The 72,089-nt window shown below is 40.4% G+C and overlaps 2 protein-coding genes across 2 annotated transcripts; both read right to left on the bottom strand.

Annotated features, from left to right (window-relative positions):
* Positions 1 to 11,077: 11,077 nt before the first annotated feature.
* LOC119878457 (olfactory receptor 6C2-like) lies at positions 11,078 to 12,025 on the bottom strand. The gene has a single exon (XM_038589084.1). It carries the CDS (start codon positions 12,023 to 12,025, stop codon positions 11,078 to 11,080), a length of 948 nt encoding a protein of 315 aa, XP_038445012.1.
* A 22,852-nt stretch (positions 12,026 to 34,877) lies between these two features.
* On the bottom strand, positions 34,878 to 35,812 carry LOC119878455 (olfactory receptor 6C76-like). The gene is given in 2 exon segments (XM_038589083.1): positions 34,878 to 35,629; positions 35,632 to 35,812. Coding segments are annotated over 2 exon segments (933 nt in total).
* Between the last annotated feature and the right edge of the window lie 36,277 nt (positions 35,813 to 72,089).

Here is a 72,089-nt window from a genome sequence, read left to right on the forward strand (position 1 = left end):
ATGGACCTATGCAACAAAAAGTAGCATTCTGAATTTCTAGGACACTATCAGGGGAGGACAAACATTGAAATATGCTCATGGGCAAAAACTGTCTAAATGTCCTGCAGATGCACACTTGAAATATCTGCAGTAGCTCACATATGAAACACAGCATTGTTACCAGGGCTCACCTTCCTTTCTTTCTTATAGTCATCTTCCCTTCATCCCGATTGTAATCTCTAGCAAAGTCCTTGCTGATCCTGGGTATTTATCCCTATGCAAACCACCCTCTGTCCTTCCAGTTACTTACTTCAGAAACATGCCTCAGAAACATCCTGACAAATTAATTATATTGCAGATGTAACTTACTAATTTTTGTTTACTATGCCCTAGACAGTAAAAAGTATTTGTTTAAAAAAAAAGATTTTCTTGGATGAAATGTTAACCAAGTTTTAAGTTGAAAAGATGTAATTGGGATCCCTGGGTGGCGCAGCGGTTTGGCGCCTGCCTTGGCCCAGGGCGCGATCCTGGAGACCTGGGATCGAATCCCATGTCGGGCTCCGGGTGCATGGAGCCTGCTTCTCCCTCTGCCTGTGTCTCTGCCTCTCTGTCTCTCTCTCTCTCTGTGTGACTATCATAAATCAATAAAAAATTAAAAAAAAAGAAAAGATGTAATTGTACGACTGAGATTGTGTATGTGAATGAGTGTGTGTACGTGCATATGTTGGCAGCTAGGGCAATAAATATTGCATCATCTATCTATCTATCAAATCTAACCATTTTGTTGCTAACATACAGGATCAATTCATAAAGCAAGCTTAGAAACTTCTTCAGTTGCTTCCGTGATTAATATTCTTTAAAAGGAAATGACATTTTAGAAATGAAATTAATTCCTAATATCCTTATGAACTACCTACATTAAAGAATACACACAACACATTTAAATGTGTGTTTACATATAAATGTAGATAGATGATAGATAATAAATAATAGATAGATGATAGATGATAGATAGATAGATAGATAGATAGATAGATAGATAGATAGAAGTTTAGATGCATGCACTTAGGAAAGTACAGGAAATATTTTAATCATTTTTTCAAATTTCATAACAAAAAATTGTATTGAGAAATACGAATATACTTATACTTTGTTCTCTCATTTGGGATCCAGTGTTTTTTTTATCCATACAGAGCCTTAGTGGAACTCACAGTTAATAAGATTTATCGATAGTGACATGGATATAATGTAGTCATGCTTACTGACTTAATTTTCACACAAAGTTAGCATAGAAATGCAAACACAAGCTATATTAATTCTTATATCCCTTCATCTAACATTTATCATGAATTAGAATATCTGATTTTAAAAATGAAGTATTTCTGCATAATCTGATTAGCTATATAGAAGGAAAGACAAATAAACAGGCAAAGGAAAACCAAAAATTCTTTTTGATTTTGAAAAGCTGATGATCTGACCAAACAATTTTAGCATGGGGGGATTTCCAAAAAGTTTTACCAAGATATGATTGAGGATGCTTTACCAGCTGTTTAACAGCCAACCCGTTAAATAGACAAGATCAACTAAGTTACAAAAAGGGCCCTTGGTGACCCTATTTCAAAGTCACTAGTGAATGTAAAATGTAATTAAAATAGAAAAAATAGAACAAAACAGAAAGCTAACTAATGCATCTAGGAATTGGGACAGTATCCCTGGAGATGGAAGATGCATTAATAACACAAGACGCATTGTTAATGTATTAAGTCTTTGACAATATGATGATCCAAACAATATTTTGTTTCTTTGTTCACTTTAATTCACATTTTGTTGATTGCTTATGATATACAACAATTTTTCAAAAGTTACTGGAACTTTATCCTTATTTATGAACATAAAATTACTTTCCTATTATTGTTTTTGAATAAAAGTGGTTCCCTAGACCATTGTCCTTACACCATACACCAATACAAATGCAAAATGGATGAAATGTCTTAATGTGAGACAAGATTCCATCAAAAATCCTAGAGGAGAACATAGGCAACACCCTGATAAAACATGGCCACAGTAACTTCTTGCAAGATACATCCATGAAGGCAAGAGAAACAAAAGCAAAAATGAACTACTGGGACTTCATCAAGATAAGAAGCTTTTGCACAACATAAGAAACAGTCAACAAAACTAAAGGCAACCTACATAATGGGAGAGAATAATTGCAAATGACGTATCAGATAAAGGACTAGTATCCAAGGTCTATAAAGAAATTATGAAACTCAACAGCAAAGAAACAATCCAATCATGAAATGGGCAAAAGACATGAACAGAAATCTCACAGAGGAAGACCTAGACATGGCCAACAAGCACATGACGAAATGCTCCGCATCACTTGCCATCAAGGAAATACAAATCAAAACCACAATGAGATACCACCTCACACCAGTGAGAATAGGGAAAATTAACAAAGCAGGAAACCACAAATGCTGGAGAAGATGTGGAGAAAGGGGAACCCTCCTGCACTGTTGGTGGGAATGTGAACTGGTGCAGCCACTCTGGAAAACTGTGTGGAGGTTCCTCAAAGAGTTAAAAATAGATCTGCCCTACGACCCAGCAATTGCACTGCTGGGGATTTACCCCAGAGATACAGATGTAATGAAATGCTGGGACACCTGCACCCCGATGTTTCTAGCAGCAATGTCCACAATAGCCAAACTGGAAGGATCCTACCGGTGTCCATCGAAAGATGAATGGATAAAGAAGATGTGGTTTATGTATACAATGGAATGTTACTCAGCCATTAGAAATGACAAATACCCACCTTTTTCTTCGACATGGATGGAACTGGAGGGTATTATGCTGAATGAAATAAGTCAATCAGAGTAGGACAAACATTATATGGTCTCATTCATTTGGGGATTATAAACGATAGTAAAAGGGAATAAAGGGGAAAGGAGAAAAGATGAGTGGGAAATATCAGAAAAGGAGACAGAACATGAGAGACTCCTAACTCTGGAAAACAAACAAGGGGTGGTGGAAAAGGAGGTGGGCAGGGGGTGGGGGCGACTGGGTGATGGGCACCGAGGGGGGCTCTTGATGGGATGAGCACTGGATGTTATTCTATATGTTGGCAAATTGAACACCAATAAAAAATAAATTTATAAAATAAAAAAATTTTAAAAAAACCGTATTAGAGCAGCCACATACCAGCAGATTAGGTAACCCAGAAGAAACAGATGAATTTCTGGGGAATCACAAATTACCAATACTGGAACAGGAAGAAATAGAAAACCTGAAGAGGCCAATAACCACGGAGGATATTGAAGCAGTCATCAAAAACCTCCCAAGACACTAAAGTCTGGAGCCAGATCGCTCCCAGGGGAATTGTTCAAAGGTTTTAAGAAGAAACCATACCTATTCTACCAAAGCTGTTCTGACAGATAGAAAAGGACAGAATACTTCCAAACTTGTTTTATGAGGCCAGCATCACATTTGGAAAACAGACAAAGACCCCACCAAAAAGGAGAATTCTAGACCAATATCCCTGAGGAACACAGATGCAAAAATTCTCAACAAGATTCTAGCCAATCGGAGCCAACAGTACACTAAGATTATTCACCATGATCAAGTGAGATTTATCCCCGGGATTCAAGGCTGGTTCAACACTCATAAGGCAATCAACATGATAGATCCCATCAACAAGAGAAAAAAGGAGAACCATATGATCCTCTCAATAGATGCAGAGAAAGCATTTGACAAAATACAGCATCCATTCCTGATCAAAAGTCCTCAGAGTGAAGAGATACAGGGAACATTCCTCAACATCTTAAAAACCATCTATGAAAAGCCCACAGCAAATATCATTCTCAATGGGGAAACACTGGGAGCCTTTCCCCTAAGATCAGGAACACGGCAGGGATGTCCACTCTCACCACTGCTATTCAACATTTTCCTATAAGTGTTCGCCTCAGCAATCAGGCAACAAAAAGAAATAGAAGGCATTCAAATTGGCAAAGAAGAAGTCAAACTCTCCCTCTTCGCCGATGACATGATTCTGTACGTAGAAAACCCAAAGGCCTCCACCCCAAGATTGCTAGAACTCATACAGCAATTTGGCAGTGTGGCAGCATATAAAAATCAATATCCAGAAGTCAGTGGCATTTCTGTACACTAACAGTGAGACTGAAGAAAGAGAAATTAAGGAGTCCGTCTCATTTACAATTGCACCCAAAAGCATAAAATCCCTAGGAATTTTATGGAATAAGCCTAACCAAAGAGGTAAAGGATCTATACCCTATACCCTAAAAACTACAGAACACTTCTGAAAGAAATTGAGGAAGACACAAAGAGATGAAAAAATATTCCATGCTCATGGATTGGAAGAATTAATATAGTGAAAATGTAAATGTTACTGAGGGCAATTTACACATTTAATGCAATCTCTATGAAAATGCCATGAACTTTCTTCAGAGGTTGGAACAAATCATCTTAAGATTTGTGTGGAATCAGAAAGACCCTGAAAGCCAGGGGAATATTGAAAAAGAAACCAGAGCCGGGGCATCACAATGCCAGATTTCAGGTTGTACTACAAAGCTATGGTCATCAAGACAGTGTGGTACTGGCACAAAAACAGACACATAGATCAAGGAACAGAATAAAGAATCCGGAAATGGGCCCTCTACTCTATGGTCAACTAATATTCGACAAAGCAGGAAAGGCTAATCCATTGGAAAAAGAACAGTCTCTTCAATAAACAGTGCTGGGAAAATTGGACAGCCTCATGCAGAAGAATGAAACTAGACCATTCTTTTACATCAGACATAAATATAAACTCAAAATGGATGAAAGATCTAAATGTGAGACAAGAATCCATCAGAATCCTAGAGGAGAACACAGGCAACACCCTGTTTTACTTGGCCACAACAACTTCCAAGATACATCCATGAAGGTAAGGGAAACAAAGCAAAAATTGTAAGATATTTGCCTCTTTTTCTCTATGTGTCTGTCATGAATAAATAAATGAAATCTTTAAAAAGATTTTAGGGTATTTAATAATAAATAATAGAAGTATTGGGACCTCAACAAGATAAAAAGCTTCTGCACAGCAAAAAAAAAAAAAAAAAAAAAAAACAGTCAACAAAACTAAAAGACAACCTACAGAATGGGAGAAGACCTTTGCAAATGACCTATCAGATAAAGAGCTAATATCCACGATCTATAAAGAACTTATTAAACTCAACAGCAAATAAATAAACAATGCAATCATGAAATGGGCAAAAGACATGAACAGAAATTTCACAGAGGAAGACATAGACATGGCCAACATGCACATGAGAAAATGCTCTGCATCACTTGCCATCAGGGAAATACAAATCAAAACCGCAATGAGATACCACCTCACACTAGTGAGAATGGTGACAATTAACAAGACAGGAAACAATAAATGTTGGAGAGGATGTGGAGAAAGGGGAACCCTCTTGCCCTGTTGGTGGGAATGCGGACTGGTGCAGCCACTCTGGAAAACTGTGTGGAGGTTCCTCAAAGAGTTAAAAATAGAACTGTCCCATGACCCAGCTGTTGCACTGCTACAGATGCAGTGAAACACCAGGACACCTGTACCCCGATGTTTTAGCAGCCACAATAGCCAAATTGTGGAAAGACCCCTGGTGTTCATCGACAGATGAATGGATAAAGATGCGGTGAAAGTTTCATAAGGAACAGGATATTTACACCATCTCAAAATATCTCCTAAGAAACTTCTTACTATTCCATGGAGAAAATAGTAACTTTGCAGTCTAGCAAGGTTGGGAAGGCCACCTTAGCCAGGTGTTCAATTATCGCCACCCCTGGGAAAATCAGCATTATATGGCTCTTGAAAATGTGGACCAAGAAGGATCTATATCATCACTTCTGTTTTATTCCTGCCAAAAAAAAAACCACCCAAATACCCTAAAATATTTTTTAAGATTTCATTTATTTATTCATGACAGACATATAGAGAGAAAGAGGCAGAGACACAGGCAGAGGGAGATGCAGTCTCCATGCAGGGAGCCTGATGTGGGACTCGATCCCAGGTCTCCAAGATCACACCTCGGGCTGAAGGCTGTGCTAAACTGCTGGACCACCGGGGCTGCCCCCCAAATACCAGTTTAACCTTGAAGAAAAATCAGATGAGCTTGAGTAACATGTCTTCTTTGAAAATACGAGGACAATAAAGTGAAATATAGGCTGAGGAGCTGTTTTAGATTAACGGAGCTAAATAGAAATGAGAGAACTAAATGCAATATATAATCCTGCATTGTGCTGGATCTAGAGGGAATACAATGGTATAAAAGACATCACTTGAAAAAAATTATAAAATTTTAATATGTACTATGGATTTGATAATATATCAATGTCAGACTTTCTGATTTTGATCAATATATTTTGGTTATATAACATAATGCTCTTATTAGGAAACATGCCCTGAGATAGATAATGAGGCACAATGTTTAATTTATGTTTAAATTATTATGAAATGGTTCAGAAAGCATTATATATATGCATATATATACATATTTATGGGTTTAGTATTAGTATTTCCAGGTATTAGACATACAAATGCATTTCAAATAAAATATGATTAATTTATATTTCTACTGCTCATGTGATATTGCTGGCTTAGAAAAAAATCTATATGATCATTCCTCCAATTTTTTATGCCCCTTTAATATCATCACAAGCTCTTTTAAATATTAAAAAGCACATCTAAATATTCTATGATTCAAACAAAAATTTATACATGAATGTTCATAACAGCATTGTTCATAGCAGCCTCAAAATGAAACAATCTAAATGTCCATCAGCTGATGAGTGGATAAACAAAATGTGGTATATCTATGCAATGGAACATTATTCATCCATAGAAAAGAATAAAGTACTAATAGATTCAACACCATGTGTAAACCTTTAATACATTATGCTAAGTGAAAGAAGCTAGTCACAAAAGGCAACACATATTGTATAATTCAATTTATATGAAATGCCTAGAATAGGCAAATTCTAGAGACAGGGAGCATGTCAATGGTTTCCAGGAACTGGAGGAAGGGAGTGACACGAAGTCACTGCTTAATAGCTAAAGAGTTTCTTTCTGGGGTAATGACAATGTTATGAAAGTAGATTATGCTGATGATTGTACAACTATGTGAATGTATGGCTAGCCAGTGAATTGCACACAGTGAACGGTTAAAATGGTGAATTTTGTGTTGTGTAAATTATACCTCAATAAAAAATGTATTTTTGGACAGAGATAAAAAAAATTGCAGATTGGATCGAAAGACCTAACAGCCTTTAGAACCCTAACTTCATAATAGCCAGGCCACTTTATAGAAATACTTGTCCCGGGGATGCCTGGGTGGCTCAGCAGTTGAGCATCTGTCCTTGGCTCAGGGCGTGATCCCAGGATCCGGAATCGAGTCCCATGTCAGGCACCTGCTTGCGTGGAGCCTGCTTCTCCCTCTCCCTGTCTCTCTGCCTTTCTGTCTCTGTGTGTCTCTCATGAATAAATAAATAAGATCTTTAAAAAAAGAAAAAAGAAATCCTTGTCTTGTAAGCAGAGGAGATTTAAAGGTGAGATGACATGATAGAATGCGTTAACTCACTCACTAGCTCGCATAGCTGATGTACTAGGTGGTCATGCATTTTAGTTTATAGGAATCATGAAGAATAAAATACAGGGCTTATGTTCTAGTTACTGTGCTAGGTCTTCCCATGGAAACACAGGGTGACAGGCTGCTAAGCAAAAAGCTGAGAAAAATCAAATGTTAGCCTCTAAACTGATTGATTTCCCATTCATCTCTGATAAACAAGCCTGAAAAGCAGCGACTACTGAAACTAGCAGGGAGACATTGAAGTTACAAGAACATTGCATATAGACCATGTGCAAGAGAGAGAATTAACAAGAATGATATAAGCCTGCATGAAATTAAATCCAATATTAGTAGATAAAACAAGATAAAATAGTTGTAGAAAAATTGTGGTAAGCTTTAGATTTAAAATCTAGCTCCATATCAAAACTCTTTGCTCAGACATTATAAAGAGATTTTCTTAATACATTAATTTTCAACAAAATGTTTGATTAGAAGAGGAAAGGATTATGCTATAAGTAAACTCCTAGAGAGAAGAGAATTAAAATGAAATTTTACAGTTACCATAGCTATTGAAGGCAATTATCTTTTTAAAATGTTTTTATTTGGGGCACCTGGGTGGCTCAGTCATTAGCTGTCTTTAGCTCATATTTTGACCCTGGGGTCCTGGGATCATGTCCCCTATGGGGTTCCCTGTAGGAAGCCTGCTTCTCCCGCTGCCCCTGCCTCTCTCTGTGTGTCTCTCATGAATAAATAAATAAAATCTTTAAAAATAAATTTAAAAAATAAAAGTTTTTATTTATTTATTTATTTGAGAGAGAGAGAGAGAACGATAGTGTGAGAGCAATGTGCATGCCTGTATGTGCACAAGCTGGGGGAGGAGCAGAGGGAGAAAGAAAAGGAGAGAATCTCTAGCAGACTCTGTGCTGTGAGAAGAGCTGTTGTGGGGTTGGATCTCACTACCCCAAGATCATGACCTGAGCCAAAACCAAGAGTTGTTAGCCAATGGACTGAGCCACCCAGGTGCTCTGAAGGCAATTATTTTCAGGACAACAAGGTATTATCATTTTAAATAATCCTCAAGTTTTTATCATTATGTAAATATCTCAGAGAGATGTAAGGAATGTTCTCTAAAACAGATGAATAAATGTTCCCCCGTTAAATCAAGAGGTAAAAGACATTTGCACTATGAAACTGCTCATAATCTTTGTCCAATAATTTTGTACTCAGAAATCTTACCTTAAAATTTAGGACTATGATTCTAACCTTCATATCTCAATATGGTTATACCATGTTATAGATTAATAAGCATGGAAAAATGTCAATATTTTAAAATGACTTAGTTTCGTATGTAAACAAGAGAAGATTCAAAATTATCTCTATACAATGTCACCCTCACAGACTTGCCTTACCACAATGCATTTTTGATTGGAAAGAAAGGATTAGAATAACAAATCATAACATGGAATTTCAAAAACCACTAAGATTTTTTTCATGAATAGCATAATATATAAAATCCATTACATAAATTTTGAAATGTTTAGACAACTTAATGTTTTTCTTTGATGTCAGTAAAGCAAATTAATAAACTGAAAAGTAGACACATCCATAAACTGAGTCTATGACTACAGAGAGAGATCCCAACTACTATGCAGATTACATACTTTGAATCAGTGTCTTTTCTTAGCCCTTCCACAGCATAACTACACTATTGCTTGAAAGATCATGAGTTGTAGTGAAGTGGACATGACTTGATATCAGAATTCAGGCTCCATTATTCACTACCTATGATGTATTGGTCAATGTGTCAATCTTCTTCAGCCTACATTTTGATACAACTAAAATGTATTTCCAGGATTGGTAAGAGTTGATATTATTTTAATAATAATCTTTGAAGAGCTTGGCATATCATTGGCAGTTTGAAAAATACAATTATTTTCAAACCTATGCCAATAGAAATAATTAAAAGAGTGGCACCTGGGAAGCTCAGTTAGTTAAGCATCTGCCTTTGGCTCAGGTCATGATCTCAGGGTCCTGGGATCAAGCCCTACATTGGGCTCCCTAATTAGCAGGGACGTCTGCTTCTCTCTCTGCACCCCACCCCGCCAATCCTCACTCTCTCTCTCTCTCTCTCTCCCTCAAATAAATAAAATCTTAAAAAGAAAAGAATTTTAGATGTTATGTCAAAGCCCAGTTTTATTTTTAATGATTTTTTTTAAATTTATTTATTTATCTGAGAGATGAAGAGATGGCACAAATAGGGGAAGGAGCAGAGGAGGTGGGAGATGGAGAGGGAGAGAATCTCAAGCAGACTTGCTGCTCAGTGAGGAGTCCTATGTGGTGCTCGATCTCATGACATTGAGATCATGACCTGAGCTGAAATCAGTAACTGGCTGAGCCATGCAGGAGCCCCTCAGAGCCCACTTTAGAATTTAAAATTTATCTTTTTTGTATTTTCTTATTTTTTCCTATTTCTACTGATTACATATTCTTGATATCTTCTTAAATCATTCACTTAGCCTTGTGTAGATGTGAATAATGGTATTATTTCATTGTCATTTAAAATTTGGTGTTCCAATTTGCTCTTATGCATTTATTCTAATTTTGTAACATATAATAAGTGACATAATGTTTGGTTTTTAATTAATTAATTATTTATTTTAGAAGGTTTATTTACTTAGAGAGAGAAAGTACTCATGAGTGAGTGCAGGGAGGGGCAGAGGGAGAGAATCAACCAGCAGAATCCCTGCTGCGCATGGAGCCCATTGATGGGCTTGATCTCATGATCATGAGATCATGACCTGAGCCAAAACCAAGATTTGGACACTTAACCCACTAAACCACCCAGGTGCCCCTGTTTACATTTGTCTTAAATTAAATGTATGCCTTTTAAGTGAAGTTCTGTCATAAATATAAGTAAGTAATACATCTTATCAGTGTTTGTGAAGCTGTTTCCATCTCTTCAATTCTGATTATTCCCAAACTCCCATTGATATCTCTGTTTCCATTTGTTGTTTTCATTATTTCGACTGCCCTAGAATGCCCTATTTGGTATAATTTATTTTGATGCATCTTTGCTCTTGCTGTTTTCTATATTGTATTTGGGTCTTCGACTATGCCATTAATTTTGATGACTTTGATTAGGGAAAGAAACTGGTTTTATTAGTATGTAATGTGTCTTCTATAGCACTTATATAGTTTTAATATTATTACTTTCCTTCCTTCCCCAGAACACTGAAGAAAGGATTAGGTCAGAAGTGGCGATGAGTTCAATTATAGTTTATGGTTCTACAGTGAAAGAAAACATCATGAATGAATTTGGTTTGAAAGAAAAAGGAGTTCGATTAAGATGAGATTAGGATGTATTATTAAATGTCTTTGAGAGGGTTAATATGATCAAGTTATAAGCAAAGCAATGCAACAAGCTAGAAGCTGTTGTTACATGTTTAGAGGAATTTCTTCTTTCATTTTACACTGATTTATCAAAACTTCAGTTTCTTTGAGTGAAATGTCATCTTCTTTATGAAGTCATTAAAAGCTTGTTTCACTTGCTTATTTCTCAAGGTGTAAAAGAAGGGGTTCAGCAAGGGTGCAACAGAAGTAGTGAGCACCGAAACACCTTTATTTATGGCTATCTCTTCTTTTGCTGATGACTTGATATAGATGAAGATGCCGCTTCCATAGGTGATGGAAACTACAATCATGTGGGATGAGCAGGTGGAAAAGGCCTTTTTTCTTTGTTGGACAGAGGGGAATCTCAGAATTGTCCTGATGATGTATGTGTAGGACAGAAATACACACACTAAGGTGATAATGAGTGCAAATACAGCCACAAGGATAACCATTTGTTCTATCATCCATGTATCTGAACATGAGATCTTCAGGAGGGGACCTGCATCACAGCTAAAATGATCGATGGCATTCGAGTCACAGAATTCCAGCTGGAGGCACAAGCTAAGGGGTGGGAGAATGATCATCAAGCCAGACACCCAACAGCAGAAGACTAATAAGCTACACACCCTATTGCTCATGATGGTCATGTAATGAAGTGGTTTACAGATAGCAACATAGCGATCATAGGACATGGCTGCCAGGAGAAAAAATTCAGTTGCTCCAAAGAGAATAACAAAAGATATTTGACTTGCACAAGCATTGTAGGTAATAGTATTGGCCCCTGTTGATATGCTATACAGGAATCTAGGAATGCAGACAGTGGTGAATGACACTTCTAAGAAGGAAACATTTCTCAGAAAAAAGTACATAGGAGTTTTAAGATGGGAGTTCACCAGTGTGAGGGTGATAATAGTCCGGTTCCCTGTTACGCTCAAGATGTAGGTGAGAAATAGAAAGATAAAGAGCAGGATTTGCAGTTGTGGGTCGTCTGTCAGTCCCAGCAGGATAAAAGTTGTTATTGCTGTATAGTTTCTCATCACTGACTTTTGAAATCTAACCATCAGCCTATGAAAATAAAAGAGATTTTTGTGGGAAGATCAGTATTAAAATTCTGTAGCAAAACACTGAATACAAAAACCAACCAAATCAGTCTATTTTCTCATTTCACATCATAATCCATATCACCACTATTCCAACTAGCCTTCCTGAATATTCCATATATGAGCAAATATTCAGGATTCATGTTAATGTAAAACAATCCAACATTTTCTCAGATCATTCTTTCCCCCTGAAAATTTACAAATGTACATGTTAATTGTTTGTAATTCATTACATGGATTGGATTTACAAATAAGAGCAAAAAAATGATGTTACTTAATGTGTACTAAAATGTTCTTTATCCAAGACAAACCTTGGATATATGTCATATCTAGATGATGAAGAACATGACTTCTCTTCAGTTGTTATTTTCAAAGGATTGTTTTAAGGTTAAGATGCATTTTACCTGGAATACAAACAAACAACAATGATAACAAAACACAGCACTGGATCCTGAGATTTCCCTTTGTCTCTTTATTATTATCTGCTTGTACTCCTTATTCTTAAAGATAGTTTGATATGCAATTATTTTATCTATAGTGTGAAAAAAAGGAATATCTTCATATGTATACACCTGACTTTTTAGTTGTCTGTGGCTCCATTTCTCTCAAAAGCCCTGAAATGAAATCTGTGTTTAATATCAATAAATAGTCTTCCAGGAGCTGTGTATCTAGTTTTTTGAGAGGCTGTGGGGAGGGCTAAAGGGAGCGGAAGAGAATCTGAAGCAGATTTCATGCCTAGCACAGAGCCCCATGAGGGCTTGATCTTACAATCCTGAGATCAAGATCTGAGCTGAAACCAAGAGGTGGATGCTCAACCAAGGTGACCCACAGGCTATTCATCTTTAATTACATTTCTTATTCCTTTGAAAAGATACTGTTATTTTCACCTTCTCATCCTAACCCTACTTAGTTTAGGTCTTAGGGCTCTGCAACCCTATTTTCATGTCCAACCTCCTACTGCTCTAACACCCATAAGAACGTTTTTACTGTTGAAGCCATTGGCATATTTTTTGTAGTTATTTTGCCTGATAGCCCCTTCAAATGGATTCCATACCATAATCCTGATTCTATTCCAGATTCTATCTCTTTTTAGTGTCCTATGGCCTCCTCATCCTCTATTAACCTATGAAGCATTGCTATTCCCCAATATTTGTCCTGAAACCTCTCTTTTCTTGTTTTCTCTTTGTTCTTCTTACTCCATGCTCTCCAAGATTTCACTTGGTGCAATTGATTTCACTGCCATTTATATGATGAATTCCAAATCTGGAACTTTTCCAAATAAAAAAATTGCTAAGTGTATATCATCAGTTGGATGTTCCACAGACACTTCATACACTAAGAGCTCAAAATGAAATCACGGTCCTTCTCCAAGCCATCTTCTCTTCTAATGTTCACTATTTATTTATTTTTAAAAGATTTTATTTATTTATTCGAGAGAGAGAGAGAGAGAGAGAGAGAGAGAGAGAGGCGGTGGGAGAAGCAGGCTCCATCCAGGAAGCCCAATGTGGGACTAAACCCCGGGACCCCAGGATCACACCTGGGGCCAAAGGCAGGCGCTAAACCGCTAAGCCACCCAGGCATCCTGTGTTCGCTATTTATTGATAAAGATTAGTCTCTTGTGTGTGGCCTGCAAGGCTCTTCCTGGACAGGGCCTTCCCTATTTGCTTATCTCTTACAAATTCCTTAGCTTTCTTTCTCATAACTTAAGTTCCACAAACATTGAGCGCTTAAATTCCTCATTTTTTTCACATGCTGTCTTCTCTGCAAGGGCTAATCTTTGACTAATGGCAATTGGTGCTTCAGAATTCTCTTTAGGTATCAGTCTTCCAGGGAAATCTTCATTCATCTTCCCAGAGTACGTGAGATTATGATACCGTGTTATTTATAAACAGCTGCTGCTTACTCTCTAGACCACATTGTATGCTTCCGTATACTTATATTTCTCCTCTAAGTTCCTATAAACTTCTCCAAAATAGAGGTTATGTTTTTATATATCCTTTATTCCATTACATCTGGCACAAGTAAGTTGTTATGTAAATGCGAACTGAAGAAACAAAAACCTGAGTGGTGAAAAATTAGACAGTAAGACAACTATGAGAAACTTCTAACTCTGGGAAACAAACAAAGAGTTGCAGGGGGCACGTGGGTGCGGGCATATGGTAACTGAGTGATGGGCATTAATGAGGACACATGATGAGATGAACACTAGGTGTTGTATTATATGCTGGCAAGTCAAAGCATATATTAAAACAAAACAAAACAAAATTAAAATTAAAAACAAAACAAAAACAAAAATTAAAAATAAAACAGAAACAAAAAGGGTGTGGTCTATGTACTGAGACGAAGCTATATTCTTTTTTTTTTTAATTTTTATTTATTTATGGTAGTCACAGAGAGAGAGAGAGAGGCAGAGACACAGGCAGAGGGAGAAGCAGGCTCCATGCACCGGGAGCCCGATGTGGGATTCGATCCCGGGTCTCCAGGATCGCGCCCTGGGCCAAAGGCAGGCGCCAAACCGCTGCGCCATCCAGGGATCCCGAAGCTATATTCTTTAATGCCTATTCTGGTCAGGTGGTTCAGCACTCTTACTTTTTATATCTGTTTCATATTGCACCATCATTTTGAGTACACTCCTACATAAAAATCCAAATTCTAAACTGTGAATCCTTTTCCAGACTTCTTTTTTTTAGCTTCTGAGCTAGTTTCTACTTTAATATTTTAATTCTCCATCTGCTATTATTGATTCCTGTGTATTTGTTTCTAGTAATCTCTCTTCTGCACCTCTTACTTGTTGGGTACTTAGTTTTTTTTCCATTGTCCAGAATTTGCTCCCCATTCAATATTTCTTAGAGACTACAGTTCTGGGTTGGTTTTTTTTTTTTTTTTTTTTTGGTTTTTGGTTTTTGGTGTTTTTTTTTGTTTGTTTGTTTGGTTGTTTTTTTTGCTTTCTTTTGTTCTGGGTTTTTTTGTTTGTTTGCTTTTTTTTAATAATGAATTTATTTTTTATTGGTGTTCAATTTGACAACATACAGAATAACACCCAGTGCTCATCCCGTCAAGTGCCCCCCTCAGTGCCCGTCACCCATTCACCCCCACCCCCTGCTCTCCTCCCCTTCCACCACCCCTAGTTCATTTCCAAGAGTTAGGAGTCTACATGTTCTATCGCCCTTTCTGATATTTCCCACCCATTTCTTCTCCCTTCCCTTCTATTCCCTTTCACGATTATTTATATTCCCCAAATGAATTGGACCATATAATGTTTGTCCTTCTCTGATTGACTTATTTCACTCAGCATAATACCCTCCAGTTCCATCCACGTCGAAGCAAATGGTGGGTATTTGTCATTTCTAATGGCTGAGTAATATTCCATTGTATACATATACCACATCTTCTTTATTCATTCATCTTTCAATGGACACTGAGGCTCCTTCCACACTTTGGCTATTGTGGACATTGCTGCTAGAACATCGGGGTGCAGGTGTCCCAATGTTTCATTCCATCTGCATCTTTGGGGTAAATCCCCAGCAGTGCAATTGCTGGGTCGTAGGGCAGGTCTACTTTTAACTCTTTGGGGAACCTCCACACAGTTTTCCAGAGTGGCTGAACCAGTTCACATTCCCATCAACAGAGTTAGAGTGTCCCCCTTTCTTTGCATCCTCTCCAACATTTGTGGTTTCCTGCCTTGTTAACTTTCCCCATTCTCACTGGTGTGAGGTGGTATTTCATTGTGGTTTTGATTTGTATTTCCCTGATGGCAAGTGATGCAGAGCATTTTCTCATGTGTGTGTTGGCCATGTCTATGTCTTATTCTGTGAGATTTCTGTTCATGTCCTTTTCCCATTTCATGATTGGATTGTTTGTTTCTTTGCTGTTGAGTTTAATAAGTTCTTTATAGAATTTGGAAACTAGCCCTTTATGCTTTCCTTTCTTTTTTAAAGCTTAAATCACTTACACTGTTTTTGAAGATTCATTCCTCTCCTTTTTTTTTTTTTGATTCATTCCTCTCCTAAAAAGAAACTAGAGTGTGGCATGGTTTCCTTAGCTTCCCCATCTCAATCTCTAGTCTCAACCCTCGTCGTCTGATAAGAAGTATTGATGTTCTTCATTCAAGAATCACTTTATAGAGTTTTAATTGAAATCAGTAGCAATTCACATAGGTACTATAGATGGAGATATTCCAGGAGTTCAAGAATAGTCATTGGATCACTTAGGTCACTAACAAATGAACTCTACCCACAAGGAATTTGTTCTTTCTCTGCTATATACCTTGTTATTGCAGAAACTGAGTCTGACACATAGCATGCATTCATAATTTTAGATGAATGATTTAATGTACCTTATGTATAATTTAACTCAGTCTGCATTTTATTATTTTTTAAAGGAGAGAAAATTTTAGGCAATAATGATAATTAACAGGCTTACACTGCAACATCAGGATGATTCGAATTGCCCTAACTCCTGTGAGTGTACTCAAGATAGAACCTATTTCTTCATTTAAATAATCTACTTCCCTTTCTACACCCAAAAACCTATTTATCTCTTACTGACCCTTTTATAACATGCAATCAATAAATGAAGTGTCTTTTAATATTCATAGTATGAATTTCACCCATCTTTTTATACACATATTAGAAATTCATTTAGCTGTCCAGTTTTTTGTGCTATGTAGAACCAATTTTTAGAGAAACAAATGCCTAAGCATAGAGACAAACCAATAAACCAACTTTTTGTAAGGGAAAATGGTATTCTCCCATTTCTGTGCCTTGAAACTGCCATAGGGCCTCTAAAAACACTTTCATTCAACTTTTTGTTGCCTTGTCAATACTCCTTTCTCTATCTCCTTTTCCATCAATCAGTCACACATCAGTAGCACAATGTTCAACTCTTTATTTGCATTAACACTTCCAAGATGTAGAATATAATAATATAGTAACAGTAAATTGCTCTCTTTTGTGGTGATTATGAATTGGGAGTTGGATGTATACTAGTTACTCTATCACCCCTAGGATATGTGAGCATGAACGAGATTCTTTGGGTAATGGAAATCTCAGGAGTTTGGAATCAGTCAACCTCAAAAAGGAATTCTGAAATATCCAAATAACGGATGACCCTTCCACGCCTAGAGAGTGATTTCTTTGTGAGCCGCTCATACAAATCAGTGGCTTATACAAGGAAAGAAAAGCAGGGTTCTTTGTTCTCAAACTTCCTGAGATTTTTCTTTCTTTTTAAAAAAATAATTTAAAGACACAGAGAGAGGCAGAGACAGACAGAGGGAGAAGCAGGCTCCCCATAGGGAGCCCAATGTGGAACTCGATCCCAGGACCCCGGGATCACACCCTGAGCCAAAGGCAGATGCCCAACCTCTGAGCCACCCAGGGGCCCCTGAGATTTTTCATATCCCCTCAATCTCTGGGCAAATTCTATTTTTGCTTGTGTTAGAAAATCAATTTATTAACAGTTTCTCTTTTGTGCAAATAAAACAGTGTGCTAATAATTTACTATGGCTTATTCTTTGCCTGTCCTTTGATTTTGGTTTATCTAAGAATTGATGCTCTCTGACTACTTCAGGGCTACAAAAAGGGCAAGAAGTAGAACAAACTACAAAGTAACTAAAAATTGACATCCTGCTCTCATCTCCTTTTCCATCCTTCCTCTCTGGATACACAGCAGGCAAAAGTTGCACTTGTGAAATATTCTTTTCACTTTGTTATCTTGAACAGTGTCATACAAGTCATTATCTAGAGAACAAATTGTGCTCCATGAACAATAAAAATGGCCTCTCTCTCCTCCAGTCATCCAATTACTCAAATTATTGTTATTGAGGAATTAGATATTAAGGGAATATTTTTGTTGAATTAACAGATGTTTGGGAAGGATTAAATTAATTCTTTTAAAATTTTTCATTGCAAGAGAATATTTACAAATTAGAAAATGTGGACATTTTAAGCAATGTAATATTCTTTTGGGGTACAAATTCCAAGGATTGGAAGGTATATTTCTGTATGTTCTTGAAATTACACTACACGGGTGAGTAATTATGGATGCAAAAATATAGCTCTGGCTATATGATCTTAAGTCTTACAAAGGGCTATTGCATAGTTCACAACATGTCTACTACAATTTTCCGCATTAAAAGTTGAAACAAGCTTAAGTAACCATATTACAGAAGAAATGCCAGCAAATGTTTCTTTCTCTTACCTCCTATAGGAGAAAGTAACTCTTATGTCTACCTACAGTACTTACTCTGGGTAATTACTGGTGGCTTCAGCTGGCAGCTCTTCCTGTGTTTCACTGTGTTGTGCGGAGAAGATGTACCTCAGCCCAGGTCCAATGGGATTATCAACTCATAGTCACTCTCCAGGCATTTTCTGGAGGGTCTTGAGTTCTTTGAGCTTTCTGTTTTCATATCATATAAAAACTGTCATTGGAGACTCTTATTTTAAACATTGGAAGCATTTTCCTTTGGTCTCGGCCAGGAAGAGAAGAAAACTTAACGTAAGGAAAGAGAATAAACAAATTTCCTCAGGGTTTTGGAAGTCATCTCTGATTGTTCTGAGCTAGGGGTTGGCTTTTCTACTCCAAAAATAATGATATTTATGGTCCTTTGCTCTATCTTCTGGGGATGCCCTGAGATCATGTTTATGAATAACGTAAAGGATCCTTAGAGACCTGAGTTCTAGTGTCACCAAGGAATATTTTGCTTAATGAACTTTGGCAAAGCAACTAAAATAGCTGCAGGGATGCTCTCCTTTGAGACAATAAGAACAACAGCATCAGAGATCAGGTACCCATCGTACTAATGAGAAAAATTGTGCAAGCTTAACCCAATCTTCTACTACACTTTCTAAAGATATGGGTATATGACACTTTAATAATCAAAATATTTTGCCTTACCTAATCCCGCATGATATAATTTTGTTTGTAAAATGTCTGGTATGTATTGAAAAAATTACTATGTTCAATAACATTGAAGAACAAATTTATTTATTTATTTATTTATTTATTTATTTATTTATTTTAACATTTTATTTATTTAATCATGAGAGACACACAGAGAGGCAGAGAGATAGGCAGAGGGAGAATCAGGCTCCCCACAGGAGCCTGATGTGGGATTTGATCCCAGGACCCTGGGATTATACCATGAGCTGAAGGCAGACAGTCAACCACTGAGCCACCCAGGCACCCCTGAATTTATTTTTTTTAATTGCAGGAGTATTTACCTACATTTGGCAAACAGGAAAAAACATATATGGCAAACATATTTTTATCCTGCCTACAGACAATGCTTGTTAAGACCATGGATGACTCAAAAATATTTCACTTAATTGGAAGCATGGCTCTAAAATTTCTGTTGTGAAATATCTGCCCCTGAGAATTCGAAATATGTGTTAAGAGGAACCCATGTGAAAATATTTTAAGACATAAACTAAGGTTTGAAGGACAGGTTAAGAAATGTTGCTTTTGATCAATTATAAGGGGGAAATAGGAATTACAGTAGCTTGGAGATGAGATGACTGCTTAGAAATCTGGAAAGACCTTGTATGGTTGCATATTAATTGCTTTGGGAGTTATGATTGATGATGGTAGATTAGGGCTCATGATTAAAACATTTGTCATGATTAAGAATGAAAACTCCTACAGTAAAGGCAGGAGAAAATGCCCTTTGTGCAAAATGCTTGAATAAATAAAGCTAATCTCTACTTTTTATTACTTTTTATTATACCAGCATCACTTCAATGTCTTTTCCTAATTTTCATTTTATATTTTAATTGAGGCAAGTATTTGTTTTTATAATTATTCTTCATTTTAATATTTTTCACACAATAAAGTTTTATTTATTATTAGGATTTATGTTGTGGGAGGCAATATATTATAGGAATAGGTTCTTTTTTTAAGATTTTATTTACTTATTGAGAAAGAGAGATTTTATCCCACCTACGAGGGAGGTGGGAGTTGGATGGAGGTGGGGTGAAAGGGGCAGAGGAAGAGGGGAAAGCAGATCCCCTGCTGAGCAGGAAGCCTGATTCCATCCCTGGACCTGAGATCATGACCTGAGCCAAAGGCAGACACTTAATGGACTGAGCCACCAAGGTGCCCTGAAGCAGGTTCTTTCATGCTGGTAAGTATTCAAATTTTTGGTCTGGGGAATAGAAAGAGGATAAATAATGAATTTAAGATGTATGAAAACTATGACTTTATAGGTTGGATTTGAAAAAAGAAGAATGAATCCTATCAAGCAGATAATATTGTACAACTTCAGAAAATTTTAGTCCTCGATATTTAAAAATTTTCCTTCCATCCTCTTACCTGTTTTTTACTACTGTATGTAGTAGGCTGATATATGTAATATAACTAATACTTTTGCATTTAGAAAGGCCTTGATCTTAAATATATCTTATAACAGGTAGGTCATCTTTTTCCCAGATGATTCTCTTAGATTTTTCACACATATATTATGAGTAAATTTTAATGATTTTTCCATGGATTCATCAATTGGATTTGCAATGCCATACACTTGCATTATTGCACAGCTTTTAAATAAATCAATCGGAGAAGGACAAACATTATATGGTCTCATTTATTTTGGGAATATAAAAAATAGTGAAAAGGAATAAAGGGGAAAGGAGAAAAAACGAGTGGGAAATATCAGAAAGGGAGACAGAACATGAAAGACTCCTAACTCTGGGAAAAGAACTAGGGGTGGTGGAAGGGGAGGAGGGCGGGGGGTGGGGGTGAATGGGTGACGGGCACTGAGGGGGACACTTGATGGGATGAGCACTGGGTGTTATTCTATATGTTGGCAAATTGAACACCAATAAAAAATAAATTTATTTTAAAAATAAATAAATAAATCTTATTTTATAAAACTCTACCATGCGTACAAAACAATGTATCATTGTAGAGGTATCCACAAGCTAGGTTGAGGAACAGAACATTAGCCGTACCTTAGAAACCTCCTGTTTGTCCATCTCTGATCACATCCTTCTTCATCCCTGATAGAGGAATTTAAGGGCCATTTAGTTTCTACTTGGTCTCTTCGTTCTTCTTTTGGTCCGGGGAAGCTGACCAGAATACACTGCATGAACAAGCTCCTTTTCTGTGGATTTTATTTTGAGTTCAGCCATTGAGAGCCCCTTAGAATATCATCATCAAGTATCGTATCAAGATTATGGTTTTGGGACGCCTGTGTGGCTCAGCGGTTGAGCGTCACGTCATGATCCTGGGGTCCTGGGATCGAGTTCCGATCGGGCTCCCTGCATGGAACCTGCTTCTTCATCTGCTTTGTCTCTGCCTCTCTCTTTGTATTTCTCATGAATAAATGAAATCTCCTTTAGCTATGACCTGGAAATGTCTGTGGAGAACCGGTATAAATTTCTCAAATATTTACCAAATATTGTTATATTCTGGAAGTTTTATGAGATAATTTTCTTTGGAGATTCAAAGTTTGTATTCAATATATGAGTATTCAGACTTTATATTTTTCGCTGTATTATTTTGTAGAGATTTCAAAACTACTTATAAGTTTATTGGAAAAATTATAATTATTTTAATGTATGCTTATGTTGTGTGTAGTTATGTGCACTCTATTTCCTACTATGATTGAATTCCTTGCTTTTTTAATAATAGATTTATTTTTTATTGGTGTTCAATTTGACAACATACAGAATAACACCCAGTGCTCATCCCGTCAAGTGCCCCCCTCAGCGCCTGTCACCCATTAATCCCCACCCCCCGGCCCTCCTCCCCTTCCACCACCCCTAGTTCTTTTCCCAGAGTTAGGAGTCTTCATGTTCTTTCTCCCTTTCTGACATTTCCTACCCATTTCTTCTCCCTTCCCTTCTATTCCCTTTCACTATTATTTATATTCCCCAAATGAATGAGAACATATAATGTTTGTCCTTCTCCGATTGACTTATTTCACTCAGCATCTCACCCTCCAGTTCCATCCACGTTGAAGCAAATGGTGGGTATTGGTCATTTCTAATGGCTGAGGAATATTCCATTGTATACATAAACCACATCTTCTTTATCCATTCATCTTTCGATGGACACCGAGGCTCCTTCCACAGTTTGGCTATTGTGGACATTGCTGCTAGAAACATTTGGGTGGGGCACCCCGGTGGCACAGCGGTTTAGAGCTGCCTGCAGCCTCGGGTGTGATCCTGGAGACCCAGGATAGAGTCCCACATCCGGCTTCCTGCATGGAGCCTGCTTCTCCCTCTGCCTGTGTCTCTGCCTCTCTCTTCGCTCTCTCTGAATGAATAAATACATAAATCTTTAAAAAAATAAAAAGAAACATTGGGGTGCAGGTGTCCCGGTGTTTCATTGCATCTGTATCTTTGTGAAATGGTGCAGCCAGTCTGGAAAACTGTGTGGAGGTTCCTCAAAGAGTTAAAAATATACCTGCCCTAGGACCCAGCAATTGCACTGCTGGGGATTTACCCCCAAAAAATTCCTTGCTTCTTTTCTTTTAGTCACCTTTGAGAGAGATTTTTATTTTTTTATTTTATTTTATTTTATTTTATTTTATTTTATTTTATTTTATTTTATTTATTCATGAGAAACACAGAGAAAGGTAGAGACATAGGCAGAGAGAGAAGCAGGCTCCCCACAGGGAGCCTGATGCAGAACTCCATCCCAGGACCCTGGGATCATGCCCTGAGCTGAAGCCAGATGCTCAACCACTGAGCCACCTAGGTGCCCCACCCTTGAGAGAAATTTAGTGATCTCATTAGTCCATGTAGTCATTCCTTTTTGGGCATTACAGGTTTTAACAAAAGGTTTTGCTCATTGTCTATTTGTTTCTTCTCTATTTTTATAATATTCTGCTTTAATATTTATTACTTTCTTTTTTTCTAATTTAGTTAGGTATAATGTCATGCTTTTTTTACTTCTTTGGATTAATGCTTAATGTTGATTTTAAGCTCTGATCATTTTTTTTCTAATGCACTTGGATCTAAATATGCTATAATCACTTTATACTTACTGCACAAATTTGTTACTTTATATTTTGTATGACATATAAAATGTTCATTCTAATATTTGTTGTGATTTATTTTTTGCCCAATGTCATATTTAGATGCTATTTCATTATTTTCAAATATATGGTGATTTTCCATGGTTTTTTCTTCTTTATTAACATCTGATGAGAATTTATACTGTGTATTATTTCACTCCTTTTTAATTTTTAATAACAGTTTCATGGCTCAATATATGGGTAGTCTCAGTAAATATCCTACAACGACTTACATAAAATACCAATTCTGGGGCAGCCTGGGTGGCTCAGCGGTTTAGCTCCACCTTCAGCCCAGGGCCTGATCCTGGAGACCCGGGATCGAGTCCCACGTCAGGTTCCCTGCATGGAGCCTGCTTCTCACTCTGCCTGTGTCTCTGCCTCTCTCTCTCTCTCTCTCTCTCTCTGTGTGTGTGTGTGTGTGTGTGTGTGTGTGTGTGTGTCATGAATAAATAAATGAAATCTTTTTTTAAAAATACCAATTCTGGAGTATTTGGATGTAGTATTTTATATGTATCAATTCGTTCTAATTTGCATATTAAACTTGCCAAGTGTTTTATCCTTAAAGATATGTTTTATAGTTTTTACATATTTATTATTATCTATTTTCTCTATCAGTTACTGAGAATAGTTTGTTATAATATTCACTGTGGATTTGTCTATTTCTCTTGAGAGTTCTAATGATTTTTCTGTGTTTTGAAATCTGTTATTAAAGACATTTGAATTTACAATTGCTTGAACTGTGTAAATTTTGTCATTATGAAATCTTTATCTTTAGTGATTTTTTTTATCTTGAAAGATATGTGCTTTTATTATTATTAACATAGGTATACAAGCTTTATTTTCCCAGTATATGTTTTCTGTATGTTTTCTATGCTTTTACTTGAAATTTCTGCACATATTTCAGATGTGCCCCTTGTAAGAAAACATGTTGGTTTTAAAAAAGAACTGTTCAAAGTTACATATGCTTAGTTGAGGGGATATTATTATCTTTTTTAAGCAGCTGAAATCCAGAGTTCATATTTGTGCTGTACATTCTATGAGTACTGACAAACGTATGATGACGTATGCAGCACTGTCGTATTGACGTATTCTCTGGCATAAAAATCCCCTATGATCCACCAATTCATTGCTTCCTCCCTCCCTCCTAGCCCCTGGTAACCTCTGATTTTTTGCTATCTCCATAGTTGGCCTTTTCCAGAATGTTACATAGTTAGAATCATATAGCATGTAGCCTTTTCAGATTGTCTTCTTTCACTTAGTAATATGGTTTTAAGGTTTCTTCATGATAGCTCATTTCTTTTTAGGGATGATAAATATTCCGTTGTATAGATGTACCACATTTTATCCATTCATGTGCTGAAAGATATCTTAGTTGCTTCTACGTTTCAGCAGTTATGATTAAAGCTGCTATAAACATGAGTATGTGGAGTTTTGTATGAATGTAAGATTCTAATCATTTGCATAAATACTAAGGAGTAAAATTGCTGGACTGTATGAGCAAGAGTATGTTTTGCTGTCTAAGATATTACCAAGCTCTTTTCCAAAGTGGCTGTACAGTTTTGCAATAAATGAGATTTTTCTGTTGATACACATCCTTGCCAGCATTTGATGTGGTCAGTGTTTTTTTTTAACATTTTTAATAGGTTTTAAGCAGTGCCTCATTGATGCTTTAATTTCTAATTTCTTTGTGATATATGATCTTGAACATCTTTTTATGTGCTTCTATGCCATTGGTGTTTCATTTTTGGTGAAGTCTCTGTTCAAATCCCTCTCCAGCATTTGAGTTGTACATTTTCTTGTTGTTGAATTCTAGTATGAGCATACGTCCTAACTGAAAAGTATTTAACTGTACTTTAAAACATTTTTAAAATCTTTTTAAAAACTTAGAATAGATAGTTTGATATGAACCACTTAGCTCAGCATTGTCAGAAATGGAATACATATTTATTCACTTCAACTTTTTCATGACTTTATTCTTAGAAAAAGTTAAATTTCCATTATAATTGGATGCCACCTTCTTAACCTATTTATTAATTAACATTCGTATCCTTTCCTGGGTGAAAATGCACTAAGTGTCCTCTGAAATTCACACTCACAAGTCGCATGTGACAAATGGTGTGATATTGAAGACATTATGGAGAAATGGTATGTTTGTCAGAATCCTGAAGGAAGGGGGCGGGGCAAGATGGTGGAGGAGTAGGGTCCGCAAGTCACCTGTTTCCACCAACTTACATAGATAACTTTCAAATCATCATGAAAACCTATGAATTCGACCTGAGATTTAAAGAGAGAACAGCTGGAACGATGCAGACAGAAGGGTTTGAGCTTCTAACAAGGTAGGGAGGCAGAAAAAAAATAAAAAAGAATCAAGTGGGGGAAGGGCACTATAAGGAGGCGGGCTAAGGGGGCCGGCGGGAGCTTCCGCAACAGGAGAGCCCCGCGCGGGGGAAGCAGGAACTTTAAAAATTTGCACCAGATGCTTCCCGGATGAAAGGCGGTCAGCAGGGAACTCGGGGGGAACCACAGGAGGGGCAGTGAGGCCTCCACATTCCCAGGGTCACTAACAGAGGAAGTGCAGCTGGGGAGAGCATGACTCAGCCTGTGGGCCCAGCTCGGTGAAGGGCTGGAGGGTGGAGGGCAGGGCCCCGGGGAGAAGGCTGCTCCGGGCGGAGGGGGGTCAGGAGGGCGCTCCAGGCAGAGGGGGCTGGGCCCGGCTGCCTTCGGGAGCCGCAGACCGGGAGCGCGACTCTAGCAGCACTGGCCCCGGAGCCCAGGGTGCCAGAGGACACAGTCCAGGATCCGGCGTTCCCCCTGGGACAGGAGGAGGCAGGGAGGGCACAGGACAGTGAACAACAGGCGCCCCCAGGCTGTGCAGGTCAGCGCCCCCTGCCCCCGGAGCATCCAGGCCAGTGCGGACTGGGAGCTGCAAGTAGCTACTGCGGGGAGCTGACTCCAGAGCTGGGGACACGGCCGCCCCCAGTGTTGTTCTTCCTCGTATCACCCTGTGCCTGGGACAGAGTGGGGCCAAGGGGACAGGGGCCTCACAGGATAAACAGCTACCACTGAGCTGTGCACCTGGCAGGGGGCGGGGCAGATCCCCCAGGTGCACACACCTGATTGTCCGCACAACAGGCCCCTCCCCCAGACGACCAGCTGGAAGGACAGGGGAAGAGGAAGTTCTTGACCAAGCAGCACTGGAAAGCTCCAGGGGAAGTCAAGGGATTTACAGTATGTAGAACCAGAGGGTATCCCTCCTTTTTTTTATTTTCTTCCTTTTTCCAGTACAACTCATTTTTATATCAGACTGTAAATTTCCAGTTTTTTTCTCTTTTCTCACCTTAACTACAATATTTTACCACCTCTTCATTTTTAAATTTCTTCCTTTTTGACTTTGATATTTCTACAATTACAGGTTCTAGATATACTTTCTACTTCTAGATTCCCTTCAACATACTCAATTTTGGGAGATACACAAAATATGCTCTTTTTGTTTTGTGTTTTTTCTTTTCTCGGCCTCATTTTGTCCTACAATGGCAGAAGGTAATACCTTCTAAAATATGACCACCATATACCAGATCCAAGTGGTAACACCATGCTGGTTCATCCTGTGAGATGCCTGATTTCCATTCTGCCCTCTCTTTTATCTCATTTATGTTTTGGTGGTCAATATTGCACCCTTAAACAAATATTTCTGGTTTATATGAATTTGGGAATGAGCATCATCTAATATACCAAACAATATACTCAGAAATAAGAGGATCACCCCTTAGAACACCTCAGGTAGACTAAATTCTTCCTCCAATACAACTTCTTCGCCACCACCATCTCTCAATCCCACCCCCCCTTTTTTCATACCCGTTTTTCTTTCTTTTTCTTTTCTTTTCCTTTTCATCTCTTCTTCTCTAGGATTCCTGGCCTCTTATTTTTTACTACTTAGTTGTAAAATGTGTTTTTCACTTTAGTGGTCCTTTTGTTTTATTTCATTCTCATCTTTGTTTTCAATTTCTGGTCTCTGACCTTGGCAGAATTATCTACAGTCAAATTTACTTAGGTCGTGGTTGATATTCTTGATGCAGCCCGCTCATACAGCCACTCTGCACTGAGAAAAATGACTAGAAAGAAGAATTCACCACAAAAGGAAGAATCAGAAACAGTACTCTCTGCCACTGGTTACAGAATATGGATTACAATTCAATGTCAGAGGGCCAATAGAGAAGCACAATTATAAAGCTACTGGTGGCTCTGGAAAAAATCGTAAAAAATCAAGAGACTTCATGACTGCAGAATTTAGATCAAATCAGGCCGAAATGAAAAACCAATGAAATGAGATGCAATCCAAACTGGAGGTCGTAAGGATGATGGTTAAAAGGTAGAAGAAAGAGTGAGTGACACAGAAGACAAGTTGATGGCAAGGAAGGAAGCTGCCGACAAAAAGAGAAAAAAACCATTAAAAGATCATGAGGAAAGGATAATGGAAATAAATGACAGCCTCAAAAGGAAAAATCTATGTTTAATTGGGTCCAGAGGGCACCAGAAAGGACATAGGGCCAGAAAGCATATTTGAAAATATCATAGCAGAGAACATCCCTAATTTGTGGTAGGAAACAGGCATTCAGATACAGGAGAAAGAGAAGGGGCCACCAAAATGAATAAAACCCAAAAAAACATCTCGACATTTAATAGTGAAACCTGCAAATTCCAAAGATAAAGAGAAAATCCTTAAAGCCTCAAGACACGAGAGACCCCTAACTTATATGGGGAGAAATATTATATTAATAGCAGACCTCTCCACAGAGACCCGGCAGGGCAGGAAAGGCTGGCAGGATATATCCAGGGTCCTAAAGGAGAAGAACATGCCGTCAAGAATGCTTTTTCTCTCTCCAGAGAGCCAGCAAGTCTCTCATTCAGAATAGGAGAAGAGATAAAGAGCTTTCAAGATACACAGAAACTAAAGAATATGTGATCACCTAACAAGCTTCAAAAGAAATATTAAGGGGGACCCTCTAAAGAAAGATGAAGCCTAAAGAAACAACCGACAAAAACAGGGACTGAATATCATGATGACACTAAATTCTTATCTTTCAACAGTACCTCTGAATGTCAATAGGCTTAATGATGCCATCAAAAGATGCAGGATTTCAGACTGGTTAAAAAAGCAAGACCCAACTATTTGCTGTTTCGAAGACACTCATTTTAGACCTAAGGACACTTACAGCCTGTAAAGGAAAGGTTGGAGAACCATTTGCCATTCAAAGGGTCCTGAAAGGAAAGCAGGGGCAGCAATCCTCACATCAGATAAATTAAAGTTTATCCCAAAGACTGTAGTAACAGATGAAGAGGGACACTATATCATACTTAAAGGGCATATCCAACAAGAGGACCTAACAATCATGAATATTTATGCCCCAAATGTGGGAGCTGCCAAGTATATCAATCAGTTAATAACCAAAGTTAAGACATACTTAGATAATAATACACTAATACTGGGAGACTTTAAGACAGAGCTTTCTCCAACTGACAGATCTTCTAAGCACAACATCTCCAAAGACCCACGAGCTTTCAATGATACACTGGACCAGGTAGATTCCGCAGATATTTACAGAACTTTGCATGCCAATGCAACTGAATACACATTCTTCTTAAGTGCACATGGAACTTTCTCCAAAATAGACCACATACTGGGTCACAAATCAGGTCTCAACCGATACCAAAAGATTGGGATTGTCCCTTGCATATTTTCAGACCACAATGCTTTGAATCTAGAACTCAATCACAAGAAGAAATTTGGAAGAAACTCAAACACAAGGTGGTTAAAGAGCATCCTGCTAAAAGATGAACGGGTCCCCCAGGGAATTAGAGAAGAATTAAAAAGATTCATGAAAACTACTGAAAATGATGATACTGTTCAAATCTTGAAATACAGCGAAAGGAGTCCTATGAGGAAAATACATCGCAATACACGCCTCCCTCAAAAATTGAAAAAACTAAAAAAAAAATTTTTTTTGAAAAAACTCAAATACACAAGCTAACCTCACCAGGAAGTGGTTCTTTGAAAGAATTAATAAGATAGATAAACCCTTAGCCAGCCTTATTTAAAACAAAGGAGAAAAGACTCTAATTAATAAGTCACGAATGAAGGACAGCCCAGGTGGCTCAGCGGTATACCTCCACCTTCAGTCTAGTGCCTGATCCTGGAGACCCGAGATCGAGTCCCAAGTCGGACTCCCTGCATGGAGTCTGCTTCTCCCTTTGCCTGTGTCTCTGCCTCTCTCTCTCTCTCTCTCTCTCTCTCTGTATCATAAATAAATATTTTTGTAAAAGTCACGAATGAAAAAGGAGAGATCACAACCAATACCAAGGGCTTACAAATGATTTTAAAACTTATTATGAGTAGCTATACCCCAATAAATTAGGTAATCTAGAAGAAATGGATGCACTTCTGGACAACCACAAACTACCAAAACTGGAATAGGAAGAGATAGAAAACCCGAAATGGCCAATAAGCAGGGAGGTAATTGAAGCAGTCATCCAAAGCCTCCTAAGACACAAAAGTCCAAGACAAGATAGCATCCCAGGGGAATTAAACCAAGCTTAAAAAAGAAACAAAACCTATTCTACTAAAGCTGTTCCAAAAGATACAGAAAGGGATGGCATACTTCCAAACACTTTCTATGAGGCCAGCATCACCTGAATTTCAAAACCAGACAAAGATCCCATAAAAAACAATTATAGACCAATATCCCTGATGAACAAACATGCAAAAATTCTCAACAAGATACTAGCCAAAAGGATCCAACAGTCCATTAAGATTATTCACCATGACCAAGTGGGATTCATCCCCGGGATGCAAGGATGGTACAAAACTCATAAAGCAATCAAAATGGTATTTCACATCAACAAGAGAAAAACCAAGAACCATATGATCCTCTCAATAGATGCAGAGAAAGCATTTGACAAAATACGGCATCCATTCCTGATCAAAACTCTTCAGAGTGGAGGGATAGAGGGAACATTCCTCAGCATCTTAAAAAACGTCTATGAAAAGCCCACAGCAAATATCATCCTCAATGGGGAAGCACTGGGAGCCTTTCCCCTCAGATCAGGAACACAAAAGGGATGTCAACTCTCACCACTGCTATTCAACATAGTACTAGAAGTCCTAGCCTCAGCAATCAGACAACAAAATGACATTAAAGGCATTCAAATCGACAAAGAAGTCAAACCCTCCCTCTTCTCAGATGACATGACACCGTACGTAGAAAAAGATTCCACCCCAAGATTGCTAGAACTCATACAGCAATTTGGCAGTGTGGCAGGATACAAAATCAATGCCCAGAAGTCAGTGGTATTTCTATACACTAACAATGAGACTGAAGAAAGAGAAAAGAAGGAGTCACTACCATTTACAATTGCACCCAAAGGTATAAAATACCTAGGAGTAAACCTAACCAAAGAGGTAAAGGATCTATACCCTAAAAACTACAGAACACTTCTAAAAGAAATTGAGGAAGACACAAGGAGATGGAAAAATATTCCATGCTCCTGGATTGAAAGAATTAATATTGTGAAAATGTCAATGTTACCCAGGGCAATTTACACGTTTAATGCAATCCCTATCAAAATACCATGGACTTTCTTCAGAGAGTTGGAACAAATCATCTTAAGATTTGTGTGGAATCAGAAAATACCCCAAATAGCCCCAAAGACCCCAGAGTTGGGGGCATCACAATGCCAGATTTCAGGTTGTACTACAAAGCTTTGGTCATCAAGTCAGTGTTGTACTGGCACAAAAACAGACAAATAGACCAATGGAACAGAATAGAGAACCCAGAAGTGGACCCTCAGCTTTATGGTCAACTAATATTCGACAAAGCAGTAAAGACTATCCACTGGAAGAAAGTCTCTTCGATAAATGGTGTGGGGACAACTCGACGTGTAGAAGAATGAAACTAGAGCATTCTCTTACACCATACACAAAGATAAACTCAAAATGGATGAAAGATCTAAATGTGAGACAAGATTCCATCAAAATCCTAGAGGAGAACACAGGCAACACCTTTTTTGAACTCAGCCACAGTAACTTCTTGCAAGATACATCCACGAAGGCAAAAGAAACAAAAACAAAAATGAACTATTGGGACTTCATCAAGATAAGAAGCTTTTGCACAGCAAAGGATACAGTCAACAAAACTAAAAGACAACCTACAGAATGGGAGAAGATATTCTCAAATGACGTATCAGATAAAGAGCTAGTTTCCAAAATCTATAAAGAACTTATTAAACTCAACAGCAAAGAAACAAACAATCCAATCATGAAATGGGCAAAAGACATGAACAGAAATCTCACAGAGGAAGACATAGACATGGCCAACACACACATGAGAAAATGCTCTGCATCACTTGCCTTCAGGGAAATACAAATCAAAACCACAATGAGATACCACCTCACACCAGTGAGAATGGGGAAAATTAACAAGGCAGGAAACCACAAATGTTGGAGAGGATGCGGAGAAAAAGGAACCCTCTTACACTGTTGGTGGGAATGTGTTATTCTGTATGTTGGCAAATTGAACACCAATAAAAAATAAATTTATTATTAAAAGAAATGAACTTTTGGGACTTCAAGATAAGAAGCCTCTGCACAGCAAAAGAAACAGTCTACAAAACTAAAGGACAACCTACAGAATGGGAGAAGAGATTTGCAAATGACGTATTATTTAAAGGACCAATATCCAAGATCTATAAAGAACTTATGAAACTCAACTGCAAAGAAACACAATCCAACCATGAAATGGGCAAAAGACATGAACAGAAATCTCACACAGGAAGACCTAGACATGGCCAACAAGCACATGAGAAAATGCTCCTCATCACTGGCCATCAGGGAAATACAAATCAAATCCACAATGAAATACCACCTCACAGTAGTGAGAATGGTGAAAAGTAACAAAACAGGAAGTAACAAATGTTGGAGAGGATGTGGAGAAAGGGGAACCCTCTTGCCCTGTCGGTGGGAATGTGAAGTGGTGTACCCACTCTGGAAAACTGTGTGGAGGTTCCTCACAGAGTTAAAAATAGATCTCTCCTACGACCCAGCAATTGCACTGCTGGGGATTTACCCCAAAGTTACAGATGTAGTGAAACACCACGACACCTGCACCCCGATGTTTCTAGCAGCAATGTCCACAATAGCCAAACTGTGGAAGGAGCCTCGATGTCCATCGACAGATGAATGGATAAAGAAGATATGGTCTATGTGTATAATGGAATATCCTCAGCCATTAGAAATGAGAAATACCCACCATTTGCTTCGACATGGACGGAACTGGAGTGTATTATGCTGAGTGAAACAAATCAATCAGAGAATGACATTCATTACATGGTCTCATTCTTTGGGGAATATAAAAATTAATGAAAGGGAATAAAGAGGAAAGGAGATAAAATGAGTGAAAATATCTATGAGGGTGACAAAAATTTAGACGCCTTCATCTGGGAAATGAACAAGAGGTAGTGGAAAGGCAGGTGGCCGGGGCTTGCAGTGACTGTGTGATGGGCTCTGAGGGGTGCACTTGGTGGGATGAGCACTGGATGTTATGCTAAATGCTGGCAAATTGAACTCCAATGAAAAAAAAAGGAGTATGGTTCCTCAACTTGAGGGATGAAGGGTGTTCTAAAAAACAGAGATTATATGATATAATAATATCAAATATTTATTGGGCTCCTGAAATAAGCTTTAGGTTACTTAATTTGTGCTCGTCAAGTAAATAAAAAATCAGTAAAATAAAAATTCATGCAACTTTGTAGTTAAAATAAAACCAAGAAACTGAGTGCTTAAATAAGCTTGGTAGAAGTCATTTAAAGGAAGTTAAGCATATCATAAAAACACACACAATACTTTGAAGCCAGAATTTAGCAGTATAACTTAGTAGAAATACATTTGGTCTATAGCAATTAGACTTGTCAAAGTTGCTTTTAGGTGAAGGGATGATTCATTATGTATCCTCATGTCTAGGTAAAAAGAAAGGAACAAACAAATGAAAAAGGAAAATGATATGTATTATCTATATCATCCTATTTTTCTCAGTGTCTTAGTATGCTGATGATAAGAGTGTGGCTACTTGCCACAAGGCACCTGAAAATACCAGACACTAGTAACCACTAATCACCTTAATAATTTTTAAGTGATTAAATTTATATTGTGGTATATGTGTGTGTGTGTGTGTGTGTGTGTGTATGATTGTGGTTGGTAGCATCCAAATATGATCAGATATGTCACTTGGACAAGGCAAAAAGCTTCCATTTCACTTTCATAAATAAATGTACCAAGAGGATGCCACCGTTTACAGATTGTTAATATGCATCCTTAGGTGGACTTGGCCTTTATCTGAATCTATCTAATCTGAAAGTTATGTGTGCTTTGCATACAACCAAATAGGCCAAATGAAGTTGACTAGTAAAATTGGATGGTATTTTCTTTGCCTAAGAACTCTTTCCCTCTCTTTTTTAAGCAAGGGGAGATGGCTTATTTTTTATGTGCGATAGGCAGCAATATAATCCCATATACTACAATAGGTGACTCTTATCAAAATTAGACTGAGACAATTTAGAGAAAAAACAATACTATCGGCTAAGATGTATGTTTATATATCCTCATAAACCACAGGCTTGGGTAAAGGTCCCTAGAGAGCTTCATTACCAAACCAAATGATGCTAGTTGTCTTTATTATGATTAATAGAAGGATGGTTGCATGTTATTGTCTTTCCTTTAAGTAATAACCCCAATTAAAAAATTTCTTCACTCATGAAATTTGTTCTTAATGACAGAGTTTATATAATATACATATGCACACATACATATATATGGAGAGGTGGGCAGGGGGTTGGGGTGACTGTGTGATGGGCACTAAGGGGGGCAGTTGGTGGGATGAGCACTGGGTATTATGATAAATGTTGGCAATCAATATACATATGATTTAATAACTAAAAAATACTAATGCCATATGCTTTTTGAATAAATGATGCAGGGATAAATAGCAACACATATATAATACTTGAAGCATATACATTTATATAAGAAGTGATTCAGTCATTTCTTTGTATTATGTCATGGGAAAACATTACAGATCATTCCATGATGATTTTGTGCTTAAATTCATATAAAGAGAATTTATAATATAGGAACACTGAATCCAAAATGCCATAAATAACTGTATTCCTGAGAAGTGATAAAACTAAGAGAGAAGAAGTAAAACAATGAATTTTCTATTGGTTCTCCGGCAAAATTGCTGTGTGTATAGTATTAACCTTAAAAACAAAACAGCTGGTTATTTTACCAGAAAAAAAATGGGTTTATTTGGGAATAACGAATAACAGAGAATTACCGTTTGGGTCATGAAAGCTATGGGCAAATCCAACAAAGAAGAATGTTATTTTCTGGAGAAGAAGGTGGAGGTTGGGAAGAGTTGCTCTGAACAAAAGTTTATTGAGAAAAGCAAGTATTTAGGGTGATGATGATCTCTCACCGGCTGAATTGCAAGAGTAGTTGATTTATTGTTAGAGAAGCAGTGTACATCTTTCCTCTTTGGGGCCTGTAATTGATTATTGTTTCCTGCCCTCCATTTTTCTGCTGAGGTCTGTGACTGACAATTCTTCCTGTAGTTGATATTGAGTGGTATGGCTCCCCGCTTCCAGCTCCCTCTTCTAGCATCCAAAGTCGGCTTGATTGAGGTTTCCCACTTTAAATTTTTCACAATATTTTAGTTATAAATTACATCAGATCAATGGTTTTGAGAAAAGTATCTTTTTCACAACGTCCTTAAATGCTTCTTTCACCTGCTGGTTCCTTAAAGTGTAAATAAATGGATTCAGCATGAGAGCAACAGAGGTACTGAGCATAGCCACACCTTTTGTCAAAGCAACCCCTTCCTTTGCTGATGTTTTGACATACATGAAGATGCAGCTCCCATAAGAGATAGAGACAACTATCATATGGGAGGAGCAGGTTGAGAAGGCCTTTTTTCTTTGTTGAGCTGAAGGGATTTTCAGAATTGTTCTAAGGATGTAAGAGTGGGAGAGAATTACTAACATCAAAGTGGACATAAGAGTAAGTATGGCTAAAACAAAGCTCATGAGCTCTAGAGTACTTGTGTCTGTGCAAGACATTTGGAGTAAAGGAGCAGAATCACAGGTGAAGTGGTCAATGACATTGGAGTCACAGAAATCCAACTGCAGACCCATGGCTAGTGGTGGGAAGATTACCAAGAAACCAGCCACCCAAGAGCTGACTACAAGCTGGTAGCAAATCTTGTTACTCATGGTGGTTGTATAATGTAGAAGCTTGCAGATAGCCGCATAATGATCATAGGACATAGCAGCCAGAAGAAAAACTGGTTAGCCAAGGAGGACAAAGAAAAATAGCTGAGCTGCACAAGCATTATAGGAAATAGATTTGTCTCCAGTTACGATGCTGATGAAAAATCTAGGATTACAGGCAGAAGTGAATGAAATTTCTAAGGAGAAATTCAGAGGAAAAAATACATGGGAGCCTCCAGGTGGGAATCCAGCAGGGTAAGAATGATGATGGTGAGATTTCCAGTAACACTCAGTACGTAGGTGAGAAATAGAAAGAGGAAATTTACAGCCTGTATTTCTGGATTGTCGGTCAGACCCAGGAGGATGAAGTTGGTCACTGATGTTCTATTATTCATTTCTGGGTGGTTGAGCTTTCACAAATCTTACTGAGAAAATCAATACAGACAATAATAAATCAGTTAGACAAGCTTAAATATCTGCCCCTATTTTCTTAATGTTATTTTCACAAAAAGTACCTCGCAGCTTAAACATTTTTTCTTCTGTAAATACATTCTTCATTTTCCCCAATTCTTTTATATATTTTATGGGTATACCTTCTGTGTTTAATATCAATCTTATTGATTGATTGTCAGATTATTGACATCTGAATAATGTCCTCTAATTCTCTGCTACACGTTTACCCTGCCTCCGTTTTGTTTACAAATGTTACATGGGAACTGTACTCATTGGGCATGAGCTCTTCTCATGCTTCACTTTTCCCCCCTAAAATATAGAAGACATTATGTTTTTCTTATGTCATCTTTTCTGAGCATAAAATTCCTACTGCTGATGGAAATTAGTGATCAACCCAACCCTAATTAATACTTTCTAGTGAAAATTCTGAGGGTTCTTTTTGGGAAGTACTGAATACTACCTCTATCAGTTTATTTATTGCCATTTTCATTGCAAAAATTCAGAGATCAGGTCATTCTAATGTTGTATTCTGAACTTGTATTTGTATTAAACAAATAGTTTATATAAGTAGTACCCATATTTTCTCAAGCCGTTATACATTCTATTTTCAGATACTAATTGAGCCTTTGGACTCCTATCTTTATTCTTGATTCTTTAAAAATATGATGTTTTCTAAACCATGAAACAGACTCTTAACTATAGGAACAATCTGATGGTTACCAGAGGGGAGGGGGGAGATGGGTGAAATAGGTGATAGGGATTAAGGAATGCTCTTGTTATGCTGAGCACTCGATGATGAATGGAATTGTTGAATCACTGCATTATACATCTGAAAATAATATGGCACGATATGTTTACTATATTGGAATTAAAATTTTAAAGAAAGGTATCTTTATATGAAATTTAATTACAGCCTGTATTTCTGGATATTTTCACTTCATTATTTAAAAATTCCTAATAGTTTTTTAAAATCTAGTTAACAGTTGAACATCTAAGAATATGTTCACAAAATATTGTTAATGAAGTTCAGAAGAACTCATGTATAGAAATTAGATACAAACACTTTGCATAGATTATTTAGAACTATCTTGGACACCACACCAGGACTATCCATCAAGTCTTTCTAAAGTATAAATGTACCCACATTAAGGAAAATATGCCATGTTCCACATATTTCAGTTAATTGGTAAAAATTACCATTTAAAATATTTTTACAATTCAATTTATTAATTTAACTATTGAATATATATTCAACACACCACTCACTGCTATATAATGAATAGAAGTTGAAACATCCGACAAATAAAAACTGAGAATACTTAAACATTATCAAAAGACTGATGGTTAATGTGAAATATTGAATGAAAACTAATGTACTCAATTATGTTAAATAAAAAACAAACAAGTGGTAGGCTAATGCTCATGGAGAAATAACTATTTTCATTGTCTTCCCACAAAGCTGTGTATTTCTTTATAAAAACCTTCATGTTTCACCCCAAAACATCTAATAGAAATAGATGTTTCTATTCTAAAAATAGAATTTTTTTCATGTTTTACCTCAACATCGTCTCAAATCTAGAATCCTGAAATATTCCACCTGCTATCATATTACCAAATCTTCAGATAAAAGTCATAAAAGGAAAAGAACCTAGAATTATTTTTTGATAAGCTATTCTACTATTTCACAGAGGGCGATTTCCATTTATTTTCCTGAGGAAAAGGTAAACCTAGCACCTCTAATGTATTTTTCTATGGAAATGTTTTTTTTTATTTCAGAAACATCCTTTGACATAAATTCTTAATGACTTATGGGAAAATAGTAATAGGGTACTGATGAATCATGCACAAGATCAACTTTGGTTAGTATATTTTAATAGGTTTATTATGGGACTCATGTCCCAGGAGAAGTCTAAGAAAATTATCCAGCAGGATAATGATGAAGTATTTGGGGGCGGAGAGAATCCAGGTAAAACCAAACATACATTTTCTAATGTTCATATTCCTATGCCTTGTATCACTTCTAACACTCTGGGGAATCAGTTTATTATATGACAGGGAAATGGGCAGAGACTACTGAGAAGAAAGCAGGGCAGCCTTGGTGGCTCGGCGGTTTAGCGCTGCCTTCAGCCCAGGGCGTGATCCTGGAGACCCAGGATCAAGTCCTGCATCAGGCCTTTCTGCATGGAGCCTGCTTCTCCCTCTGCCTCTCTCTCTCTCTCTCTCTCTCTCTCTCTCTCTCTCTCTCTCTCTTTCTCTCATGAATAAATAAAATCTTTAAAAAGAGAAATAAGCACTTAGTTCTACTGCTTATGAAATAATTTTAGAATTACTGAAGACTTTTGATATATAGCATTCCAACTAAAAATTCCATAGGGAATATTTCTTTGATTGAGCTAAACAACTATATCGGGGACACCGGGTAGGCTCAGTCCGTTAAAGATCTGACTTTTGATATAAGCTCCGGTCTTGATCACAGGGGTTTTGTGCCAACACCATACTGTCTTGATAATCAGAGCTTTGAACTACAACTTGAAATCTGGCATTGTGATGCCCCCGGCTCTAGTATTCTTTTTCATATTCACCTGACTATCCAGGGTCTTTTCTGATTCCACACAATTCTATTTGTTCCAACTCTCTGAAGAAATATCATGATATTTAGATAGGGATTGCATTGAAGGTATAAACTGACCTGGTTGCACAGATATTTTCACAATATTAATTCTTCCAATCCATGAGCATGGAATATTTTTCCATCTCTTTGTGTCTTCCTCAATTTCTTTCAGAAGTGTTCTATAGTTTTTAGGGTATAGATCCTTTACCTCTTTGCTTAGGTTTATTCCTAGGTATCTTATGCATTTGGGTGCAATTGTAAATGGGATTGACTCCTTAATTTCTCTTTCTTCAGTCTCAGTGTATGGAAATGCCACTGACTTCTGGGCATTAATTTTGTATCCTGCCATGCTGCCAAATTGCTGTATGAGTTCTAGCAATCTTGGAGTGGAGTATATGGGGTTTTCCACGTACAGTATTATGTCATCTGCAAAGGGGGAGAATTTGACGACTTCTCGGCCAATGCTTTGAGGGAGGATTTTAATGCGATGTCTTTCCCCCTCAGAACTGCTTTTGCTGTACCCAAAGATTTTGAATGGTTGTATCTTCATTTTCATTAGTTTCCATGAATCTTTTTAATTCTTCTCTAATTTCCAGGTTGACCCTTTCTTCTTTTAGCAGGATGGTCATTAACCTCCGTGTTTGAAATCCTTCCAAACTACTTGTGGTTTCGTTCCAATTTCAAAGCACTATGGTCTAAAAATATGCAGGGGACAATCCAAATATTTCGGTATCAGTTGAGACCTGATTTGTGACTCAGTATGTGGTCCATTCTGGAGAAACTTCCAGGTGCACTTGAGAAGAAGTGTATTCAGTTGCGATTGGATGTAAAGTTCTGTAAATATCTGTGAAATCCACCTGGTCCAGTGAGTCATTTAAAGCTCTTGTTTCTCCTTTCCCCTTTCTTCCCTTTCACTATATTTTATATTCCCCAAATGAATGAAACCATATACTGTTTGTCCATCGCTGATTGACTTATTTCACTAAGCATAATACCCTCCAGTTCCATCCACGTTGAAGTAAAAGGTAGGTATTTGTCGTTTATTTTTTTTAATTTATTTTTTATTGGTGTTCAATTTACTAACATACAGAATAACCCCCAGTGCCCGTCACCCATTCACTCCCACCCCCCGCCCTTTTCCCCTTCCACCACCCTAGTTCCTTTCCCAGAGTTAGCAGTCTTTACGTTCTGTCTCCCTTTCTGATATTTCCCACACATTTCTTCTCCCTTCCCTTATATTCCCTTTCACTATTATTTATATTCCCCAAATGAATGAGAACATATAATGTTTGTCCTTCTCCGACTGACTTCACTCAGCATAATACCCTCCAGTTCCATCCACGTTGAAGCAAATGGTGGGTATTTGTCATTTCTAATAGCTGAGTAATATTCCATTGTATACATAAACCACATCTTCTTTATCCATTCATCTTTCTTTTTTTTTTTAATTTATTTTTTTATTGGTGTTCAATTTACTAACATACAGAATAACACCCAGTGCCCGTCACCCATTCACTCCCACCCCCCGCCCTCCTCCCCTTCTACCACCCCTAGTTTGTTTCCCAGAGTTAGCAGTCTTTTTGTTCTGTCTCCCTTTCTGATATTTCCCACACATTTCTTCTCCCTTCCCTTATTTTCCCTTTCACTATTATTTATATTCCCCAAATGAATGAGAACATATAATGTTTGTCCTTCTCCGACTGACTTACTTCACTCAGCATAATACCCTCCAGTTCCATCCACGTTGAAGCAAATGGTGGGTATTTGTCATTTCTAATAGCTGAGTAATATTCCATTGTATACATAAACCACATCTTCTTTATCCATTCATCTTTCGTTGGACACCGAGGCTCCTTCCACAGTTTGGCTATCGTGGCCATTGCTGCTAGAAACATCGGGGGGCAGGTGTCCCGGCGTTTCATTGCATTTGTATCTTTGGGGTAAATCCCCAACAGTGCAATTGCTGGGTCGTAGGGCAGGTATATTTTTAACTGTTTGAGGAACCTCCACACAGTTTTCCAGAGTGGCTGCACCAGTTCAAATTCCCACCAACAGTGTAAGAGGGTTCCCTTTTATCCGCATCCTCTCCAACATTTGTTGTTTCCTGCCTTGTTAATTTTCCCCATTCTCACTGGTGTGAGGTGGTATCTCATTGTAGTTTTCATTTGTATTTCCCTGATGGCAAGTGAAGCAGAGCATTTTCTCATATGCATGTTGGCCATGTCTATGTCTTCCTCTGTGAGATTTCTGTTCATGTCTTTTGCCCATTTCATGATTGGATTGTTTGTTGCTTTGGTGTTGAGTTTAATAAGTTCTTTATAGATCTTGGAAACTAGCCCTTTATCTGATATGTCATTTGCAAATATCTTCTCCCATTCTGTAGGTTGTCTTTGAGTTTTGTTGACTGTATCCTTTGCTGTGCAAAAGCTTCTTATCTTGATGAAGTCCCAATAGTTCATTTTTGCTTTTGTTTCTTTTGCCTTCGTGGATGTATCTTGCAAGAAGTTACTATGGCCGAGTTCAAAAAGGGTGTTGCCTGTGTTCTTCTCTAGGATTTTGATGGAATCTGGTCTCACATTTAGATCTTTCATCCATTTTGAGTTTATCTTGTGTATGGTGAAAGAGAGTGGTCTAGTTTCATTCTTCTGCATGTGGATGTCCAATTTTCCCAGCACCATTTATTGAAGAGACTGTCTTTCTTCCAATGGATAGTCTTTCCTCCTTTATCGAATATTAGTTGCCCATAAAGTTCAGGGTCCACTTCTGGATTCTCTATTCTGTTCCACTGATCTATGTGTCTGTTTTTGTGCCAGTACCACACTGTCTTGATGACCACAGCTTTGTAGTACAACCTGAAATCTGGCATTGTGATGCCCCCAGATATGGTTTTCTTTTTTAACATTCCCCTGGCTATTCGGGGTCTTTTCTGATTCCACACAAATCTTAAAATAATTTGTTCTAACTCTCTGAAGAAAGTCCATGGTATTTTGATAGGGATTGCATTAAACGTGTATATTGCCCTGGGTAACATTGACATTTTCACAATATTAATTCTGCCAATCCATGAGCATGGAATATTTTTCCATCTCTTTGTGTCTTCCTCAATTTCTTTCAGAAGTGTTCTATAGTTTTGAGGGTATAGATCCTTTACATCTTTGGTGAGGTTTATTCCTAGGTATCTTATGCTTTTGGGTGCAATTGTCAATGGGATTGACTCCTTAATTTCTCTTTCTTCAGTCTCATTGTTAGTGTATAGAAATGCCACTGACTTCTGGGCATTGATTTTGTATCCTGCCACGCTACCGAATTGCTGTATGAGTTCTAGCAATCTTGGGGTGGAGACTTTTGGGTTTTCTATGTAGAGTATCATGTCATCGGCGAAGAGGGAGAGTTTGACTTCTTCTTTGCCAATTTGAATGCCTTTAATGTCTTTTTGTTGTCTGATTGCTGAGGCTAGGACTTCCAGTACTATGTTGAACAGCAGTGGTGAGAGTGGACATCCCTGTCTTGTTCCTGATCTTAGGGGAAAGGCTCCCACTGCTTCCCCATTGAGAATGATATTTGCTGTGGGCTTTTCATAGATGGCTTTTAAGATGTCGAGGAACGTTCCCTCTATCCCTACACTCTGAAGAGTTTTGATCAGGAATGGATGCTGTATTTTGTCAAATGCTTTCTCTGCATCTAATGAGAGGATCATATGGTTCTTGGTTTTTCTCTTGCTGATATGATGAATCACATTGATTGTTTTACGGGTGTTGAACCAGCCTTGCGTCCCAGGGATAAATCCTACTTGGTCATGGTGAATAATTTTCTTAATGTATTGTTGGATCCTATTGGCCAGTATCTTGTTGAGAATTTTTGCATCCATGTTCATCAGGGATATTGGTGTGTAATTCTCCTTTTTGGTGGGGTCTTTGTCTGGTTTTGGAATTAAGGTGATGCTGGCCTCATAGAACGAATTTGGAAGTACTCCATCTCTTTCTATCTTTCCAAACAGCTTTAGGAGAATAGGTATGGTTTCTTCTTTAAACGTTTGATAAAATTCCCCAGGGAAGCCATCTGGCCTGGAACTTTTGTGTCTTGGGAGGTTTTTGATGGCTGCTTCAATTTCCTCCCTGGTTATTGGCCTGTTCAGGTTTTCTATTTCTTCCTGTTCCAGTTTTGGTAGTTTGTGGCTTTCCAAGAATGCGTCTATTTCTCCTAGATTGCCTAATTTATTGGCATATAGCTGTTCATAATATGTTTTTAAAATCGTTTGTATTTCCTTGGTGTTGGTAGTGATCTCTCCTTTCTCATTCATGATTTTATTAATTTGAGTCTTCTCTCTTCTTTTAATAAGGCTGCCTAATGGTTTATCTATCTTATTAATTCTTTCAAAGAACCAACTCCTGGTTCTGTTGATCTGTTCCACAGTTCTTCTGGTCTCGATTTCGTTGAGTTCTGCTCGAATCTTTATTAACTCCCTTCTTCTCTTGGGTGTAGGATCTATTTGCTGTTTTTTCTCTAGCTCCTTTATGTGTAAGGTTAGCTTTTGTTTTTGAGTTCTTTCCAGTTTTTGAATGGATGCTTGTATTGCGATGTATTTCCCCCTTAGGACTGCTTTTGCTGCATCCCAAAGATTTTGGATGGTTGTATCTTCATTCTCATTAGTTTCCATGAATGTTTTTAATTCTTCCTTAATTTCCTGGTTGACCCTTTCATCTTTTAGCAGGATGGTCCTTAACCTCCATGTGTTTGAGGTCCTTCCAAACTTCTTGTTGTGATTTAGTTCTAATTTCAAGGCATTATGGTCCGAGAATATGCAGGGGACGATCCCAATCTTTTGGTATCGGTTCAGACCCGATTTGTGACCCAATATGTGGTCTATTCTGGAGAAAGTTCCATGTGCACTTGAGAAGAATGTGTATTCAGTTGAGTTTGGATGTAAAGTTCTGTAGATATCTGTGAAATTCATCTGGTCCAGTGTATCATTTAAAGCTCTCGTTTCTTTGGAGATGTTGTGCTTAGAAGACCTATCGAGTATAGAAAGAGCTATATTGAAGTCACCAAGTATAAGTGTATTATTATCTAAGTATTTCTTCACTTTGGTTAATAATTGATTGATATGTTTGGCAGCTCCCACATTCGGGGCATATATATTGAGGATTGTTAAGTCCTCTTGTTGGATAGATCCTTTAAGTATGATATAGTGTCCCTCTTCATCTCTCCCTACAGTCTTCAGGTTAAATTTTGGTTTATCTGATATAAGGATGGCTACCCCTGCTTTCTTTTGAGGACCATTTGAATGGTAAATGGTTCTCCAAACTTTTATTTTCTGGCTGTAAGTCTTCTTCTGTCTAAAATGAGTCTCTTATAGACAGCAAATAGATGGGTCCTGCTTTTTTATCCAGTCTGAAACCCTGCGTCTTTGATGGGGTAATTAAGCCCGTTCACGTTCAGAGTTACTATTGAAAGATATGAGTTTAGTGTCGTCATGACATCTATTCAGTCCCTGTTCTTGTGGATTGTTCCACTGGTCTTCTTCTTAAAGGGGAATTTTGAGAGTCCCCCTTAAAATTTCTTGCAGAGCTGGTTTGGAGGTCACATATTCTTTCAGTTCCTGCCAGTCTTGGAAGCTCTTTATCTCTCCTTCCATGTTGAATGAGAGCCTTGATGGATAAAGTATTCTTGGTTGCATGTTTTTCTCATTTAGGACCCTGAATATATCCTGCCAGCCCCTTCTGGCCTGCCAGGTCTCTGTGGAGAGTTCTGCTGTTACCCTAATACTCCTCCCCATAAAAGTCAGGGATTTCTTTTCTCTTGCTGCTTTAAGGATCTTCTCTTTATCTTTGGAATTTGCAAGCTTAACTATTAATTTTTGGGGTGTTGAACGGTTTATATTGATTTTAGGGCGGGATCTCTCTACTTCCTGGATCTGAATGCTTGTTTCCCTTCCTAGATTAGGAAAGCTTTCAGCTATGATTTGTTCAAATACATATTCTGGCCCTCTGGCCCTTTTGGCACCCTCTGGAACCCCAATTACATGTAGATTTTTCTTCCTCAGGCTGTCACTTAATTTCCTTAATCTATCTTCATGATCTTTTATTTGTTTTTGTCTTTTATCCTCAGTGTCCCTCTTTGCCATCAACTTGTCTTCTATGTCGCTCACTCATTCTTCCACCTCGTTAACCCTCGTCTTTAGGACTTCTAGTTTGGATTGCATCTCATTTAATTGATTTTTAAATTCTACCTGATTAGATCTAAATTCTGCAGTCATGAAGTCTCTTGAGTCCTTTATGCTTTTTTAGAGCCACCAGTAGCTTCAAAATAGTGCTTCTGAGTTGGCTTTCTGGCATTGAATTGTAATCCAAATTTGGTAACTCTGGGAGAGGACTATTTCTGATACTTTCTTTTGAGGTGAGGTTTTCCTTCTATTCATTTTGCTCTGTGCATAGTGGCCAACAACAAGTTTTATTTGGAAAAGGAGAAAAAGGGAGAAGAGGGAAAAAAAAGAAAAAATAAAAAATGAGAAGAAAAGAAAGGAAAAATGGTGGAGGGGAAGCAAACGGAAGACAAAAAGAAGGGGGATTATCCTCTGATTCTATATACTGTAAATCCCTGGACTATCCCTGGAACTTTCCAGTGCTGTTTGATCAATAACTTGTTTTTCTCCTGTCCCTCTAGCTGCTCTTCTGTGGGAGGGGTTTGCTCTGTTGATTCTCAGGGATGAGCACCTGAGGGGAGCTGCTCAGCCTCCTGCCTGGTGCACGGCTCAGTGGGAGTTGTTTATCCTGTTTATCCAATGAGGCCTCTGTAAGGCTCAGTGGGGGTATGTTTATACTGTTAGTCCCCAGGGGGAACAACTACGGTGGCGGCGGCAAGCTTTCCAGCCCTGGAGTCAGCTCCCGCAGTAACTACCGCAGCTCCCAGTCCACAGGGGTCTGGATGCTCCCGGGGCTGGGCCACCGATCTGCAGAGCTCTCTCAGCGGCAGGAGCGTCCTCACTCTCCTGTGCCCTCCTGGCCTCTGCCTGTCCCAGGGGGATCGCAGGATCCTGGGTTGTGTCCTGGGCTGCGCAGCCCCCTCCCTGCGGAGCTTCCGCCCGAGCCCCTCCGAGTTGCTCCCTGGTCCAGCCGTGCGCGCGCTGCAGCCCTTTAGGGAGCTCAGCCGCGGGGTGTGGCGCTCTCCCTGGAGGCAGGTGTCTGTTAGTGTCCCAGGGAGCCTGCGGGCATCCCCGCCCTCCTGGGGTCCTGCTCCAACTCCCTGCTAGCGCCTTTCCGGCCGGGAAGATTGGTGAAGCTCCTGCTGTTTCTCTGGGATGGGACTTTCCTGTCCTGGGGGCACTCGCCCCAGCCTTAGCCCGGCTCCTTGCAGGGCCCCTCCCCCTTGGAGGTCTTTATTTTTTTTCCCCTGTCTTCCTACCTTGATAGAAACGTGAACTCTGGGATCCCTGGGTGGCACAGCGGTTTGGCGCCTGCCTTTGGCCCAGGGCGCGATCCTGGAGACCCGGGATGGAATCCCACTTCGGGCTCCCAGTGCTTGGAGCCTGTTTCTCCCTCTGCCTGTGTCTCTGCCTCATAAATAAATTAAAAAAAAAGAAAAGAAACGTGAACTCTTCTCACTGTAGCATTCCAGCTGTTGTATCTTTAAATCTCAGGCCGAATTCGTAGGCTTTCAGGATGATTTGAAAATTATCTAGGTAAGTTGGTGGGGACAGGTGACTTGGGGACCCTACTCTTCCACCCTCTTGCCCCCTTCCCAAGCATTTAAAATTTTCCCAGGGGATGCCTGTGTGGCTCATTCGCTTGAGCCTCAGACTCTTGGTTTCAGGTCAGGTCATGATCTCCTGGGTACTGGGATTGAGCTCTGTGTCAGGCTCTGCACTCAGCGGAGAGTCTACTCGAATATTTTTCCCTCTCTCACTTCTCTTGCCCTCTCTCTCTCTGTGTGTGTCTCTCTCAAAGTATAAATCAATCAATCAAATCTTTGAAAATTTTTCCCCCAGTGTAAGTAATATTAGAATGCATAGACACACATATACACTTAGGCATTTTTGACCTATATTACCTTTTGACAGTTAAGTTTCCACAAAGGAGTTAATGATCATAATTTTAGACACTTAAAATGTTCATGCATATTTGTATATTTTCTAGAGTATGGTTGTTTATAGTTCATCTTTAGTCAGTGTCAGGTTTAATCCGATTGGTATTGAAGTGAAATAAAGAGGCCAGGCAAAAGTTGGTCAAAACAGGCTTTTAATGGGACACTCTCTTGGGCAAGGTTCCATGGCCCACAGGGGAGGGTGAGAGCGGGGAAGTCGTGGGCCAGGGAAGTTGCGCCCAGGGAAGGGCAAGCAGGCTTTTTAAGGGGGGAGGGGGAAGGGGCTGGGTGTCTGTATGGGGTGATAGGTATTAGGCATATTATTGGTGGAATCAACCTGGGGTAATAACTGCCCATGCCCTTATATGTGGTCTGAGTAAGTATGGTTCAGGTTTCCTGCACAGGTCCAGGCTCCGCGTGATGATGAGTCCTCAGGTGGTTCGCTAGTGGTGGGAAAGTTCTGAGTTGGGGACCACAAGGTGGGGAGTCTGCTGCCATTTTGTTGGTGTCTCCCGATCCCCCTTGATCCCGCTGGCCCAACATTCTGATCCTTTTGTTGTTATAAGGCATTAGTTCAGATCTGATACTTCCTGCTGAGTAGGGAGTGTCATGGGGTCCCTCAGAAGTGGGCAAGCGGGAGTAGGGGTGTAGGAAGAGTCGGTTTACAGATACTCAAGACATCTCGTGAATTCGTTCCTGGATGAATCAGAGAATCCAAGGGGCCACCATTAATAATATGCTGATGATTAGGAGTGGGCTTAGAAGGGGGAGGAGCCATGTGGTTAGTGGGGTCTGCCACCATTGGGGTGTAGTTGGGCTGCCGGGGTGGTACCGGGCTTGGAGAGACTCAGGAACTTCAGCAAGGGTGTGGAGAATGGCCTCAACTATACCTGTTTCATTGCTGTAGTAACAGCATTCTTTGTTGAGAAACGCCCTTGTCTGCAGTGAGGAGGTCCCAGGCGCATCAATTCTGGAGGGCCATCTGGGCCACTGAGGTTATCTGGTGTTGGAGGGAAGCCAGAGACTCTGCCAAGGCCTCGATGGTCTTCTGAAGCCTTTCAGATACGTCCCTGGTGGAATCAATCTACAGAGTGGATTAAGGCCCCCATCCCCAATCCCTTGGCCACCAGGGTTGAGGCCAGGGAGACCCCGATAACTAGTGGGAGAAAAACCACTCGTTTCTGCTTCTCCAGGGGGCTGGCAAAGAAGGCTACTTCTGCCTGACTATAGATAATCTCAGAACCAGGGAGATAGGCAGACAGAGGAGAGAGGCAGAGGTATTGAGAGATTTAGAAAGGGTGCTGTTGCACCAAAAGAGACCGCCAATAGGGGTGTGATGAGAGGTAACATTAGATAGGGTGAGGTTGCAGAGGAAGGAGTAGGGGTGGAATAACAGAAAGGGAATTGGTAGTTGAGAGGCTCAGTGAATAAGGGAATGTCACGGAGAGAGGGATAATGTCCCGTGGGTGTGAGGTTGGTGCAGTTAAATGCATTAGGGAGGGGAACGGCCACCAGGGGGACTTTACCCAAGGTTGCACAGATTAAACAGTGGGACAGATTGCCCATGGCAGAAAGGCTGGCGAGGGAAGTGCCTTGTTGGATAAGTTTTATCCAGGAGAAGGGGCCCTGGTCCTGAGCTGGGTTAGCCTGTAGGTGGGTTTGGAGAAGTTGTTCCTGTTCATGTATGGTGTGAGCTTGGTTACTTAGGGCAGACTGGATTTGTGGAAGTGAGACCTGCACGTATGTTCTATAGATTCAGAGAGAGGCAGTGGGGTAGGAGGAAAAAGGCCATCGATAGAATTTTGCAGTTGCCCCCGTTGCCCAGCGGGAATCCCAAGGGTCTGGAATAAGTTAGGATATACTTATTGTGTTGTCTGTAGAAGCGGCATCGTGGGTCACTGGTTGCAAAGGTGCCAGTGAAAGGGTCCCAACAGGAGTGGCCAAGGTGATAAGGACGGCCTCCATAGGTTTCAACCCAGTAATTTTGGCAGGTAGGACGGGTCTGATCATAGGTGAAACAGATTATAGGATCAGAGCTGGATACGGGAATTGACTGTAAATTTGGGATGGAGAAATTGACGAGAGCCTGGCAACCCTGTGGTTGACAATCAGTGGTAGAAATAAGGTGAGACCTGATTTCCTAGTCCCAGGTTTCTGTCATGTAAAACCTCCACCTAAACCCAGGGGCAGTGGTGGAGTGACTAGGACGTAGGACCAGGAGGAGGAGGATGGTGTAAAAGCCGTATTTAAGTACGTCCCAAAAGTTGTGCTGTCCATACACCTTGTGAGGGGGTTCATTTTAATTTAGAGACTTGTACCCATCTGTGGTGTCCTATGAGTTTGGCGGCCTTGGGGCTCGTAAGGACCACCGTATAGGGACCAGTCCACTTAAGCTGTAAAGTTTTTGGGTGTATTTCTTTCAGCAGGACACTGTCCCCTGGGGCCAGGGCTTGAGGAGTATCTGGTGTGGGTTCTCCTGGAGTAGGGGTGACTGAATCTGCATGGGCCCACAGGAGGGCTCTTAGAAGAGCTAGGTAAGGTAAGTAAGATAGGAGAGGAGGAGGTGATGATGGAAGATTTTGAGTGAGCAGGAAGGGCTGCCTGTAGAGAAGCTCAAAGGGACTTAGACCTGACGACCATCTAGGGGTAACTCTGAGCCTTGTTAAAGCCAGTGCGAGGAGGGTTGGCCAGGACAGGCAGGTTTCAAGGGTAAGTTTGGTGAGATGCTCCTTGAGAAGGCCATTGGCCCGCTCTACCTTACCCAAAGACTGGGGATGATATGGGATATGGAGTTTCCAGGTAATATTTAGGTTCTCGGAGACTTGCTGGGTGATGCTGGAGATGAAAGCTGGGCCGTTGTCAGATTGTAGGGTCCGTGGTAGGCTGAATCTCAGAATGATGTGCTTGATGAGTATGGTGGCCACCACATCCGCCATCTCCCGAGCTATGGGGGAAGCCTCTATCCACCCTGTAAAGGTGTCCACTAAGGTTAATAGGTAGGGAAAGAGTTTATGGCGTGGCATGTGAGTAAAGTCAAGCTGCAAGTCCTCACCAGGTTGGTGGCTGTGGAGCTGGTGATTGGGTCCCGGCCTGCAAATTCCACCTTGAGTGTTTACAGTGGAGCAGGTTTTGCAAGACTGATGCACCACTCCGATTACCTTTTGGAGATGTGGAGAGTGGAAAAGGGGTTATAGGAACTGGTGTAAGGCCTTGGGACCAATGTGTAGGGGTTGATGTATGTCTGAAATGATCATGGGAGCTAAATGGTTTGGAAGAGCGAGTTTCTTTTGAATGAACATCCAGCCTTTTCCCCCGGCTATTCCTCTCATCCTTTTTAGTATCCGAGTTTCCTCGTCTGTGTAAGAGGGGGAATGTGGTGTGTTAAGGAAGAGGAGGGGAGCTGGTGAGGAGCCTAAGGCAGTGACGCAGGCAGTGGAGTAGTCTTTGTTGTTGCCTTGTGACACCGGGTCCTTGGAGGATTGGTGTCGAAGACAGTGGACAATGGCCACTTTAGTGGGAAGGCTGAGGGCCTTGAGTAGTTTTGAAATGAAGGACCCATTGATTATGGGGGTTCCCTTGGTTGTAAGAAACCCTCACTCTTGCCAGAGGAAAGAATTTGTATGTGTGATGAGGGAGGCATATTTGGAGTCAGTGTATATGGTAACTCATTGCCCTTTGGACAGGTGAAGAGCCCTGGTGAGAGCTTTAAGTTCTGCCTTCTGAGAGCTTGTCCCGAGGGGGAGGGAACTGCCTCTAGGATGGCGTCTAGGGCAATGACAGTGTATGCTGCGTGTCTCTGGCCATCCGGGGCGATGAGAGAACTACCATCCACAAAGAGTATTCAGTCAGGGTTAGGGAGGGGTTGATCAGAAAGTTCTGGATGTGGAGGAGTCAGCTCTTCTAGGAGTTGAGGACAGGAATGTGAGGGTTCTAGTTTAGTAGAGGGGGTAGGTAGGAGGGTAGCAGGATTTAGATGAGGAGAAGTTGATAGATGTCAGGATTTTTGATGAAGAGGAGGTGAGCAGAAACGGGTGAGGGAGAAAGAGGAGTGGTGGCCTTGAGTTTGTGTAGGATATCCCGGCCAAGGAGAGAGGCTGGGCAGGAAGGAATTATAAGGAAGGAGTGTGAGAAGGGGAACCCATCCAGACTCCAAGAGAGGAGTGGGGCAGTCCGTGGAATAGAGGAGGTGCCATCAATTCCCACCACTACCCCTGGAGAGGGGAAACTGGCCCCTGAGTAGGAAGGCAGAACAGAGTAGGTCGCCCTGTGTCCAACAGGAAAGAGATGCACTTACCCGCTGCCTAGAGCAGGACCCTGGGCTCAGTCTGGGTTAGGGGGATGTCCTCATCAGTCATCATCCAATCCAAGTAGTTGGAAGGCTGGACTTACCAGTTCAGGGTTTCCTCCACGTGGAGGTGCCGAGGATCCTCCGACACCGGGGCAGTCGGATTTCCAGTGGCCCATCATTCGACCTTAAGGGTAGAATTTGGTCGAAACAGGCTTTTAATGGGACGCGCTTTCAGAGGTTCTGCGGCCCACGGGGTGTGGGGGGGGAGCGGAGAGCGGGGAAGTCGCGCCCAGGAGAGGGCAAGTGGGCTTTTTAAGGGGGGAGGGGGAAGGGGTTGGGCGTCTGTATGGGGTGATAGGTATTAGGCATATTACTGGTGGAATCGGCCTGGGGCAATAACTGTCCATGCCCTTATGTGGGGTCTGGGTAAGTATGGTTCAGGTTTCCTGCACAGGTCCAGGCTCCCCCTGATGACATGTCCTCGGCTGGTCTGCTGGTGATGGGAAAGTTCTGAGGTGGAGACCACAAGGTGGGGGGTCTGCTGCCATTTTATTGGTGCCTCCGGATCCCCCTTGATCCCACCAGCCCAACACAAGAATGTTTATTTAAACACAAACTCAGCTTGCAGAACATGAATACTTTCCACCCCTACGTGGGAGAGTGTAAGTACCACTGCCCCACCATCCTTGGAAGCAGATTTTTAAAATATATTTATTTATGTAATTAAACATAGCATCGCCAATTAATCTTGCAAATCCACTTCTGGTTGTGTGCCCACAATAATTGAAATCAGAATCTCAAAGAGATGTTTTTTTTTTGTGGCCTTATTTACAATAGCCAAGGTATGGCAATAACCTAAATGTCCATTGATAGATGAATGGCTTAAAAAAAATGTGGTGTACACATATAATGTAATAGTAAGCCAACATAAAAAGGAAGGAAATTTGACACATAAATTTCAATATCAATTACTCTTGAAGATATTATACTAATTTTCATGAGCCAGACACAAAAGGACAAACATTGTATAATTTCACTAATAATGAAGTACCTAGACCAGTCAAAATCAGAGAATTAGAAAGTGGAATGGTGGTTGCCAGTAGTGGGTTTTGGGCCGGCGGGATCAAGGGGGATCCGGAGGCACCAATAAAATGGCAGCGGGTCCTCCTTCTTGTGACCCCCACCTCAGAACTTTCCCACCAGCAGCAGACCGCCCAAGGACACGCCATCAGCGGGGAGACAGGACCTATGCAGGAAACCTGAACCATACCTTACCCAGACCCCATATAAGGGCATAAGCAGTTATCACCCCATAGCGATTCCACCTGTGACATGCCCTAATACCTATCACCCCATGCAGACACACAACCGCTTACCCCTCCCCCTTAAAAAAAGCCCCCTTGTCCTCCCCAGAGCGCGACTTCACCGGCTGGAGACTTCCCTGGCTTCACTCCCTTGCAGGGCCCTGGAACCTTGCCCAAGAACGCATCCCATTAAAAACCTGTTTCAAAAACAAAACAAAAACAAAAACAAAAACCACATCTTTCGACCAACTTTCCCTGGCCTCTCTATTTCATTTTCACTACTGATCAGATTAAACCTGACAGTGGGGAGGATATCTGCTGTATAACACTGTGTGTATAGCCGACAATACTGTGTTGTGCACTTAAAATTTTGAGAGTAGATCTCATGTTAAGTCTTCTTACCACAGTTTTAAAAAGGTGGCCCTTTCGCATTTTCCTCTGGGCAGCTCTACAAACAGCCACACAGAAAGGAAGAAGGAGGAAGCATTAAAGTATTTGGAACCCAGGCCTTGGAGCTTTAAGCAGCCTCAAGCTTTATCTGGGCAACTGTGAGGTAGAAGCAGCAGTAAGCAGGGGTGTCAGGGGCCTGAAGACTTTCAGCCAAAATCACTTCTGGATGCTTGCCAAAGAGTGCATACCAGGGGATTGAGAATAAGATTGATATCCAAGAAAAAGGATGTGTATGATTCGCTTAGGATGAGGATTGGCTGTCGGAAAACATTTTATGGTGACTGCGAGAAGGATGCAGCTTTCTCAGCTGGGGGGAATATACATGCCATGAATCTCCTTGCTGGGTGTGATATTGCTTGTACTCCCATAAGGTGCTCCTAGTTTCTGGCATGTTTGTTTGGAGAGCATAAGTTAGTATGGAAACCGTGACCAGGACAGGGACAAGGAAGTAGACAGCACGGTGCATGGAAAGTTAACTGAACGGGGACGTAGATCTCAATTTCTCCCAATTCACTGAGTCACCTGGGAGAATTCCCTTCTCTTTCTTGGTTTCAGTTGCTTCATCTCACAAGTGAGAAAGTTAGCCATATCAGGTGTAGAAATAAATCTCATCTCATAGGTCAACTCTTATGGTATTGGCATGAGGTTGAGAAGGATTCTGAGGTCATGTCCTCACTTTTTGAGAAATAACTATGCAACTTATTTGCAATGACGTGCTATAGCCACAGGAAAGGAAGGTTCGTGGCATGTCTCTTTCATTTGCTACCCCTGCATCTATAATCCCCTCTACATGGAAAATTGCATTATTCTAAACATTTTAATAGTTACCCTGATATTTCAGGTCAGAAAATTATTTTTAACCCTTCTCAATCATTTTATGGAATACCCCATACCAATCTTCTACAGAAATACAGGATTACAGAATCTGTTTTTAGGCATCAAAACTCAAAACATGTATAGAAAAGCACAGCGCCTAGTCATTCCATTTAATAAAGTTTTCAATTCCTTCGACTGTGTGCTCTGGTAAGTAAACTCAGCCATACACTAATGAAGTACAATGTGTGAAGTCACACACACGCACACAGACACACACACACACACACACACACAAATACTGTACATCAATTCATCTAAGGTTTGTACACCTAACAAGATATTGATAACATGTTGGAAATTTTTGAAAGCACAGCACTTAGAAGAACTTTGTATAGTTTTCCAGTAATTCTATCCATGGTTAAAAAACATATTCAGGAGGAGGGCGTCAAGTTGGGGCTTTCTATATGTATTGCTGGCTTATATAAATTTGGGACTGAGAATCTTCTAACATACAGAACTTAATAACTCAGAACCAAGAGGATCACCATCTCGGACCCCTCAAGCAGACTATATTCTCCCTCCACTACAATTTCGTCACCACCACCATCTCCCAGTCCCACCCCTTTTTTCTTCTCTTTTATTTTCTCCTTACTTTTGCTTTTTTTTTTCTCTTCTTTTTTTCCCTTTTCGTTTTTTTTTCTTTTCTTCTTCTTCTTTGGGATTCTTGGCCTTTTACTTTTTACTACTTTGTTTTAAATTTTGTTTGCATAGTGGCGGAGGAGTAGGTGCCTCAACTCCCCCAGCCCCACCAACTGACTTAGATTACTGTCAAATCATTATGAAAATCTACTAATTCGACCTGAGATTTAAAGAGAGAACAGCTGGAATGCTACAGTGTGAAGGGTTTCCTCTTTTAACAAGGTAGAAAGGCGGGTAAAAAACAAGAATCAAGTGAGGGAGGGGCCCTGTGAGGAGCCGGGCTAGGGGGCAGCGGGAGCCTCGGGACAGGACAGCCCCACCCCGGAGAGGCGGGAACGTTAAAGTATTTTTTTTAATTTTTATTTATTTATGATAGCCTCAGAGAGAGAGAGAGAGAGAGGCAGAGGGAGAAGCAGGCTCTAGGCACCTGGAGCCCGACGTGAGATTTGATCCTGGGTCTCCAGGATCGTGCCCTGGACCAAAGGCAGGCGCCAAACTGCTGCGCCACCCAGGGATCCCGAGAGGCGGGAATTTTAAAAAGTCCACCCTGGATCCTTCCCGGAGGCAAAGGCGCTCAGCAGGGATCCTCGGCAGGAGCAGGAGTGCAGAAGGGCAGTGAGGCCTCCGGTCTCCCGGGGTCACTAACAGAGGAAGTGCGCCTGTGAGAAGCGCACCGCAGACCGGCCGAGCTCGGGAACCGGCTGAAGCGCGCCCGGTGGGGCCTCGGAGAGAGGCGGGTGGGGCAGCGGGGGGCTCTGGGGGAGGGGGGTCAGCGGGGGGATCCGGGGGAGGGGGGCAGCGGGGAACTCTGGGCGGAGGGGGCAGCGGGGGGCTCTGGGGGAGGGGGTCAGGGGGGCTCCAGGCGGAGCTCCAGGCAGAGGGGGTCAGTGGGGGGCTCTGGGTGGAGGGGGTCAGCAGGGGGCTCTGGGCGGAGGGGGGCAGCGGAGATCCGAGTGGAGCGAGGCCAGCAGGGCTCTGGGTGGAGGGGGGCAGCGGGGCTCTGGGTGGAGGGGGGCAGCGGGGGTCTCCGGGCAAAGGGAGGCAGTGGGGGTCTCCAGGTGGAGGGGGGTCAGTGGGGGGCTCCAGGCGGAGGGGGGCAGCGGGGATCTCCGGGCAGAGGGGGTCAGCGGGGCTCCGGGTGGAGGGGGCTCAGTGGGGCTCAGGGCAGAGGGGGGCGCTGCGCCCTGCTGCCTTCGGAAGCCTCAGCCCCGGGAGCGCGATGCTAGCAGCCCAAACCCTGCAGCCCAGGGCGCGGGGGGGACACGGCCCAGTATCCTGTGCTCCCCCAGGGACAGGCAGGGGCAGGGAGGGCACAGGACAGGGAGGACGCTCCTGCCCCCGGGCGTCCCCAAGCTGTGCAGGTCAGTGCCCCCCACCCCAGGAGCATCTAGGGCAGTGAATAATGGGAACTACTGGTGGTTACTCGGGGAGCTGACTCGAGTTGGAGACATGGCCACTTCCAGTGTGGTTGTTCCTCCTGATGCCACCTGGTGCCTGGGATGGAGCGGGCGTGCCAGGGGACAGAGGCCTCACGGGGTCAACAGCTCCCATTGAGCCCGGCACCTGGCAGGGGTCGGAGCTGCTCCCCCAGGTGCACACACCTGAGAATCAGCAGAGCAGCCCCTCCCCCAGAAGACCAGCTGGAAGGACAGGGGAAGAGCTAGTTCTTCACGGAGCAGCGCTGGAAAGCTCCAGAGGAAGTCGAGGGATATGCATTATATACAACCAGGGGGTAACCCTCCTATTATTTTTCTTCCTTTTTCCAATACACTTCGTTTTTATATCAGACTGTAAATTTCCAATTTTTTTCTCTTTTTTCCACCTTAACTACAATATTTCACCACCTCTTCATTTTTAAATTTCTTCTGTTTTCACTTTCATGTTTCTACAATGACAGACAGGTCCTAGATATGTTTTCCACTTCTGTATTCCCTTCAACATAATCAACATAATTTGGGGAGATATACAAGATATGTTTTATTGTTTTGTGCTTTTCGTTTTTTTCTCTGCCTCATTTTGTTCTACAATGAGGGAAGATAATACCTTCTAAAACATGACCAGCATGCACCCAGAACCAAGTGGTAACACCGTGCTGGTTCATCATGTGAGAGTCCTCATTCCCATTCTGTCCCCCTCTTCTATCTCATTTATGTTTGGGTGGTCAGTGGTGGGACCTTCTACAAGTATTTCTGGTTTATATAAATTTGGGACTGAGGATCTTCTAATATACAGAATTTAATATACTCAGAAACAAGAGGAACACCCTCTAGAAACCCTCAGGTAGACTACATTCTCTCTCCATTACAAATTCGTCACCATCAACATTTCTCAATCACCACCCTCTTTTTTTTTTTTTTTTTTTTTTTTCTTTTTCTTTCTCCTGCTTTAGGATTCCTGGTCTTTTACTTTTACTACATTGTTTTAAAATTCGTTTTTCACTCTAATGGTCCTTTTTTTAAAAATAAATTTATTTTTTATTGGTGTTCAATTTGTCAACATACAGAATAATGAGCACCCAGTGCTCATCCCATCAAGTGCCCACCTCAGTGCCCGTCACCCCCACCCACCGCCCACCTCCCCTTCCACCACCCCTAGTTCGTTTCCCAGAGTTAGGAGTCTTTCATGTTCTGTCCCTTTGATATTTCCCACTTATTTTTATCCTTTCCCCTTTATTCCCTTTCACTATTTTTTATATATTCTGATTCTTGTTTTCAATTTCTGGCCTCTGACCTCAGCAGAATCATCTAGGGTGAAATTTACTTAGGTCGTGGTTGATATTCTTGACGCAGCCCACTCATACAGCCACACTGCACAGAGCAAAATGACTAGGAGGAAGAACTAAACACAAAGAAAGAATCAGAAACACTACTCTATAAAAAAAAAAAAAAAGAAACAGTACTCACTGCTACAGAGATACCGAATTTGGATTATAATTTGATGTCAGAAAACCAATTCTGAACGACAACTATAAAGCTACTGGTGGCTCTGGAAAACAGCATAAAGGATTCAAGAGACTTCATGACTGCAGAATTTAGATCTAATCAGGCTGAAATTAAAAATCAATTAAATGAGATGCAATCCAAACTGGAGGTCCTAACGATGAGGGTTAATGAGGTAGAAGAAAGAGTTAGTGACTAGAAAACAAACTGATGGCAAGGAAGGTTGCTGAGGGAAAAAGGAAAAACCAAACATCATGAGGAAAGGTAATAGGCAATAAATGACAACCTCAGAGGGAAAAATCTACATTTAATTGGGGTTCCAGAGGGTGCCAAAAGGGACAGAGGACCGGAAAGCATATTTGAACAAATTATAGCTGAGAACTTCCCTAATTTGGGGAGGGAAACAGGCATTCAGATCCAGAAGAAAGAGAGGTGGCCACTAAAATCAATAAAAACCGATCAACACCTCAACATTTAATAAAATCGCAAGTTCCAAAGATGAAGAGGAAATCCTTAAAGCAGTGAGAGACAAGAGATCCATAACTTACCTGGGGAGAAATATCAGGTAACAGCAGATCTCTCCACAGAAATCTGGCAGGCCAGAAAGGGCTGGCAGGATATACTCAGGTCCTAAAAGAGAAGAACCTGCAGCCAAGAACACTTTATCCAGCAAGGCTCTCATTCAGAATACAAGGAGAGATAAAGAGCTTACAAGATAGGCAGAAACTGAAATAATTGTGACCACCAAACCAGCTCTGCAAGAAATATTAAGGGGGACTCTGTAAAAGAAAGAGGATGCCCAAAGTAATAATCCATAAAAGCAGGGACTGAATAGGTAATACTACAAAACTAAATGCATATCATTCAATAGTACCTCTGAATGTGAATGGGCTTAATGATCCTATCAAAAGATGCAAGGTTTCAGACTGGATAAAAAAAAAAGACCCAACTATTTGCTGTTTCAAAGAGACTCATTTTAGACATAAGGACACTTCCAGCCTGAAAACGAAAGGTTGCAGAACCATTTATCATTCAAATGGTCCCCAAAAGTAAGCAGGGGTAGCAATCCTCATAACAGAGAAATTAAAGTTTATTGCAAAGACTGTAGTAAGAGATAAAGAGAGACACTACATCATACTTAAAAGATCTATATCCAACAAGAGGACCTATCATGAATATTTATGCTTCTCAGGTGGGAGACACCAAGTATATCAATCACTTAATAACCAAAGTAATGACATACTTAGATAATAATATACTAATAGTGGGAGACATCATCACAGGCTTCTTGCAAATGGCAGATCTTCTATTCATAACATCTCCAAAGAAACAAGAGCTTTAAATGACACAATGGACCAGATGGATTTCACAGATATTTACAGAACTTTACATCCAAACGCACTGAATACACATTCCTCTCAAGTGCACATGGAACTTTCTCCAGAATAGACCACATACTGTGTCACAAATCAGGTCTCCACCAACAACAAAAGATTGAGATCCGTCCCTACGTATTTTCAGCGCATAATGCTTTGAAACTTGAACTCAATCAAAAGAAAAAATTTGGAAGAAACTCAAATACGTGGAGGTTAAAGAGCACCCTGCTAAAAGATGAACGGGTCAAACAGGAAATTAGAGAAGAATTAAAAAGATTCATGAAAACTAATGAGAATGAAGATACAAACATTCAAAATCTTTGAGACAGAGCAAAAGCAGTCCTAAGATGAAATACATTGCAATACAGGCCTCCCTCAAAACACTGGAAAAACAATCATATCCACAGCTAACCTCGAACCTAAAGGAACTGGAGAAAGAAGAGCAAATAAAACTTACACCCAGCAGAAGAAGAGAGTTAATAAAGATTTGAGCAGAACTCAATGAAATAGAGATCAGAAGAACTGTGGAACAGATCAACAAAACCACGAGTTGTTTCTTTGAAAGAATTAAAAGGATAGATAAACCATTAGCCTGCATTAAGAAAAGTAGAAGAGGGATCCCTGGGTGGCGCAGCGGTTTGGCGCCTCCTTTGGCCCAGGGCGCGATCCTGGAGACCTGGGATTGAATCCCACGTCGCGCTCCCGGTGCATGGAGCCTGCTTCTCCCTCTGCCTGTGTCTCTGCCTCTCTCTCTCTCTCTCTCTCTCTCTCTCTGTGACTATCATAAATAAATAAATAAATAAAAAAGAAAAGTAGAAGAGAATAGACTCTAATTAAGAAATCACGAATGAAAAAGGAGAGATCACAACCAATACCACGGAAATACATATGATTTTAAAATGTATTATGAACAGCTATACACCAATAAATTATGTAATCTGGAAGAAATGGATGCATTTCTGGAAAACCACAAACTACCAAAACTGGAACAGGATGAAATAGAAAACCTGAAAAGGCCGATAACCAGAGAGGAAGTTGAAGCAGTCATCAAAAACCTCCCAAGACACAAAAGTCCAGGGCCAGATGGCTTCCCAGGGGAATTCTATCAAACATTTAAAGAAGAAACCATACCTATTCTACTAAAGCTGTTTGGAAAGATAGAAAGAGATGGAGTACTTCCAAATGCGTTCTATGAGGCCAGCATCACCTTCATTCCAAAACCAGACAAAGACCCCACCAAAAAAAGAAGAATTACAGACCAATATCCCTGATGAACATGGATGCAAAAATTCTCAACAAGATACTAGTCAATAGGATTCAACAGTACATTAAGAAGATTATTCACCATTACCAAGTGGGCTTTTTCCCAGCGATGCAGGCTGGTTCAACACTCATAAAACAATCAATGTGATTGATCATATCAGGAAGAGAAAACACAAGAACCATAAGATCCTCTCAATAGATGCAGAGAAAGCATTTGACAAAATACAGCATCCATTCCTGATCAAAACTCTTCAGAGTGTAGGGACAGAGGGAACATTCCTCAACATCTTAAAAGCCATCTACAAAAAGCCCACAGGAAATATCATTCTCAATGGGGAAACACTGGGAGCCTTTCCCCTAAGATGAGGAACAAGACAGGGATGTCCACTCTCACCACCACTATTCAACATAGTATTAGATGTCCTAGCCTCAGCAATCAGGCAACAGAAATAAATAAAATGCATTCAAATTGGCAAAGAAGAAGTCAAACTCTCCCTCTTCGCCGATGACATGATTCTGTACATAGAAAACCCAAAAGACTCCAGCCCAAGATTGCTAGAACTCACACAGCAATTTGGCAGTGTTGCAGGATACAAAATAGATGCCCAGAAGTCAGTGGCATTTCTATACACTAACAATGAGACTGAAGAAATGGATATTAAGGAGTCAACCCCATTTACAATTGCACCCAAAAGCATAAGATACCTAGGAATAAACCTAACCAAAGAGGTAAAGGATCTCTACCCTATAAACTATAGAACACTTCTGAAAGAAATGGAGGAAGACAGAAAGAGATGGAAAAATAGTCCATGCTCATGGATTGGCAGAATTAATATTGTGAAAATGTCAATGTTACCCAGGGCAATTTACACAATTAATGCAACCCCTATCAAAATACCATGGACTTCCTTCAGAGAGTTGGAACAAATCATCTTAAGATTTGTGTGGAATCAGAAAAGACCCTGAATAGCCAGGGGAATTTTAAAAAAGAAAACCATACCTGTGAGCATCACAATTCCAGATTTCAGGTTGTACTACAAAGCTGTGGTCATCAAGACAGTGTGGTACTGGTACAAAAACAGACACATAGATCAGTGGAACAGAATAGAGAATCCAGAAGTGGACCCTCAACGTTATGGTCAACTAATATTCGACAAAGGAGGAAAGACTATCCACTGGAAAAAAGACAGTCTCTTCAATAAATGGTGCTGGGAAAATTGGACATCCACATGCAGAAGAATGAAACTAGACCACTCTCTTTCACCATACACAAAAATAAACTCAAAATGGATGAAAGATCTAAATGTGATACACAATTCTATCAAAATCCTAGATGAGAACACAGGCAATACCCTTTTTGAACTCAGCAACAGTAACTTCTTGCAAGATACATCCACGAAGGCAAAAGAAACAAAAGCAAAAATGAACTATTGGGACTTCATCAAGATAAGAAGCTTTTGCACAGCAAAGGATACCGTCAACCAAACTAAAAGACATCCTACAGATTGGGAGAAGATATTTGCAAATGACATATCAGATAAAGGGCTAGTTTCCAAGATCTATAAAGAACTTATTAAACTCAACACCAAAGAAACAAACAACCCAATCATGAAATGGGCAAAAGACATGAAGAGAAATCTCACAGAGGAAGACATAGACATGGCCAACACGCACATGAGAAAATGCTCTGCATCACTTGCCATCAGGGAAATACAAATCAAATCCACAATGAGATACCACCTCATACCAGTGAGAATGGGGAAAATTAACAAGGCAGGAAACCACAAATGTTGGAGAGGATGTGGAGGAAAGGGAACCCTCTTACACTGTTGGTGGGAATGTGAACTGGTGCAGCCACTCTGGAAAACTGTGTGAAAGTTCCTCAAAGAGCTAAAAATAGACCTGCCCTACGACCCAGCAATTGCACTGCTGGCAATTTACCCCAAAGATACAGATGCAGTGAAGTGCCGGAACACCTGCACCCCAATGCTTCTAGCAGCAATTTCCACAATAGCCAAACTGTGGATGCAGCCTTGCTGTCCATCGAAAGTTGAATGGATAAAGATGTGGCCAAATACAATGGAATATTACTCAGCCATCAGAAAGGATAAACATTCACCATTTGCTTTGACGTGGATGGAACTGGAGGGTATCATGCTGAGTTAAATAAGTCAATCAGAGAAGGACAAACATATGGTCTCATTCATTTGGGGAATATAAAAAATAGTGAAAGGGAATAAAGGGGAAAGGAGAGGAAATGATTGAAAATATCAGTGAGGGTGACAGAACATTAGAGCCTCCTAACTCTGGGAAACGAACAAGGGGTAGTGGAAAGGGAGGTGAGTGGGGTGTAGGGGTGACTGGGTGACAGGCACTGAGGGGGATACTTGGTATGATGAGCACTGGGTGTTATGCTATATGTTGACAAATTGAACTCCACTAAAAATAAAGTTTAATACCTATGAGAGTCTAATTGTAGGGTTCAATCTGGTACCTTAATGATTAAAAGATAGGATTTTGTCCTATATATGTCCACAGTGGAGATCCTGAGAGTATAACCAGAAAGAAAAGAGTTTCTGTCTGTTAAGTAAGGAGTTTAAGAGGTGCTGCTATTGTTGAGGATTGTAGCAATTTCTGTCTATGGTTATGAAAAACAAGGAGTTCTAGAAAGCCCAGGCATAGCAATGTATTCAAACTAGATATCAGAGCAGAGCAATGATAATTTCAAGGCAGGAGATATTAATAGTTTAGATAGAAATAGGCATTTTGAGACCTCCATTCCTTTGTCATTAACACATAATTTAGTAAATTACTGCACTATAATAAGAAGCCCTTTGGTAGTCAATAATGAACAAAATATTCTCTTCTCAAGAAAAATGCTCATAGTCTGTTAACATAATCAAGAAAGATGAAATTCTAGTATATTGTGAAAATTTCTAGTCATATTGATAACCATACTGTACCATGAAGCTCATGTGATACTATTTGGCTGTAAATTATAGTAATATACATCCAATTTTATAGATGGAGCAAAAAGAGCAATGTGAGCTTGAGGACTTTTGGAATTGGAGATATATATCATAGCGAGATGGAAGGCATGATGAACACCAAAGAGCTCTGATTACTTAAGAATACAGGGGTTTACTATGATTCAGATCAATCTAATGGAGAATGATTAAGTAATATCTATAAGCGAGAGAATCAATTGTCAATCCCATATTCTATCATTCTTTAAATAACTTAGTGCTAAATCCAAAAATGACAGAGTCTTGCCAATGAGAGATGGTATTATTACACAGGTATATGTGATATCTGACAGTACCAATCCAAGAGCTTGGGATTCTGAGTTTCTTTAGTGAAAGTAACTTTCCGCATTGAGGTTAGGGATTTATGTTAATTCCAAAGAAGTAGTTGTCTTTTCCATTTTGTTATTTTTTTTCTTTTTTTTTTTTTATTGGTGTTCAATTTACTAACATACAGAATAACACCCAGTGCCCGTCACCCATTCACTCCCACCCCCCCGCCCTCCTCCCCTTCTACCACCCCTAGTTCGTTTCCCAGAGTTAGCAGTCTTTACGTTCTGTCTCCCTTTCTGATATTTCCCACACATTTCTTCTCCCTTCCCTTATTTTCCCTTTCACTATTATTTATATTCCCCAAATGAATGAGAACATATAATGTTTGTCCTTCTCCGACTGACTTACTTCACTCAGCATAATACCCTCCAGTTCCATCCACGTTGAAGCAAATGGTGGGTATTTGTCATTTCTAATAGCTGAGTAATATTCCATTGTATACATAAACCACATCTTCTTTATCCATTCATCTTTCGTTGGACACCGAGGCTCCTTCCACAGTTTGGCTATCGTGGCCATTGCTGCTAGAAGCATCGGGGTGCAGGTGTCCCGGCGTTTCATTGCATTTGTATCTTTGGGGTAAATCCCCAGCAGTGCAATTGCTGGGTCGTAGGGCAGGTATATTTTTAACTCTTTGAGGAACCTCCACACAGTTTTCCAGAGTGGCTGCACCAGTTCACATTCCCACCAACAGTGTAAGAGGGTTCCCTTTTCTCCGCATCCTCTCCAACATTTGTGGTTTCCTGCCTTGTTAATTTTCCCCATTCTCACTGGTGTGAGGTGGTATCTCATTGTGGTTTTGATTTGTATTTCCCTGATGGCAAGTGATGCAGAGCATTTTCTCATATGCATGTTGGCCATGTCTATGTCTTCCTCTGTGAGATTTCTGTTCATGTCTTTTGCCCATTTCATGATTGGATTGTTTGTTTCTTTGGTGTTGAGTTTAATAAGTTCTTTATAGATCTTGGAAACTAGCCCTTTGTCTGATATGTCATTTGCAAATATCTTCTCCCATTCTGTAGGTTGTCTTTGAGTTTTGTTGACTGTATCCTTTGCTGTGCAAAAGCTTCTTATCTTGATGAAGTCCCAATAGTTCATTTTTGCTTTTGTTTCTTTTGCCTTCGTGGATGTATCTTGCAAGAAGTTACTATGGCTGAGTTCAAAAAGGGTGTTGCCTGTGTTCTTCTCTAGGATTTTGATGGAATCTTGTCTCACATTTAGATCTTTCAATCCATTTTGAGTTATCTTTGTGTATGGTGAAAGAGAGTGGTCTAGTTTCATTCTTCTGCATGTGGATGTCCAATTTTCCCAGCACCATTTATTGAAGAGACTGTCTTTCTTCCAATGGATAGTCTTTCCTCCTTTATCGAATATTAGTTGCCCATAAAGTTCAGGGTCCACTTCTGGATTCTCTATTCTGTTCCACTGATCTATGTGTCTGTTTTGTGCCAGTACCACACTGTCTTGATGACCACAGCTTTGTAGTACAACCTGAAATCTGGCATTGTGATGCCCCCAGATATGGTTTTCTTTTTTAAATTCCCCTGGCTATTCGGGGTCTTTTCTGATTCCACACAAATCTTAAAATAATTTGTTCTAACTCTCTGAAGAAAGTCCATGGTATTTGATAGGGATTGCATTAAACGTGTATGTTGCCCTGGGTAACATTGACATTTTCACAATATTAATTCTGCCAATCCATGAGCATGGAATATTTTTCCATCTCTTTGTGTCTTCCTCAATTTCTTTCAGAAGTGTTTCTATAGTTTTGAGGGTATAGATCCTTTACATCTTTGGTGAGGTTTATTCCTAGGTATCTTATGCTTTTGGGTGCAATTGTAAATGGTGATTGACTCCTTAATATTCTCTTTCTTCAGTCTCTTGTTAGTGTATAGAAATGCCACTGAATTCTGGGCATTGATTTTGTATCCTGCACGCTAACCGAATTGCTTGTAGAGTTCTAGCAATCTTGGGGTGGAGACTTTGGGTTTTCTATGTAGAGTATCATGTCATCGGCGAAGAGGGAGAGTTGTGACTTCTTCTTTGCCAATTTGAATGCCTTTAATGTCTTTTTGTTGTCTGATTGCTGAGGCTAGGACTTCCAGTACTATGTTGAATAGCAGTGGTGAGAGTGGACATCCCTGTCTTGTTCCTGATCTTAGGGGAAAGGCTCCCAGTGCTTCCCCATTGAGAATGATATTTGCTGTGGGCTTTTCATAGATGGCTTTTAAGATGTCGAGGAATGTTCTCTCTATCCCTACACTCTGAAGAGTTTTGATCAGGAATGGATGCTGTATTTTGTCAAATGCTTTCTCTGCATCCAATGAGAGGATCATATGGTTCTTGGTTTTTCTCTTACTGATATGATGAATCACATTGATTGTTTTACGGGTGTTGAAACCAGCCTTGCGTCCCAGGGATAAATCCTACTTGGTCATGGTGAATAATTTTCTTAATGTACTGTTGGATCCTATTGGCCAGTATCTTGTTGAGAATTTTTGCATCCATGTTCATCAGGGATATTGGTCTGTAATTCTCCTTTTTGGTGGGGTCTTTGTCTGGCTTTGGAATTAAGGTGATGCTGGCTTCATAGAACGAATTTGGAAGTACTCCATCTCTTTCTATCTTTCCAAACAGCTTTAGGAGAATAGGTATGATTTCTTCTTTAAACGTTTGATAAAATTCCCCTGGGAAGCCATCTGGCCCTGGACTCTTGTGTCTTGGGAGGTTTTTGATGACTGCTTCAATTTCCTCCCTGGTTATTGGCCTGTTCAGGTTTTTCTATTTCTTCCTGTTCCAGTTTTGGTAGTTTGTGCTTTCCAGGAATGCGTCCATTTCTTCTAGATAGCCTAATTTATTGGCGTATAGCTGTTCATAATATGTTTTTAAATCGTTTGAATTTCCTTGGTGTTGGTAGTGATCTCTCCTTTCTCATTCATGATTTTATTAATTTGAGTCTTCTCGCTCTTCTTTTAATAGGCTGCCTAATGGTTTATCTATCTTATTAATTCTTTCAAAGAACCAACTCCTGGTTCTGTTGATCTGTTCCACAGTTCTTCTGGTCTCGATTTCGTTGAGTTCTGCTCGAATCTTTATTAACTCCCTTCTTCTCTGGGTTGTAGGATCTATTTGCTGTTTTTTCTCTAGCTCCTTTATGTGTAAGGTTAGCTTTTGTATTTGAGTTCTTTCCAGTTTTTGAATGGATGCTGTATTGCGATGTATTTCCCCCTTAGGACTGCTTTTGCTGCATCCCAAAGATTTTGAACGGTTGTATCTCATTCTCATTAGTTTCCATGAATCTTTTTAATTCTTCCTTAATTTCCTGGTTGACCCTTTTATCTTTTAGCAGGATGGTCCTTAACCTCCACGTGTTTGAGGTCCTTCCAATTTCTTGTTGTGATTTAGTTCTAATTTCAAGGCATTATGGTCCGAGAATATGCAGGGGACAATCCCAATCTTTTGGTATCGGTTCAGACCCGATTTGTGTCTCAATAGTGGTCTATTCTGGAGAAAGTTCCATGTGCGCTTGAGAAGAATGTGTATTCAGTTGAGTTTGGATGTAAAGTTCTGTAGATATCTGTGAAATCCATCTGGTCCAGTGTATCATTTAAAGCTCTCGTTTCTTTGGAGATGTTGTGCTTAGAAGACCTATCGAGTATAGAAAGAGCTAGATTGAAGTCACCAAGTATAAGTGTATTATTATCTAAGTATTTCTTCACTTTGGTTAATAATTGATTTATATATTTGGCAGCTCCCACATTCGGGGCATATATATTGAGGATTGTTAAGTCCTCTTGTTGAATAGATCCTTTAAGTATGAGATAGTGTCCCTCTTCATCTCTCACTACAGTCTTTGGGGTAAATTTTAGTTTATCTGATATAAGGATGGCTACCCCTGCTTTCTTTTGAGGACCATTCGAATGGTAAATGGTTCTCCAACCTTTTATTTTCAGGCTGTAGGTGTCCTTCTGTCTAAAATGAGTCTCTTGTAGACAGCAAATAGATGGGTCTTGCTTTTTATTCCAGTCTGAAACCCTGCGCCTTTTGATGGGGTCATAAGCCTGTTCACATTCAGAGTTACTATTGAGAGATATGAGTTTTAGTGTCATCATGATATCTATTCAGTCTTTGTTTTTGTGGACTGTTCCACTGAACTTCTTCTTAAAGGGGAATTTTAAGAGTCCCCCTTAAAATTTCTTGCAGAGCTGGTTTGGAGGTCACATATTCTTTTAGTTGCTGCCTGTCTTGGAAGCTCTTTATCTCTCCTTCCATTTTGAATGAGAGCCTTGCTGGATAAAGTATTCTTGGTTGCATGTTCTTCTCATTTAGGACCCTGAATATATCCTGCCAACCCTTTCTGGCCTGCCAGGTCTCTGTGGAGAGGTCTGCTGTTACCCTAATACTCCTCCCATAAAAGTCAGGGATTTCTTGTCTCTTGCTGCTTTAAGGATCTTCTCCTTATCTTTGGAATTTGCAAGCTTCACAATTAAATGTCGAGGTGTTGAACGGTTTTTATTGATTTTAGGGGGGGATCTCTCTATTTCCTGGATCTGAATGCCTGTTTCCCTTCCCAGATTAGGAAAGTTTTCAGCTAGATTTGTTTCAAATAATATTCTGGCCCTCTGTCCCTTTCGGCGCCCTCGGGAACCCCAATTAAACGTAGGTTTTTCTTCCTCAGGCTGTCGTTTATTTCCCTTAATCTATCTTCATGGTCTTTAATTGTTGTCTCTTTTTTCCTCAGTTTCCCTCTTTGCTATCAACTTGTCTTCTAGGTCACTCACTCGTTCTTCCACCTCGTTAACCCTCGTCGTTAGGACTTCTAGTTTGGATTGCATCTCATTCAATTGATTTTTAATTTTCTGCCTGATTAGCTCTATAAATTCTGCAGTCATGAAGTCTCTTGAGTCCTTTATACTTTTTTCTAGAGCCACCAGTAGCTGTATAATAGTGCTTCTGAATTGGCTTTCTGACATTGAATTGTAATCCAGATTTTGTAACTCTGTGGAGAGAGGACTGTTTCTGATTCTTTCTTTGAGGTGTAGGTTTCCTTCTAGTCATTTTGCTCAGTGCAGAGTGGCCAAAAGCAAGTTGATTGGGAAAAAGAGGAAAAGAGAGGAGAGAAAGAAGGAAAGAAAAGAGAAAGAGAAAAAAAGGGAAGAAAAAGAAAAAAAAAACGAAAAAAAAAAAGAAAGAAAAAGAAAAAGAAAGGAGAAAAAAAGGGGGGTGGGGGAAGGAAACAAAATCAAAAAGCAAAACAAAACAAAACAAAAACAAACAAAAAAAAGAACCACGGGGAGTATCTTCTGATTCTGTGTACTTTAAGTCCCTTGGCTTCTCCTGGAAGTTGTCAGTCTAGCTGGTCTTCTGGGGGAGGGGCCTGTTGTGCTGATTCTTCAGTGTTAGCAGTTGGGGGAGCTGCTGTGCCCCTGCCTGGTGCAGGGCTCAGTGGGGTTGTTTACCCCGTGAGGCCGCAGGAGGAACAGCCCCAGTGGCGGGGCAGCTCTGGAGCCCTGGATTCAGCTCCGGCAGGGAACTCCGTCTGCAGGGCCTGGAGGCTCCGGGGCGGGGCCGCTGCTCTGCTCAGCTGGGGCAGGAGCGTCCTTGCTGTCCTGGGCCCTCCCGGCCTCTGCCTGTCCCGGGGGAGGCCGGATCCTGGGCTGTGTCCCGGCGCCCTGTGCTCCGGGGCCTGCGCTGGTGGATTCGCGCTCCCGGGCCGCGCAGCCCCTTCTGCGGAGCTGCCGCCCGAGCCCCTCCGAGCTGCTCCTGGAACCGCGCAGGCCCCTCTGCACGGAGCCTCTTCCTCTGCCCGAGCCCCTCCGAGGCTGCTCCCGGGGCCGCGCAGCCCCCTCCGCGGAGCCGCCGCCCGAGCCCCCGAGCTGCTCCGGGTCCCGCCGGTCCCGCCGGGTCCCGCCCGTGCGCGCTGCAGCCCTTAGGGAGCTCGGCGCACTCTCCTGGGCGCGCAGTTGCTGTTTACTTGTCCCAGGGAACCCGAGGGCATCCTCGCCCTCCCGGGTCCTGCTCCACCTCCCTGGAGCCTCTTTCCGCCCGGGAAGGTCGGTGCAGCTCCTGCTCCTCCGGGACGGGGCTCTCCTGTCCTGGGGACACTCGCCCCGGCCTCAAGCCAGGCTCCTCGCGGGGCCCCTCCCCCTTTGGAGGCCTTTGTTCCTTTATTTCTTTTTCCCGTCTTCCTACCGTGATAGATGCGCGAACTCTTCTCACTGTAGCATTCCAGCTGGTCTCTCTTTAAATCTCAGGCCGAACTCATAGATTTTCAGGATAATTTGAAGGTTTTCTAGGTAGTTTGGTGGAGACAGGTGATTTGGAGACCCTACTCTTCCGCCATCTTGCTCCTCCCCCCCGTCTTTTCCATTTTGAATTTTCTGAGATTTGCTATTTTGGAGAGAAAGCTCCTTAAGCCAGGCCTAACATTTTTTTTTAATTGCTAGTAAATAATTTATTTTGTGCTTCATGCATTTTCATCTAGTTCCACTTATACTTAAAATTTTTTATAAATTTATTTTTTATTGGTGTTCAATTGCCAACATATAGAATAACACCCAGTGCTCATCCCGTCAAGTGACATTTAGGATGGGCTTATTTAGTACTTTTGTGAAAGAATTATGAAAGAAATAGTATCGTATCGTGAAATTCTAAGATTTCCTTGTGTATGTTTATAGAGCAAGATTTCTCCTCTCCCCCAGTAATTGGTACAATGGGTTCTTTGGTGGGGGGACATAGTTTTGATCTGAATCACTGTTCTAATGTATATTGGCCATATATACATAGTTTCCTATAAATTTGTCTCATTCTTTAAAAGGAGGAGAAAAAACATACCCATTTAAAGGAATCAGTAAAATCCTAGACGGGCCAGTAAAATGTTCAACATAGTTTAAAACACATAAATTTGCTCTCTTTTCTGGTTACCGCCAGCATGAAGTTTGACAAGCAGCGAAGTCTCCAGCGACACCCTGTACCGGTGGTGTGGGAAGTCCAGCCCGGTGGTACCAGCGCCAGCGCCTGAAATTATCAGAGACGGTGGAGCAGCAGGGCAGCTTGAAGAACTCTGATTGCTCAGAAGGACAAACACTTCTCAGGCACCATCAGGCTTAATTCCACTGTGCGCCCCAAGTTCTCCTTAAGTCTTTGGGGGACTGGCAGTGATGAGGCCATATTGTGTGTGTTCTCCACATGGACCCTGAGACGCTGAACAAACTCAACAAGAATAAAAAATTAGTCAGGAAGCAGGCCAAGACTATTGGCCACCTTTTTGGCAAGCAGGCAAGCAGGCCACCTTTTTGGCTTCAGAATCTGTGCCAAGCACATCCCCACAGGTCTCCAGTCCCGGCCTGAACGAGCTGGCAAGGACCCTTCCAGGCTGACCCGCAGTGAGAGCAACGGTGGCCAAAGGGGATGAAGTGAGGCTCACCGTCAGAGTCCAGATGGAGAAGGTGCTGTGTCTTGGCGGTTGGCCATGGCCAGGTGAGGAACTTGTTACAACATCCACGTAACCGTCAACTGCCTGGTGTCCTTGCTCGAGAATTGGAAAACACCTGGGCTTTCCACCTCAAAAGCACCTGGGCAAGCCCCAGCGCCAGCACGCCCTAGTAAGCCATATTGTTACCATTTAAACAAAGAAAATAAATATATGTAGTATTCACATGAGGAAAGTGAGTATCTATTTCATAGCATAATTTTTTTCTGTGCATGATAAATTGAGTCAATAAAATTAGCTTTTCATGGAAAGCATACAAGAGAAGCAATGGCTACTTGTTGCTTTGTTTCTTTCCACATGATTCACTACTCACGTCTCTTGCTTTCACGACTGTCATTTGCAATCATTATTCTCTGCCCAGAATACCCATTTAATTATATTTCTTATTTTCTTTTGGAATTCTTACTGCATTACTACAAATGCAGTGAGCAACCCATGTTTATATTTATATGGCCCTGGGTATATGTTTTATATAAGGTCAGTTCTATATCTAAATGTCTACTTATTTAGTGTTGCTTGAAATCTTATAAGGTGGATATGGTTACACTCTATTGATCCAAATGTCTAGCACATGCCTGCAATGTAGTTGTTTTGAAAGACTTTTTAGAAATAACATCTGTCATGAGAGACGCCTAACTCTGGAAAAAGAACAAGGGGTAGTGGAAGGGAGGTGGGAGGGGGGGTTCGGGTAACTGGGTGGGGGCACTAAAGGGGTGCACTTGGTGGGATGAGCACTAGGTGTTATGCTATATGTTGGCAAATTGAACTCCAATTAAAAAAAAGTTAAAAAAAGAAATAACATCTGAATGAACATTCCCCATAAGAATTAGGAAGAAATTATATTTTTGAGGATTCTATTCTCCTCATAACAAGCTGTTAATAGCCACATACAGGTATTGAGTATTGTTATTGGTTTTTCTCTTAGTTTTGTCTGTTTGTGCATGGATTTAATTTGACAAACATACTTCAGTGTTTCCTAGATGTAAGGTGATAAATGCCTGAAAAAAGTCTTGGAAATCTAGACTGTGGTCGATATAAATCTTTCAAATAGGGCAGCCCAGGTGGCTCAGTGGTTTAGCGCTGCCTTCAGTCCAGGGCGTGACCCTGGAGTCCTAGGATCGAGTCCCACATGGGGCTCCCTGCATGGAGCCTGCTTCTCCCTCTGCCTGTGTGTCTGCATCTCTCTGTGTGTGTCTCTCATGAGTAAATAAATAAATCTTTAAAAATAAATAAATTCTTTAAAATAGATCTGAGAGTGTAATAGATATGGAGTGTTAGCAGGTTAAAACTGAGTATATGATGAATGTATGATTCACAATACAGTTTGAGGGTAGAGGGAGCCATTTTGGAGAGTCTTGAGAGTATAATAATCCTATTCCCAAAAACCCTTTTCACTGCGGAAAAAGTTACTTTTTCTGGTATAACATATATGAGAATGACAAGAAATGAACTAAGAGTGAAAGCCAAAGCAGACAATGCATGTGGCTTTAGGGTTAAAAGAGCCAACATTTAGTGATTATGTGAAACTGACCATAATGTGCTAAGA

The sequence above is a fragment of the Canis lupus genome, unplaced genomic scaffold (assembly GCF_011100685.1).
Source record: "Canis lupus familiaris isolate Mischka breed German Shepherd unplaced genomic scaffold, alternate assembly UU_Cfam_GSD_1.0 chrUn_S1646H1838, whole genome shotgun sequence".
Classification (NCBI taxonomy): domain Eukaryota; kingdom Metazoa; phylum Chordata; class Mammalia; order Carnivora; family Canidae; genus Canis; species Canis lupus.

What these genes read in the sequence shown, in the direction of transcription:
- LOC119878457 (XM_038589084.1), bottom strand. Translation starts at nt 12,025, where the DNA reads ATGAGAAACTATACAGCAATAACAACTTTTATCCTGCTGGGACTGACA.